General features: G+C 39.0%; 1 protein-coding gene across 1 annotated transcript; it reads left to right on the forward strand.

Moving 5' to 3' along the window:
• Positions 1-1,958: 1,958 nt before the first annotated feature.
• LOC150091090 (heparan-sulfate 6-O-sulfotransferase 3-B-like) lies at positions 1,959-36,819 on the forward strand. The gene is made up of 2 exons (XM_090381749.1): positions 1,959-2,592; positions 36,157-36,819. Exons 1-2 carry the CDS (start codon positions 2,006-2,008, stop codon positions 36,815-36,817), a joined length of 1,248 nt encoding a protein of 415 aa, XP_090237875.1. The 5' UTR covers positions 1,959-2,005; the 3' UTR covers positions 36,818-36,819.
• Positions 36,820-72,089: the final 35,270 nt, after the last annotated feature.

The following is a 72,089-nucleotide window of genomic DNA, read 5'->3' on the forward strand; positions in this document are numbered from 1 at the left end:
GCCCTTTTGAAACTGTGATATCTTTACTACGTCCTATAACTGCTACTTTATCACTTTGACTTGCAGGACCAAATGCAAATTGCCACTGCCGTAACATACGAAGCTGTTCGGCTTTTTATAGAGCATGCTATATGGCATAATTCATTACGGATGGGGTGGTCATAATTCTGTGATCACTGACTACAAAGTTATGTATCTTTTTATGAAATTTTACACCTTAATATTACCTGTGTATGTAATGCGAAGAATCTCGACAGAAGGTTCTCACGTGGCAAGTTTATTATGTCTAATATCTTTATTTCAATAAGTATATTACTAAATATACCCATTTTATTATTTTTTCCGTTAAGCTACTAGCGTCTAGGCTGTAGTAGGCATTATTTTTGGTCGTTCCGGTAGGAATAAAAATTAATACATGGTCGTATACTGTAAACAACATACAAGATGGCAAAAGCCATTTATAAATAAAAAGAATTGCAACAGCGAAAGAAGCACATAAGAAAAAGAAATCATTTATTGCAAGCAATATAAAGAAAAGAGGAAGAGATTCGTGAAAACCTATATATGGAGTATACTGCTGTTTGTATGTGAAACATGGTCAACAGACTGGAGAAAAAATTTAAGCATTTGAGATGTTTTGATGGAGAACATTGATGAAAATCAACTGGAGAGACAAAATGACGAATGAAGAAGTTGTCAGAGTAGCTGAGGAACAAAGAACAATCAAGAAAACCATAATTAAGAGGAAGATGCGGTTCCTAGGACATATCTGGAGACAATGATTGGATAATAAACATACTAGAAGGACAGCTTGAAGGGAAAAGAAGCGGAGGACAACCAAGAATCCACCGCTTGATGATGTGCTCCGACGCTCAAGAATGGACTACAGTGAAACAAAACAAAAAGTCTAAATTCGGGTTGAGTGAAAAAAAAAAATCTATGGCAACAGGGCTTGGCCCTTAGAATTATGATGATGAAGTGCACTGGCTAAATTTTCTGCAGTAGTCACCCGCCAAGTCGCGAACGCCGCACAAACTGGGGGTCTTCGTAATCACTGATATCACCTGCTACATTCAAAGCTGCTTATCGCGAGAGCTGGTTTGCCACCGCCTGCACGCTCTACGTTTCAAAGTGAAGTTTACTATGCACAGTGGCGTCCTCGGAAATTGTTTGGCGTGAGGTTTGAACGTTGCACATTGGCAACTTTCGCACGCGTCAATACATGACAGTGCAATAATATAAAACAAAACGCTCTTAGGTGACAGATTAGTAAGTATTAATCTATGCTCTTAGGTAGGATTAGCAGGTGACCTCCTCGGAAAAACCTTGAAATTATCAGTTGACTATAACATCCCCCCCTCTATCTAGTGAGCACACCTGTCGCTATAGAAATATATCATTTGCTTCACAAAGTGCACTTGAGGCCCATTTTTGATACATGATACTACCGATTAGTTTGCCCACCCACCTTCTAGACACTACGTAATAGAGTATCGAATCGCGTTTCCAATAAAGCATGATGTTCTATCCAAAAATCCATCGACGAATGAACAAAACTGATATCATTAAAAATTTAAGGTGCTAATGTTTGGCAACCGAATAGGATGTCGATATTTGAATAAAAATCGGACATTTCGCTTTGTTAATATACTTTCTGGTGTATTGTATAATTTTTATATACCGAATTCGTAGATAATGTATACATATATATATTTATTATTATTTTTAACTTTATTTGACCGCTAGGATACCTAACTCGCAAACACACTGGAATAATGCGATATGGTGTTGACAGTTTGAGTGTAGCAAGTCTTGTCTGTCATTAATATTAACATTTTTATCGAATTAGTTTTCATTTGACCCTTAATGCAAGTGCCCAGTGCATTGGATATGTATTATGATTAAAAGAATACTTTTTTTTTTTTTTTTTTACTAGCACAATAAGTTAATTTCAATAAACAGCCATGAAACTGTAGCAGCGTTTATACATTTCGGTAGGATAGGAATGGATCGACTTAAGAAAGGTTCTGGATACAAAGTTTTGCTCGTTGCTTGTGTTATTGTGACAGTTTTTGGCATTGTCACTTTAGGTTACTTGTGTTCGGAACGTGTTTGTGCTTTCAATGGGTGGACGTATTCACAATCACGTTATGAAAGTTGGAGTAAGCTCGGTTTGAAGCTTGTTTCTGACAATATGGGAAAACCGGTCTCGTTTTTGTCTCATCCACTTCTTTCAGGGAGTGCCAATTCGTTAACTAGTCGAAACAAATTATCTTTCGAAGATATGGTTAAAGATGATTTTGAGTTTGACATTAAAGGATCGGATGTTATTGTGTTTTTACATATCCAAAAAACAGGTGGGACTGCTTTTGGAAGGCATTTAGTTCGCGACTTAGACTTAGAACAACCTTGCAAGTGTAAAAAAGGTCGAAAGAAATGCAAATGTGTTCGACCCGATTCAGAAGATCGGTTTTGGTTATTTAGTAGGTACTCTACTGGCTGGAAGTGTGGTTTGCATGCAGACTGGACAGAATTAACCAACTGTGTGGACAATGCAATGGACCAAACAGAAAGAGAATCTTCAAAGCGAAGGTAGGCACTTATAAATTCTATTATTTGTTATTCACTCAGCAATTTAATATATGCATATCCTGATAACATGCTTCAGTATTTTCAACCATGTAGACCAGAAAGTGACTCGGTGCCCTTTCAGCCTCAACTTTTGGAAGGCTTTTGGAATGAGATCTCACTTTATAATCTCAGGAAGAGATTGCTGTTATGTTTCTGTTAACCACTGCTGAACAATGTAGGTGCAGTGGCACAGCACATAAAGCATCACCAGGAAAGATGGGGAAGAAATGATGATAATGATATATAGGAATTTTGCTAGCAGGGAGAAGGAGGTGATTGTCCCTCTGTATAAGGCAATGGCCAGGCCATGCCTTGAGTACAGGTCTGGAGCCTCATTTTAAGAAGGATGTAGATTTACTTGAGCATGTACAGAGAAGGGCAACAAGATTGGTGAGGGAAATGAAGGAATCCTCTTACCAAGAGAGGCTTAAGTTCTGCAAATTGCAGTGGCTGGAGACTAGGCATCTGCGCGGTGATCTGTTTGAGGTGTATAAGGCCTTGAATGGGTTGAGCATGCTGAATTCTGATGGGATCCTTCCACTTGTTCAGATTACGAACCTAAGGGGGCATAAATTCAAATTAAGAAAAGACAGCTGTAGAACAGATGTGCGGAAATTTGCCTTTAGCCAGCGGGTGGTTAATTGCTAGAACAAACTTCCATCTGTCGTTGTGGAAGTTGATAGGTTGAATAAATTTAAGGAGGAACTGGACAGGCATTTGGAGGGAATGGTGTGATTTTTTTTTTGGCTGATGCTGCATAAGCTCATACACTTGCTTTCTTGCATCACATGCCACTACTACAATGCATAAATAGGTTCTACCATCCAAGTGTTGTCTGTGGATATATGATGGGGATTTAGTGTTTTCCACAGTTGTACCTACTATGCCAGTTAAGGCTACTCTGGGTTACCCTTGTTACTATATTTTCAGAGCACAATGGTGAAAGGAGTGCAATAGTTAAGTCAAAATTCATATGACATAGCTGGGAAGAAAGGGGATGCAATTCCAAGTAATTATCTTGGGTGCAGAAATATGTATTTCTGTATACATAAATATGTATATAAATATGTATACAGCAGAAAATTATTTGGAATTACATTTGTTTTCTTGGCAGTCACCTATTCCTGGTACCACTTTCATCTGGTGAGCATGGGCTTGGCACACCCAGGGTCCTGAGCTAGATATCATCATTCTTCTCTTTTTTGGTGATTTCCTTCTACTTTTGTGTGTGTCTCTCTCTCTAGCTAATAATAATAATATATAAACATGCTACTACTGCCACCACAATGGCTGCTGCTATGATATTGTTTTTTCTCTAGTCCTCTAGACCCATTCCATGTTCAAAATTGTTTTGTTCATATCATCAGCTCATTTTGCAGCCACAAACATATACTGCTAATCAAGTCTTTTTTCCTTGAGAATGTGCCACTAAAAGTTATGAAATACAAACTGTCTACCAATGAAACTAAATTTTCAAATATAATTTATTGGAATTTTTTAAATGAAACCTCAAACCTGTAACAAGAAAAGTGGGGAGTCTAATATAAATAGAGAGGAACTGGGGAGAGGGGCCCTATTCTGAAACTTTTTTTTTTTACAAAACAGCACTGCTCTTAATCATATAGGCATATCAGCACATATTGCCATAAAAAATTTTAATGATGTACACTCAAGTTTATACTAGGATTGTTCATTAAAAATTAATGTTCACTTAGAAATAATAACAAACAAATTTAAAAAATTCAAATCGTGGAACGATGGATGCAGAATAGATGTGTGGATGTTTGCTTTCAGGCAGTGAATGATTGTTTGAACAAGCCTGCACTTGTTGTGGAAGTGAGCAGCTTGTATAAATTCAAGAAGAACTAGACAAATTATTGGAAGGGATTGAACAAGTGATGTGGCAGGGGCTGGTTTTTTTTTTTTTTTTTTGATGCCTTATATAAGCTTGCTTCCTTATATCAAATGATGCCACTACTACTACTAACAATAATCATAACTGTAGAATTTTTTTTATTTTGTCAGATAGCTTATAATATATATGGCAGTTGCACATATTTTGCTGACTCTACAATTGTAATTTTGTTGCTGAGCCTACAACAGAAGAAAGATATTAACATATGACTGAGATGAACCTAAACTTCCTGGCCACTATTTGCACCATGGAGGCTTTGGTTATATGCAAAAATAAGTAAATTGAGGTCACATGGCATTTGAGTTTTGTGCACTATATAAAGCCATATGACCTAATTACTGCCCAAATCAGTTCACTGGCATTGGAGAAGACAGAATCCTCTCTGCTGTATATCACCTGTCTAATGGACATTGTCCATTAGACAGGTGATATACAGCAGAGAGGATGGTTTCGCTTGTTGGGTGTCCAAAGATCAGTGCCATGCAAGTCTTTAACAAATGGAAAAATGCTCAGAAGACATCCACAAACGGACACAACTGTAAGGTGACAGAGTATGGTATTCAACATCTGGAACAGATCATCAAGTGCAATCATCACCTGATATCAAGAAAATATGGCGAAGACTGCTAACCAAAAGGTGTGATATTGTTGCATCCTGACAATGCAACCAAAAAACGATAGCAAGACAATATGCTATGGATAAAGGGATGGTTGAGTGGGAGAAGAGTGGTAATCAATGGACACTGCTCTTCATGGACTAATGTTATTAGTGCAGTTCTCCAGGGTTTGGTGTGAGGCCTATTGTTGTTTTCTATATTTATTAATGATATTGATGAAGGCATATCAGGCTTAATATCCAAGTATTTGTAGATGAAACAAAGGTTGGCAGGGTTGATAATGACAGTATGCTACTGAAATAGGATTTAGGCAAATGGGCTGAGAAATGGGAATTGAAGTTTAACGCAGACAAATGCAAAATACTTCAAATGGGTAGCAGTAACCCCAGAGTAACTTAGCGACTGTGTGGTACTACAACCAGGGTAGTGGAAAATGAACAAGACCTGGGATAATTGTGCAGTGGAATATGAAGTTCTTTGAGCAATGCAGACAGGCTGCCAGGACAGCTCGTGGAGTTTTGTCAGTGATATATAGGAATTTTGCTAGCAGACACAAGGTCATTGTCCCATTGTATAATGCAATGGTCAAGCACATCTTGAATATTGCATGCAGGTCTGGAGGCCTCGTTTTAGGAAGGAGCTGCTGGTACAAGTACACAGAAGGGCAAAAAGATTGGCGAAGGGAACAAAGGGGTGCTCTTACCAAGAAAGGCTTCAGTTCTACAAATTGCAGTCTCATGATTAAGCACTGCAAGGTGATCTGATTTAGGTGTATAAGGCTTTGAATGGTTTGAGCAAGTTCAATGCTGATCGGATTCTTCCTCTTGTTCAAACTATGCACATGAGGGGGCATAAATTCAAATTGAGGAAGGACAGTTGCAGAATAATGTGCAGAAGTTTGCCTTTAGCCAGCAAGTGGTTGATTGTTGGAACAAACTTCCATCTGTCGTAGAAGTTGATAGCGTAAATAAGTTCAAGGAAGAGCTAGGCAAAGTATTGGAGGGAATGAATAGGTGAAATAGGATTTTTTTTTTTTTTTGGCTGATGCTGTATAGGCTTGTTTTTTTGCATCATTTGCTACTACTACTAATGGTAATATTACTTTGAATTCTGCATATAGTCTCTTGAGCCTCCCTATTCAGATTTCTCTTTCCATGTCTGAAGTTCTTTTTTGCATGGCAAGCATTTTCTTGATGATGCCACAATTATTTCTGAGATTGAGTCACAGTTTTAAGAATTTCCAGGTGTTCTGAAAACATCAACAATAAAAAAGTGCTTATATCAGTTTTCTGTTATCAGAGGTTTTTGGGAAATATTTATCTTTACTGAATCACTCTTGCAGAAGTTTTTGATGAGATTTCTACAAAGAAACTAAGATGGTTGTATCTTGTTAGAATATGCTCATAAAACAAGCAATTAACATAAAAATATCCAACCATTTGAACCAAATTATCTTATTAAAAAAAAATATATTGACTTATGATACCTTTTACTCAAAACAAAAATAACCTTACGAATGAAAGTAAATAAGTCATCAGTATCCTTTCACAAAGACAAATTCATGGTTTGACAGCAAATTCTCTTTTTGCAAAACATTTTGCAATTATTCAAAAAATTGAAGTTCGGCAATTTAAAATTTAACCCCCACACCAACTGAAATGAAAACAACTTATTTTAATATACATAAAAGCTTAGCAAAGCAAAGAAACAATTTTATTTGCCTTTCATGAGCAAAACAACAAGCCAGCTCGAAAGAATCAACTGTTCTGATAAACGCGGTTGAAGACATTCAAATTACAGAGCAAATTTTGTCTGAAGAAATGGAAACTCCCCTCTCTTTTCGCAAGGTTGCAGACGAAAACAACTCCTTCATACTCGAAGACTCAATTCAAGACATTCTTGGTTGTGATGCTTGCCCAGAAAATTGCAGGCTTGGAATACTGATGCCTCCCACAAGGCAGCAAGCTGAAACATCACCGCTAGTTACAGTTGCTAAAAATAAGCTTACAGAGATGCTCAGCAAGTCAATCGAACCTATCTTACAGCAGTTTAGTTCTGAGATCTCTGCAAACTTCTCTGACCAATTACTTCCCATCTATAAACTCATATTCGCCCTGCAAGAAGAAAACAACCTGCTTAAAGAGCAAAATCTCAAAATCCTACACAGTGTAAAGTGACTTGTGGAAAAGATGGATAGCCTGGGAAACCACACCTGCATGAAGAATAAGGGCTACAGGCCCCCTTCTTCCCTCAGTCATCCAGGTGTGAAGATTAGCAAAGCAGTCAATTGCTCTCTGCATCGTGCTCTCTGCATTTCACTGCCGCCACTCACAACAAAGCCAGTTGTCAGTCCAGCGGTTTGGCAAGTGCCACTCTGAATACACAGGAAGATGGAGCAGACAACTGTCAGAGCTCTGCTGCCTTAGAGGCTCCATTCCTCTCATGTCCAGAGATTCCTTGTGTCCCATCGTTATATCCTCTTCAACCTGCTTTTATTTCAATCACTGCTGAGCAAATCATCAGCAAAAACTTGAGAGAAAAACAAGATAGCAGAAGTATCCTACAGACTGCAGGATCCCAGTTACAATAGTATTTCGCATTCATACAGGAATAGATGGATGATAAAATCAAGATCAAACAGCCCTTCTGAAACATCACAATAGCAACCAAATCCTCTCCTTTCTCTGAGACAGGGGATTGGCAGCGTGCGATGTTTTTTCCAGAACATTCGAAGCATTTCCAACAAGCTTCCCGCGCTACAAACCTGCATAACTTTGACTACATTTGCCTTGTTGAAATGTGGTTACGCAATAACAGACAACTAAACATTCTCGCTAATCTGCTTGGATACAAATGAATTGGCACTAGAAGAAATGAAAAATGGGGTGGAGGAACCATGATCCTATATAAAGATGAATATCAGTCTACAAAGGAACATTTCCAAATCAGATAATTTTGAAGCCACCTGTGCTACATTTTTCAATGGGAAAATAAAATTACAAATCTGTCTTATATACCTGCCTCCTCAGCACACCAGAGATTCAAGAAATGAACTCCTTGCATAGCTTACCGTTAACCTTAGTTCAGCTGTAGATACTATCCTGTTAGAAGATGTTAACATGCCGATTCCAAAACATACCGACGCAAAAAGAAATCTTGACTATTCTTGCATAACTAAATCTGAAACAGCTGGTTACTCCAGCAACTAGAGGGAATCAACTGTTAGATGTTGTCTATTACAATACACTTAGCATTAGATTAGCAGACAACTTGTTTCATTTTAAGTCAGACCACAATCCCATAGCTGTTGAGACCAAACTCAATGTTGCTGGAACCAATCAGAGGGACGGCGGAAATTTTAATGGCATGCACAGAACGACCTTTTCTTTAAAATATATCAAGCCAAACATCATCCTCAAAGAACTTTGAGAATATAAATGACAAGAACTAAACATGAAGCCGGCAGAGGAAGCTCTCCAGAAATTGCCTGTGAAGGAGCATAGAGGGTCATAAGGATAACCGGGAAATCCAAAAACTGGTTTAATCCACAGATAAAATATGTCTTTCATAAAAAGCAAAGACTTTACAGCAAATGGCTGAAGATGGGATATCCTAATGACTACATTCTGTATAAAAAAGAGAGTGCTCACTTTATAAAGCTGAAAAGCCAAGCACATTATGCAGCTATATTATCAAAGCTCAAAAAAGGATCGTTGGTGATAACAGAAAGAAGAGTCTCATGACTACCGAGGTATTTACCAAATGGTCCAAGAAGACATTTGGACAGCCTCCCGTGCCCAACCAGTTAGCAACCGAAGAAAACAGGAAGAGAATAACTGACCTCCTTCACCGAATCGCAGGAAAAGAAGAAGAATCCGTTTCAAACTTACTAAGAAAGACACCTCTAGCAATCATCACAATTACCAAAGAAAACCTCATGAAAGCCATAAATGAACTTCCTAATAAAGCAACTGTTGGTCCTGATAACTTCCCTCTTTTCATGGCAAAAAACAGCAGCCCTTACATTATCGAAGTGTTGCATCAAACTTACAATGAAATCATTCAAAAAGGTACTCTCCCCTGTATATGGAACAGCTACATAGTCAGGCCCATTCCCAAAATAAAGAAACCAAAAAATGCCAGACTATTGACCCATAGCCATAGTTGCACCATCTTGAAAATTTTTGAGAAGACCCTTCTCTCAGCTCTCCCACAACACTGCTTCGGGCATCATCCTCTGCACCTACACTCCGTCTTAACTGGAAGATCAACTATCACAAATCTCTTTGAGACCCTTTTCCAGATGCAGAAAGCTCTCAACAATAAGGAACAGCTCAATATTATCTTCCTAAACATATTTGCAGCTTTTGACAATATCTCAATAACAGCTCTGGAACAAATTATCTTTCTACTTCAAAATACAAGACAATCTCCTGAAGATTTTATGTAACATTCTGAAGGAAAGATGCCTCAATCTGTAATGACGATTTTATTGCCCATTACTCCATTTCGCAGGGAGTGCCACAGGGAGGCGTTCTTCCCTCACTGTTATTTGCTGCAGCTCTGGAACCATTTTTTGCATCCCATAAAGACAACTATTACATATGCTGATGACCTGAAATTCTTTGTCAAATCTAAAGATGTACAAGTTAAGCAAACAAATCAACAAGCCAATAACACAATAAATGAACTGGAGCATTACCTCGACTATATTGGACTATGTTTAAACCCAAGCAAATCTGCCCAGATGACAATTACAAAGAAAAAGAGCAGGAACAATATCTCTATGCTGGTAAGCGGATGCAAAGTTACCAATTTTAAATCGCACGTGGGATGGGGGGGACTAACACTCTCCAAGCACTTTGATTACATCAAAGCAAAAACATATGCAGTGATCTGGGCTGCCAAACAGAAGTTAATTGGCATTAGAAACAAGATCTTGTTAAAAAGTATATCTCGAAATGTATACTTCCCACCACACTGTATGCTTCACAGATTTGGTCCTCTGCCCCACTGAGCAACCTGAAAGCTTTCCTAAGTATTGAATATTGGCTCTTGAGATAGCTGAACAGGATCTCGAATCACCCATTTACTATCTCTAGAGCCATTCTACTTTCCAATCTCAGCATTTCTCCCTGGAAACAGACAATTAACACAAGAAACATTTTCACATCAGCTAAACTGCTAACAGGAAGATTAGACGCTCCCAGTATTGACGGCTTGTTTCACTCTCGTTGAGAAGCCACCAGGATTGTTGAAACAAGACATCCTCTTCAAAGCAACTTAAAAAACTGAGACAGCCTAAGTCGCTTTTTTCCAGCAAACACAATAGAACTCTTCAATCAACTAAGAATTGAACCGGAAAAGCTCTATAACAAAAAAGCCTACAGATTGCAAGTCTCTGCTGAATCCTATAGTCTTGTGCAACTGTAGTGCACAGTCACTCAGCTCAAAAGCTGCATTTAATTTATTTTGATCCCTTTTAACTGTATATTCTCAGTATTCTAGATGCCAACCTAAGATGTCAAAATTTTAAATATTCTATGATGTTCGAAGATGCCAAAATTTTAAATATTCTATTATAAAATCATAATTACTTATGTATTCCAAAATTCTATATTCAACCTTTCAGGGTGAACGTCCCATGGACTTTGTAACCTTTTGCTCATGGGTACACCTTAGAATGTAACTCTCACCCTTCTAGCCAATGGCTGTCATAGAAATAAATTGATAATAATAATAATAATATTGCCTCATTTGTGGTGTGTTTGGAGTTGAATAGTCAATGGATATTGACAAGCTGAGGCACGGACTGGTTTGGAATAAATAAGTGGAATAAAAGATGCCAATTCAGAAAAAGTACCCACGGAAATATCTATTAAAAAGCATTCAGCAGAAACTGAAAATCTGTGCAACACAGTGGAAAGAGTTTGTAAGAAGTAGGTCACTGGTTACCCTGACTGTGCTCTTTTGAATAGAGTCAAGGAGGTATATGGCTTTAGAGAACCCACTCCAGATGTGGGAATATTCCATGGTAGGGTAAATTTGAGAAAGGTTGGTAGCTAATTGGAAAAAAGAAACATTAGTTTTTCTAATACAGAGGAAGCAATATTTATGATATGCTTATGCCAAGAAAGGTTAGAAGTCAGGGTTATTCCCAGTAAAGTTGTGATCTTGTCTACAAATCTAAGTGTGGTATAGGAGCAGCAGAACTTTTTCTTCAGATAAAAAGACAGGACTGAAGTTCTCCCCAGCGAAGAATAACCTGATGATCATCATTTAGGGAATTGGTGGTGGATATTTGAGAAGTCTAGTTGTTTCGGCAGAGTAGGGTTTTTCAAAATGGAAGGTAGAAAGTAGTGTGCTATCAGCAAAACTACATAAAAAAGATTTTCAATCAGTGGAACAATATCATTAATATACAAGAAGGGAAAGGGTTGGGGGAAAGACTTAGGAATCTCCAGCATTAGTTAAGAAGTTAGATGGTGGTATGTAAGTTCAAAGGCACAAGGGCTGCCAGGGCCAAATTTGTGCCTTGGCTCATGTTATGCCTGCAGTTAATTATGTATTTAACAGACTACATTTATAAGCTATAAAACAGTTGAATTCATTTCAGGTATACAGTAGAACTTCAACTGTTCGTCAGGGTATGGAACCGAGACCATGATGGATAATCAAATAGACTGATAGAATATGTACATTAAAAACATTATACATACAATACCAGGTCATATAACTTGTTTATTTTATTACATAATACATACCCTAATGAAATTTAATTAAGCTTTAATTATTATTTATTTTTACCAGTCATCAAAAAATCATAGTACAGATATCTACATACATACATACCTATTTTTAATATTTTGACTTACATTGGTCTAGTAATGTCATAAAATTTAAAAGAAAATAATATTACATACATACAACATTGTTCTAATGTCATTAAAGAAATTTAAAAGAAACAATATTACATAATTAAATTTCTTTTATAAAAAAGTCAGTCAATTTCTTTTGTTTCGTTACCCCTCGAGCCTTTTGGGAGACTGTTAACGAACTTTACGGAAAAGTAACACACGTAGCATCTGCTTCTTGTACCTCTAACCACACAATGCACTTTGACAACATTGTTTCCATCGTTGGTCCATCAGTTGAATGAGAGATGTCATGTTTGCTGGCAGAAAGTGGCATGACATTTTGCCATCACTTTTTAAATCACATGTGTATGGAATGAGTAGGTGCATTGTCCATCAGTAGCATTGCATATTGTGGTAAACCTTTTGATGCCAAATGTGATCTTACATATAGTACAAATATTTTATGAAACCAATCATGAAATATATCTTGGCTCATCCACACATTTTGTGAGAAATATTTCGCTGGAAAAGCATTTAAATTAACATTTTAAAATGATCGAGGCTTTTTTTGGTTTTCCTATAACAACCAAAGGCAATTTATGACTACTGCTGGCATTAGCACATACCATTATAGTGATGCGATCTTTTTGCATCTTATATAAGAATAATTTTGATGTCATATATTTGGATCTTAGAAAGGCTTTTGATACTGTTGCACATAGAAGACTGCTGCACAAATTGGAGCAGTGTGGCATTGGAGGCAAATTGCTGCTATGGATAAAAGGATGGTTGAGTGGGAGAAGACAGAGTGGTAATCAATGGACACTGCTCTTCATGAACTAATGTTATTAGTGGAGTCCCCCAGGGTTCAGTGTTGGGTCCATTGTTTTCTTCTGTATTTATTAATAATATTGATGATGGTATATTGGGCTTAATGTCCAAGTTTGCAGACGATACGAAGATAGGCAGGATATGACGCTGCCGCAACAGGATCTAGAAAAGTTGAGCTGATGGGCTGAGAGGTAGCAACTGAAGTTTAACATTGATAAATGTAAAGTACTGCATATGGGAAGCAATAACCACAGAGTAATGTATCAACTGTATAGTACTACACTGACAGTGGTAGAGAATGAAAAGAACCTGGGGGTAATTGTGCAGGCAGATATGAAGTTTCTGAGCAGTGCAGGCAGTCTGCAAGAGTAGCTCATGGTGTCTTGTCAATGATATATAGGAGTTTTTCTAGTAGGGATAAGGAGATGATTATCCCCTTGTGGCAATGGTCAGGCCACACCTTGAGTACTGTATACAGGTCTAGAGGCCTTGTTTTAAGGATGTAGAGCTGCTGGAACAAGTATAGAGAAGGGCAACAAGATTACTGAATGGAACAAAGGGTTGCTCTTACGAAGAAAGGTTTAAGTTTTGCAAATTACAGTATCTGGAGACTAGGCACCTGCGAGGTGATCTGATTGAGGTTCTGAGGACGAGGTTGCCGGTGCGGACGTGCCTTTCTGATGCTCTTCGAACAGAGAAGTTTTTTCTGATTTATTTTCTGCTTTATTAGTTTAAATTGACATATTAACTTATTTTCTAGAGTAGCTTTATATTCCTATTAGGGTACTTAAGTTTCAAGTAACTTAGAGATTTTGTAGGTATTACTTAGTATCGGAAAGGGTATCAAATACATGTGTTTACCGTTCATAAATATCCGCCATTGTTACGGGAAAATTAATCAGTAAAATCTATTAATCTTGTCGAACTTCATTGGCAATTAAATTGTACTTTTAACTATACATATAACCACTTAGGTTACGTAACATAAATAATTAGTAAAAACAAATAATTAATACATAACTTGATACGAAAGTTATATAAAGGGAAAGTTATATATAGATAACACTCGTTACTGAAACAAATATTTCGTAGATAACACTCGTTACTGAAACGTAAATATTTCGTAGATAACACTCATTACTGAAACGTAAATATTTCGTAGATAATACTCGTTACTGAAACGTAAATATTTCGTAGATAATACTCGTTACTGAAACATAAATATAGCGTTATAACTGTGCTTGGATACAAGTTTAGGATTTAATTTTGTACAGAAATTTAAATTTTATTGAAAGTAAATCTAAATCATGACTCAAACCAGAGCAGCAAAGCAAAGGGCTCAAGCTAATGGGAATGCTGTGGCCCAGGGGAGAACTGAGGGGGGGGGGAGTTGTCCTATGAATCACAGCCTTTTAAGATGCACTATTTGCTTGATGTTTGCGGAGCAGTCAAGTATGGGACATGATACTGCCATGGGGAATGTCTTTGTATGTGTGCGATGCAAGGAGTGTAAGGAGATAAGGCGACAACTCAGCGTTGTTATGGGCCTATATGAGAGCTTGAAGGACAGGGTGGATGCCCTCGAAGGATTACAAGTGAGGGGCCCATCAAGCTCTCAGCTGCCCACACCAATGCCAGAGCTTGCACTTGGTCATTGAGCAACACAGCGGCAACCCCCAAGGCAGAATGCGCTGGTCCCAAAGGAACTAGTAGTTGTTGGTGACTCTACTGTCAGGGAAACGGGAAACATGCTTTGTAAAAAGGATAGGTGGAACAGGACCAGGATATGTCTGCCAGGGGCAAAAGTTGATGACGTTGTAGAGCGGATATCATCTTTTAAGGGCACAAAAGGTGATATAGTTGTACACGTTGGCACCAATGATATTAAGAGTAGGAGACCGGCGGAATTACTTGACAAGTACAGGTCACTGATGAAAAAAAGCCGTGAATTAGGGTTGAAATTGAAAGTGTCTGCAATTCTGCCCAGACACGATAGGAGGGAGTATATGATGAGAGCCCTGTCAATCAATTCGGCCCTGGAAAGATTGTGCAGGGCTCAAGGGGTAGAATTTTTTTCAGCCTAGTCTGTACTTGTTAACAGGAGAGACTGCTTCTACAGGGATGGGATACACTTAAATAGACAGGGTGCAAGAATGTTTGCTGATGCTATCGAGGCAGTGTTAGGTGGGTCGGAAAACTGCTAGATTGGGGGGATACAAGGACTAATAGATTAACAGTAGCCACTGGCAGAGGTGAAAGTGATTCTTGCACTGCTTCTATTGGAATGAGCCGCAGCCTGGAAAATACCTCAACTTTCCCGCCATTGTGATACCGTACTAGATATACCGTAGGTTATATACCGTACTAGATAGCGTTAGTTGAACTTCGTTAGCAGTTAAATTGTACGTTTAAATAAATACATATAACGACTTAGATTACAAACGTAATATAATTAATAACATAACATAATTAATTAATAAATTAATAGAATCATGACTCAGACCAGAGCAGCAAAGAAAAAGGCTCAAGCTAATGGAAGTGCTGTGGCTCAGAGCAGAACTGAGGGGGGCAGTTGTCCTCTGACTCACAGCCTTATAAAATGCACTGTTTGCTTGATGTTTGCAGAGCAATCGGGTACGGGACTTGATACTGCCAAGGGGGATGTCTTTGTGTGTGCGCGATGCAAGGAGTGTATCGATATCAGGCAACAACTCTGCGTTCTTGTGGGCCTATATGAGAGCTTGAAGGACAGGGTGGATGCCCTCGAAGAAACTAAATTGAGGGGCCCATCAAGCTCTCAGCTGCCCACATCAACGCCAGAGCTTGCACTTGGGCATCGCGTGACACAGAGACAACCCCTAAGGCAGAATGCGCTGGTCCCGAAGGAACTAGTAGTTGTTGGTGACTCTATTGTCAGGGAAACGGGGAACATGCTTTGTAAAAAACATAGGTGGAACAGGACCAGGGTATGTCTGCCAGGGGCAAAGGTTGATGACGTTGTAGAGCGAATATCATCTTTTAAGGGCACAAAAGGTGATATAGTTGTACACGTTGGCACTAATAATATTAAGAGTAGGAGACCGGCAGAATTACTTAACAAGTACAGGTCACTGTTGAACAAAAGCCGAGAATTAGGGTTGAATTTGAAAGTGTCTGCAATTCTGCCCAGACACGATAGGAGGGAGTATATGATGAGAGCCTTGTCGATCAATTCGGCCCTGGAAAGATTGTGCAAGGCTCAAGGGGTAGAATTTTTTTCAGCCTGGACTGTACTTGTTAACAGGAGAGATTGCTTCTACAGGGATGGGATACACTTAAATAGAAAGGGTGCAAGAATATTTGCTGATGCTATCGAGGCAGTGTTAGGTGGGTCGGAAAACTGCTAGCTTGGGGGGAGACAAAGACCAATAGATTGACAGTAGCCACTGGCAGAGGTGAAAGAGATTCTTGCACTGCTTCTATTAGAATGAGCAGAAGCCTGAAAAACAAGATGCATGGTATTTCAGAGACTGCTGGAAGCCATTGCGGTACAAGTAAACACATGGGTTGTGTTAGGGTAGCTAAGAATAGAAACAGGTGCAGGTATACTTGTGTGTACACCAATGCTAGGAGTTTAGTAAATAAATTTGATGAATTTGAGGTATTGCTCAAATCATCGAAGGCAGATATTGTTGGGATATCAGAGACGTGGTGTCACACAGATATAAGGGATGCAGAACTGCAATTTCGGGAGTACAACGTCTACAGAAAGGATAGACAGGATAGGAAGGGAGGAGGGGTTATGCTATTAGTTAAGAAACACATAAAAACCAAGGAAGTGAAGCCAGTCGACATCGCTGGACAGTGCAGTGTGGAGTCAGTTTGGTGTGACATAAACATTGGGAGATCAAAATTGAGAGTAGGAGTGTGCTATAGGCCTAATGACTCTGATGAGTATAATAAGAAACTGTTCGGAGAAATAGAGTGAGGCAGTAAATCAGAGAGTCTTATAATGGGGGATTTTAATTTCCCAGATATTGACTGGAATTTGGGGGCTGGTCACTCACACAGTAGCAAGGCTTTTGTGGATTTATTGGATGATTGTTTTCTACATCAGCATGTTCGGGAGGCAACTAGAGGGAGTAATACTCTTGATTTGATTATCAGTAGTGATTCTTCATGCATTAAGAATCTGCAGATAAATGAACCACTTGGTGGCAGTGACCACAGTGTGCTGAAGTGGGAGTTACTCAAAGAGGTAACTACCATTAGGGGTAAAGGGAAGGGGTATTGCTTTCGTAAAGGCGACTACAATGGACTGAGACAGTATTTAAATTCTATACAGTGGGATCAACTGATGATATTGCCAACAGCAAATTCAAAATGGGAAGCATTCAAAGAACTTATCTTGGAAGCTACTAGGCTTTACATACCAACTAAGAAATATTGTTCAAGGTTTCGGCCTAAATGGATGTCAGATGAACTGATGAGGCATATGGCAGAAAAGAAAAATGCATGGGATACATACAAATTAACACGTGACACAGACGCCTATGATAGATACAAGTTGATCTATTACAAAGGAGATTAGGCAGGCGAAGGCAGATTACGAGAGATCCTTGGCAAGGGATGCGAAGAAAAACAGCAAAGAGTTCTTTACTTATGTAAACTCTAGAAGGAAGGGGATGAATCAGATTGGTCCACTTGAGATCGATGGGTCAACTGTTGATGACCCTGCTCAGGTAGCTAACAAACTAAATGAATATTTTGCATCAACATTCACACATGAGGAGTTATTCAGCGAGGGGAATGCCAGAGGTGTATTCAATCTAGCAGTAAGCTAGAGAATCTTATAATAACTGAGAGCAAAGTGGAGGAGAAATTAGCATTAGCATTAGTAGAGGCATTTGATGCAAGAAAGCAAGCTTATGCAGCATCAGCCAAAAAAAAAAAAAAAAAACCCACTTCCACTTCACCCCTCTGTTCGTTCAAAATACCTGTCCAGCTGAGCCTTAAACTTATTTAGGCTATCAACCTCCACCACAAGGGATGGCAGTCTGTTCCACCAACCAACCACCCGCTGGCTAAAGGCAAATTTCCGCACGTCTATCCTACATCTGTCTTTCCTCAATTTGAATTTATGCCCTCTCAGGTGATTTTTCTGAGCTAGAGGAAGAATCCCATCAGCATTGAGCATGCTTAAACCATTCAAGGCTTTATACACCTCTATCAGATCACCTCGCTGGTGCCTAGTCTCCAGACACTGTAATTTGCAAAACTTAAGCCTTTCTTCGTAAGAGCACCCCCTTGTTCCATTCACTAATCTTGTTGCCCTTCTCTGTACTCGTTCCAGCAGCTCTACATCCTTCTTGAAATGAGGCCTCCAGACCTGTATACAGTACTCTAGGTGTGGCCTGACCATTGCCTTATACAATGGAATAATCACCTCCTTATCCCTGCTGGAAAAATTCCTGTATATCATTGACAATACTCCATGAGCTACTCTTGCAGCCCGTCTCACTGCTCAGAGAACTTCATATCTGCCTGCACAATCACCCCCAAGTCCCTTTCATTCTCTACCACTGTCAGTGTAGTACCACACAGTTGATACGTTGCTCTGGGGTTGCTTTTTCCCATGTGTAGTACTTTACATTTGTCAATGTTAAACTTCATTTGCCACCTCTCAGCCCATCTGCTCAACCTTTCCAGATCCTGTTGCAGCAGCATAGTGTCAGTAGTGTCCTTGACAACCCTGCCAACCTTTGTATCATCTGCAAACTTGGACATTAAGCTTGATATACCATCATCAATATCATTTATAAATACAGAAAACAATAATGGACCCAACACTGAGCCCTGAGGGACTCCACTAATAACATTAGTCCACGATGAGCAGTGTCCATTGATTACCACTCTCTGTCTTCTCCCCCTCAACCACCCCTTTATCCATAGCAGCAATTTGCCTCCAATGTCACACTGCTCCAATTTGTGTAGCAGTCTTCCATGTGCAACAGTATCAAAAGCCTTTCTAAGATCCAAGTATATAATATCAAAGTTATTCCCTGCATCCAGTTCTTTTGTGACTGCATCATAGTATCCAATCAAGTTGGTCAGGCAAGACTTCCCCTTAACAAAACCATGCTGTGTCTGAGCTATAACTGAAGTCTTGTCTAAATGATCCTGCAGTGCTTCTTTAACCAGTGCCTCCATTAATTTTCCTGGAACAGAAGTTAAGCTCACAGGTCTATAATTACTTGTGTCAGCCTTTGATCCTCCTTTGTGAATTGGGGTCATATTTGCACATTTCCAGTCTATGGGTACCTCCCCTGAATCCAAGGAAGCTCTCATAATTATGGCTAAGGGTTTGCTTACTTCCTTTGCTGCCTCCTTTAATATAACTGGATAGATCCCATCCACCCCAGGTGCCTTTCTTGTGTTTATCTTCAACAGTTTCTCCTCCACTTTACTCCCAGTTATTTCAAGATTCTGTAGCTTACTGCTAGAGTTGAATACACCTCTGGCATTCCCCTTGCTGAATAACTCCTCATGTGTGAAATTGTTGAAGATAAACACAAGAAAGGCACCTGGGGTGGATGGGATCTATCCTGTTATATTAAAGGAGGCAGCAAAGGAAGTAAGCAAACCCTTAGCCATAATTATGAGAGCTTCCTTGGAGTCAGGGGAGGTACCCATGGACTGGAGATGTGCAAATGTGACCCCAATTCACAAAGGGGGATCAAAGGCTGACACAAGTAATTATAGACCTGTGAGTTTAACTTCTGTTCCTGGAAAATTAATGGAGGCACTGGTTAAAGAAGCACTGCAGGATCATCTAGACAAGACTTCAGTTATAGATCAGACACAGCATGGTTTTGTTAAGGGTAAGTCTTGCCTGACCAATTTGATTGGATACTATGATGCAGTCACAAAAGAACTGGATTCAGGGAATAACTTTGATATTATATACTTGGATCTTAGAAAGGCTTTTGATACTGTTGCACATGGAAGACGGCTGCACAAATTGGAGCAGTGTGGCATTGGAGGCAAATTGCTGCTATGGATAAAGGGGTGGTTGAGGGGGAGAAGACAGAGAGTGGTAATCAATGGACACTGCTCATCGTGGACTAATGTTATTAGTGGAGTCCCTCAGGGTTCAGTATTGGGTCCTTTATTGTTTTCTGTATTTATAAATGATATTGATGATGGTATATCAGGCTTAATGTCCAAGTTTGCAGACGATACGAAGGTTGGCAGGGTTGTCAAGGACACTACTGAGACTATGCTGCTGCAACAGGATTTGGAAAGGTTGAGCAGATGGGCTGAGAGGTGGCAAATGAAGTTTAACATTGACAAATGTAAAGTACTACATATGGGAAACAGCAACCCCAGAGCAACGTATCAACTCTGTGGTACTACACTGACAGTGGTAGAGAATGGAAGGGACCTGGGGGTGGTTGTGCAGGCAGATATGAAGTTCTCTGAGCAGTGCAGACGGGCTGCAAGAGTAGCTCATGGTGTATTGTCAATGATATATAGGAATTTTTCTAGCAGGGATAAGGAGGTGATTATTCCCTTGTATAAGGCAATGGTCAGGCCACACCTAGAGTACCGTATACAGGCCTGTATACATTTCAAGAAGGATGTAGAGCTGCTGGAACGAGTACAGAGAAGGGCAACTAGATTGGTGAATGGGACAAAGGGGTGCTCTTACGAAGAAAGGCTTAAGTTTTGCGAATTACAGTGTCTGGAAACTAGGCACCAGCGAGGTGATCTGATAGAGGTGTACAAAGCCTTGAATGGTTTGAGCATGCTCAATGCTGATGAGATTCTTCCTCTTGCTCAGAATAATCACTTGAGAGGGCATAAATTCAAATTGAGGAAAGACAGATGTAGGATAGATGTGCGGAAATTTGCCTTTAGCCAGCGGGTGGTTGGTAGGTGGAACAGACTTCCATCCCTTGTCGTGGAAGTTGATAGCCTAAATAAGTTTAAGGCTCAGCTGGGCAGGTATTTTGAACGAACAGAGGGGTGAAGTGGAAGTGGTTATTTTTATTTATTTATGTTACTTTTTTTTTTGGCTGATGCTGCATAAGCTTGCTTTCTTGCATCAAATGCCTCTACTAATGCTAAATGCTAATGCTAATAACGCCTTGAATGGTTTGAGCATGCTGAATGCTGATGGGATTCTTCCTTTTGCTCAGAATAATCACCCATCCACTTGTTCCAAACATTTGGAGTGAGCGGATGAGTGAAATGAGGGTTGTTTTTTTTTTTTTTGGCTGATGCTATATAAGCTTGCTTTCTTGCATCATGTGCCTTTACTAATGCTAATATCCTGGCGCCATATGTTCAGTCATTGAGGCCAGTGTCTTTTGAGGTAGTGCCTTCCAATTAAGGCCAGCCTCATCGCAGTTCAATCTTCAATCAGCTATTTCCTTCCATAGTTTTTCACGATAAACAGAAATTGCTGTTCTATCTGCACGTAGCTTGTCATCCTGGTTCAACAACTGTTGAATACCATGGTGAAACTTAAATTTGTCCAACATCCGATGCTTGCCTTGAATGAAGGATCTCCGCCTAGTTTTGTATTGATTTCAATGGCTTTATCAATTATCATAGGTCCCGACAATAGAATTCCTTGGCTACGTTTTTGAACAAACCATTGAAACATTGCAGTATCTAGTCGTTCATTTTTAGTAAGTTTCGTTGTTTTACGACTTTTAACATTACTGTCAATGGTTTTCATTTCGACACGTTTTCAATTGTCTGCATCTCGCTTTATATCATTTACTGTTGTTCTTCCTATTCCATAAACCGATGTTATACTTGTAGCAATTTCACCTTTTCTTAGACGATTGATTTATTTTAATTTTTTGTTATAAAAGTCAATCAATTTCTTTTGTTTCATTACACCTTGAGCCTTTTGGGATACAATGTTTACAAATTTTTACTAATAGTTAGATAGTACTAATGGTTAGAATGTACTAACAACAGTTCAGTTTGTTAAGTGTAAGCAAATAACAGTTATCACATTCAGAAAATTATGTCAGGATATCAATAAATGTGCCTCAGAGAAAAAAAAAAAAAAAAACAACACACTTCTGTATTGGAGAGTAAGAAAAAATTTACTATTCTTCAGGAATAATTATTATAGCAGGGCAGTCTGTCAGTTTACATGACATTTTGCTTTTAATGTTGTGTGGAGAAATTCAGTTTCTCACACACAAGGATCATTAAGTTTCCAATATTCACGTAGGGCTGCATTAGTGTTACTATTATTCTGGTAGAAGAGTTTTACTAAAAGAGCATGTTCCTTTTTGTAAGAGCCATAATGGTTATTTTGGCCTTTCTGCTTTTATCTAACAGGATGTCATTTTCATAAGCAGCATGTCTTAAAGTAAATAACTTTTACGTATGTGCAGCAATGTTTTTCCCCTGGTGGCAAAAATTTGAACTTAATTTTTTTTCCTTCTATAAATCGCTTCCCCATACCCTAAATGACATACCCACCGATTTTCACAGTGCTAACTCTAACCATTTTGACACTAGGGTCTCCTGAATAGGGAAACTTATTTTATAACCACCCGGTACTTCCATGGGCACTGTTGTGAATTGGCATCTGTAATTCCCTCTCTACCAAAACCAGTCAGAATCCATTTTCTGACCAAATTAAAATTCACAGAACTAGCTGTGAGTTGGTTCTGTGAGTTTAAAGTAAATTATTTTTGGGTGCTATTCCCAAAGTGTAAGACAATGCATTTTGCTGCTTTAAAATATAGCTGCCACTTTTCGGATCATCACTGAAGCCTGACACTAAACATTAGCTATTCTACTGATCGTATCATCATCTTAAAATTTTGACATCATGCTCTGCATCTCTTTGCCAATGTCATTTAGGAAAATCAAAAACAGCAGTGTTTCCATTACTGATCCTTGCAGAATCCCAAGTAAGAGCTAAAGTAAGAGCCTAATCTGAAGAATAACCATTAATCACAACATTCTGCAGCCATCCTGTGATCCATTTTAGCATTTTCTCTGTGATTCCAAAATGTTCCAGCTTGTACAAGTACCTATCATGTGGAACTGAGTAAAATGCTTTGCTAAAATCCAAGTAAAGAACATCGAAATTGTTTTCTTTTTCAAAATAGCTTACTAGATTACTTTGTGATTTTTCCTTTATGAAACCGTGCTAAATGTATTCCTGTATTGCACTCTTGATTATTGCTTTCATGATTTTCTCACCACTGGAATCAGACTGACTGGTCGGTGGTTACCCACTTCAATCTTAGAACTACCTTTATGTGTTAATATTGACACTTCTACAATCCAAGGGAATTGCTTCGGATTCGATTGATGCTCTTATATTATACTGGTTCAATGCATGCTTTCCACCTCACTCAATATTTACCCAGTAAATATTGAGGGAGGTGGAAAGTCAACTCCATGGAGGTTGTCTTTACTTTTCATTAGGCTTGAAATTTTTCCTAAAAAATAAACCCGTGACATTTCAGTATCGCTATATTGAAATTTTCTCCTAAACATGAAGAGGTCTTTCTTCTGTAAATATCAATGCAAAGTACTTGTTCAATTCATGTGTAGTGAGTTGAGTTATCTAAGGCTTTCCCACACCCATTTACACAAGGGTTTTTTGTTTTCTTCGTTGTATTCACATATGTGAAACACTCTTTATACCCGCTGTTTGTCCTCTTATTTAGCAATTTCTCGTAATCTGCCTTTTCCAGCCTAGCCTCTTCTGTGGTATTATTACTAATCAGTTTGTGGCTTTTAAGTTTTAGTATTTTTTTACTCTTAACTTTTCTGTGCCATCCTTTTTCTCCTCTATTAAACTGGCTTGTTCATTATTCATCCATCATTATTCTACCATTCTACCATTAATATTAATACCATTCTACCACTAAATTCTACCATTAATATAATAAACTAATAGTAATAATTGAAATTGTTACTCATCGTCTACTGCAGACAATGCCTGAGCAAATGTATGCTTTTAAATTCGAAATAACAGCCTGATCCATAGGTTGGATGAGTGATGAAGTTGTGTTTGGCAGTAGAAATGACTCTCAGTTTGAGTTGAAATCATCTAGATGCATAGGATGTCCAGGAGAAGCAAAATCTTGAAGGAACGTCGTTGTCTTTACAATATTTTTCAACCTCGGGAATGAAACAGCATTTAAACAAATCCTCAGAGAGATATTTGTTATCTATGCTCTCTGGTTCGATCGGAAATGCACGGCTAGGGAGGCTTTATTGATGCCCTTAAATGCACAAGGATTTCCAGAATGGTAACACAAGCAGTGGTTTTAATCTGTAATCTCCCACTGCAGTAGCCCCAAGCAAGAGCATGGCCCTATCTTTTGATGCCTTGAAACCTGGAATTGTATTTTCCTCTTTGGCAATGTACATTCGATCTGGAATTTTTTCCCAATACAGAGCAGTCTTGTCCACGTTAAAAATTTTCTGCATTGAACTGCCAGCCACCTGCATCAATAATTTTTCCAATGCATCACAAAATTTCTCTGCAGCTGCAGAATCAGCACCGGCGACTTCATCGTATATTTTTAATGTTGTGGAAACCAGAGCGATGCTTGTGGCTTAATGGCAAGCTATTAAACCACCCGTTGCTTGCCACAAACTTGGGTTGGGGTTCACCGTACTTATCCTTAATATCTTTATAAATACTTGTTGCTTTTGCTTGAATGGTCATTAGACTCAGGGGCACTCGCTTCTGAATCTGATTTTCCATCTATATTATTAATAGCTGTTCCATTTTCGATATAGCACCTGAATGCTCTTTTGTGATCACTGTTGATCTTAAGTGCTTTGATCCTTTGATATTTTCTTTTATACATGCGCTGTCCTTTAAAATAGTATTCATTGTTGAAGCAGTGAGACCTAATTCCCTTGCAATAGATGACAAACTTTATCATCTATTGCTTAATACTTCTTAATCATTTCATCTTCATTTCTAAATCAATTTTGTTTTGCTCTCTGGCACTACCACCACTTTCACTTTCCGCTGGTCGCTTTCCCTTCATCATTGTAATACGTAAATAGGAACGAAGAGAAGTTTCTGAAAATGTTTTTTTTTATATGACTGAAGATTTCAGTGAAGGGGAACACATTTCACCCTAATAGTGTAATGTAAAAACCCACACAATTGCAGTTATCAGTATTATTGCAAATGCAATAAGATTGAGTTTACTACCCATTTATAATTAGATACACTAACAGAAAAGCCCAATAAACTGGAAAGTGCAAGTTATTTTTATTGTTTTATGGTCGTGACCTCCAGAAACATCCTTTAGAAAAATATCACAAACGCATTTAAAATTGATTCTTATAACGGGAACATATGATAACGATGAAAGTTTAGTGCAGTTTCCATTATAAATAGCTTTTAGAGAGATAAACAGCTTAGAAATAGCGAATTTTTCAACTTCCAAGGACTTGGGGGGGGGGGAAGTGTTATTGGGTTCACATTACGATATTTTCGCAATACCTATGGGATGCAAAATACGTTTCCACAATTTTTTTAAAGCTTGCATCGGCCAGCAAAAACTTACTTAAAAAGTTGAATTTCCATAAGTCAGGGAGTTCCTGTGTGTGTATATATATATATATAAACAACTTTATCACCTAACTGTACCGAGTGATTTGATAACCGTTCACAGATGAAATGGTGATGTTAACACACGTAAAGGAGGGTTGTTCCACATAAACTTCCCACTGTCAAACTTTCTTCCCGAGCAGCTGTTTCTTTTGAACACATCTCTCTTCCATACAAGATGTGGAATTTAATTAAAGAGATAACTACTGTCAAGGATAAAGGGAACGGCTTTTGCTTTCATAAGGAAGATAACAGATATTTCATACCAACAAAGAAATACATGTACTGTTCAAGGCTTAGGCCTAAATGGATGTCAGCTGAACTAATAGAATAAAATAAAATGTTATTATAATCTTCATTTGATATTTTATCAGCTAATGCCAATACGGGATCTGAATTGCAAGGAATTACTTTTTTTTTTTCTAATAACGAACCCAAAGAAACTAAATTGGCAATCCCTCCTAATTGTGGAAGTGACCTAAAAATTTCTAGTTATTTATTTTTTAATTTTTCCTCTTATTTAGCAATTTATTGCATGCAAATGTCTCTTATGTACTGCCATAGAAGTATAAAATGAAATATTATAATCAGTGTAATTAAAACATTACATAAAAAAACGTATACACATTAGCATAGGCACATGATGCAAGAAAGCAAGCTTATATAGCATCAGCCAAAAAAAAAAAAAAAAAACCCTTATTTCACCTATCCACTTGCTCCAAATGTTTGTCAAGTTCTGCCTTGAATCTATTTAAGCTATCAACTTCTACGACAGATGGAAGTTTGTTCCACCAATCAACATAAATTGGAATAACAAGATTTACACACAATACACTTAATGCTGGGTTACTATATATGAGGCTGACAACCAGTTATACACATGTACATCCCACACTGATAACATTTGTCTGATATAAATACATATATCTGTATGTCTATATCAGTTATGTATAGTTTCACATCTTTGGCACATTATTATTTTATCCTTGTAAATGACAACAGCAATTGTATACCCCTGTGATCATCCAAGAAAAAAAAAAAAGAAAAAACATGTATAGACAGAAAATTTATTTTAAAAATGTGAAACTAAAATAAAGGTTTTGCAGTCATTATCATTTTGGTAGTCTCAAGCACACCACTTTTGTGATTATGCATTCTCAGTTTTCCTAGTTTATAAGGGAAATTAGAGCCACTTTTAATGTATCATAGTGAGAATCCAGGTGCTTTCAATAATGTTTCGAAGCCTTCGCTGCCAACAATTTGGAAATTGATTAGGGAAAAATGGGTTACTGCATCACTTTTCTAGGACTGGTTTTTACACTATTTTGTGCCAGAAATTGAAAAATATTTGTTGGAAAAGAATATAACATTTATGGCTCATTAATCCTCAACAATGCTCTTGGTCATCCTTCTCATATTGTGAATTCTTCCTTCCAGTTGAACAGTGTTCCTTCCCCCAAACACCATTTCCCTGCTGCGGCCTATAGATCATACATATAGACCAAGGGGTCACCCATTGGTCATTTTCACCTTTAAGAAGTATTATTTCAGAAGAACCATGACTGAGATTATTTCTCCTAGTGATGGGAAGGAAGTAACAACTCTCATGCAGTTTTGAAAGAGGTATGACATCCTTATGGCAGTAAAAAACATTACTGCAAACTGTAAAGATATTGAGAAATTTATTATGGCTGGTTGTTGTAGAAAGCTTTGCTGCTATTGGTCCATGACTTTGAAAGACATCCATGAAATGTTTTAAAGAAAAAAAAGCAAATTTTATACATGAAGAAACACTTTAACCTGGAGGTGTATGCTGAAGATGTGAATCAGGTTGCTTGAGTCTCATAGAGAAGACCTCACAATTGGCAATTTGAGTTGTAGGCACAAATACAAATTGAAGAAAGGTGTGTTGGGGATGATACTCTCCTGAACCTCAAAGACAATGGAAGTCAGGATTCCAGTGTTGAAAGAAGCAACGATGTGATTAGAGGCCTTCATGATGTTGCCATTTGCTATCAGGTTCTTTGTGACAAAAACAACACAACTGGTAAGCTTTCTTTGAAGGACTTTTTTCAAACAGGATCACTTTAGCAGATATGTAAAGTATTTATACATATTTCATTTTTAAAAAATTCAAATCACTCAAATCTTCAAGAATATATCATGGCATGTCACATTAGTTTATATGGAAAATTAATGTTTGGTTAATATACTTCTCCAAGAATACACTGCATACATAAAATGAGCATTAGATTATATAATTTATAACTTTAAAATATTTTAAAGTTAAAATATTTTACAGAACAATTGAGTTAAATTATTACTTAACCATGTAAAAGTTTTTACAGTTGAATGTTTGGTAACACTTCAGGTGTATTAAACTGAACCAAATATATTTTTTAAAAAAATAAATAATAATAATATTTAAGACAATATTAATATGAAACAAAATAAATGCTAATTAGACAGATTTGCAATAATGTCAGTTAAGAAGAAGTGTTAAGAATAATGCAATTTCTAGATTACTAGATATGCATTTTAATTTAATTTTATTTATTTCAAGTAAAATTGCTAAATAGTGCCATATTTTTAAATGTCACATTTTAGATTTTACTATATTACAGAGATAAGGGATGTATAATTGGAATTTGAGGAGTACAATGTATATAGAAAGGTTAGAAGGGGTGATACTGTTAGTTAAACACATAAAATTAAAGAAAGTGCATCTAGTTGACATGGGTGGACAGTGCAGTGTTGAGTCTGTTTAGTGTGACATAAGCACTGGGAAAACCAAGTTGCGTAGGAGTGTGTTATAGGCCTAATGACTCTAATCAGTACAACAAACTGTACAGAGAAATAGAGTGGGCCAGTAAATCAGATTGTCTTATGATGGGGGATTTTAACTTCCCAGATATTGACTGTAACTTGTGGATTGTTCACTCGCACACTAGCAAAACTTTTGTGGATTTATTAGATGATTGTTTTCTACAGCAGCATGTTCAAGAGGTGATCAGGGGGAGTAATACTCTTGATCGGATTATCAGCAGTGATTCTTCATGTGTTAAGAATGTGCAGATGAAAGAACCACTAGGTGGCAGTGATCACAGTGTACTGATGGGCGATTTACTTAAAGATGTAATAATTCCAAGGATAAAGGAAAGGATTTTGCTTTCGCAAAGGTGGCCAGAGTGGCCTCAGAGATTTTTTAAATTCTAGACAGTGCAACCAACTGATGATGTTACCAACAGCAAATTCTAAATTCAACCAAAGGCAGAGATTAAGAGTAATCTTTGGCAAAGGATGCAAAGAAAAACAGTACAGACTACTTTACTTATGAAAACTCTAGAAGAAAGGGGATGAATCAGATTGGCCCACTTGACATAGACGGTTCAATTGTTGATGAACCTGCTGAGGTACCAGACAAACTGAATGAGTATTTTGCATCTACATTCACACATGAGGAATGTCTGTATGGAAGTGGAGGCCAGAAGCTTATCAAATTCTGGCAGGGAGCTAAATGTAATAGCTGAGAGAAAAGTGGAGGAGAAATTGTTGAAATTGAACATAAGAAAGGCACCTGGGGTGGATGGGATCTATCCAGTTATATTAAAGGAAGCCACAAATGAAGTAAGCAAACCCTTAGCAATAATTATGAAAGCTTCCTTGGACACAGGGAAGGTCCCCATGGACTGGAGATGTGCAAATGTGTCCCCACTTCACAAAGGGTGACAAGAGTAATTACAGACCTATTAGTTTAACTTCTGTTCTAGAAAAAATAGTTAGCTCAGACATAGCATGGGTTTAATTTGAAAATTAAAGTTTAAAAATTAATTTTCACACAAGGGGAAGTCTTGTCTGAAAATTTGATTGTATACTATGATGTGGTCACAAAGGAACTGGATGCAAAAACTAAATTTTGATTTTGTATATTTGTATTTTAGGAAAGCTTTTGATACTGTTGCACTTGGAAGACTACTGTACAAATTGGAGCAGTATTGCCATTAAGGGCAAGTTGCTACAATGGATAAAAGGATAGTATGGTTGATTTGGAGAAGACAGAGTGGTAATCCATGGACACTGTTCTTTTTAGCATTAGTAGAAGCATATGATGCAAGAAAGCAAGCTTATACAGCTTGCTTTCTTGCATCAAAAGGATAGTATGGTTGATTTGGAGAAGACAGAGTGGTAATCCATGGACACTGTTCTTTTTAGCATTAGTAGAAGCATATGATGCAAGAAAGCAAGCTTATACAGCATCAGCCAAAAAAAAATACCATACCATTTCAACCATCCATTCATTCCAAATGTTTGTCTAGTTCTGCCTTGAATTTATTTAACCTATCAACTTCCATGACAACAGGTGGAAGTTTGTTCCAGCAATCAACTACCCGCTGGCTAAAGACAAATTTCCATACATCTATTCGACAACTGTTTTTCCTCAATTTCCGTTTATGCCCCCTAAGGTTTGTAATCTTAGCAAGAGAAAGAATCCCATCAGCATTGAGCCTGCTCAATCTATTCAAATCCTTATAACACCTCACAGGTACTTACTCTCCAGATGCTTCAATTTGCAGAACTTAAGCCTTTCTTTGTTAGAGCACCCCTTTGTTCTCCTCACCAGTCTTGTTGCCTTTCTTTGTACTTGTTCTAGCAACTCTACATCCTTTCTAAAATGTGGCTTCCAGGCCACACCTTGAGTACGCAGTACTTGAAGTGAAGTTGGCCTGACCATTGCCTTATACAAGGGGATAATCACCTCCTTATCCCTGCTTGCAAAATTCCTGAATATCATTGACAAGACACCGTGACCTTTTCTGGCAGCCTGTCTGTACTGCTCAGAAAAACATCATGTCTGACTGCACAATTACCCCCAGATCTCTTTCATTCCCCACTACCCTGAGTGTAACTCTACCCAGTTGGTACATTTCTCTGGGGTTACTGCTACTCATATACAGTAGTTTGCATTTGTCAATGTTAAACTTTATTTGCCACTTCTCAGTCCATCTGCCCAATTTCTCAAGGTGCTGTTGCGGCAGGATACTGTCATTATCAACCCTGCTAACCTTTGTATCATAAGGCCGCTGTAGCCTAGTGGTCAGACGCGCGGGTGCATAAGTACACGTGCCTTGAGTGGCCAGGGTTCAAGCCCGTGACTGCTGAATACAGTGCTGTTTCTTGTAATCTGTTTATCTTGTGAACTCCTCTGACCGTTTGGTCGTCCCGGAGTATAAACAGAAAAATTATTTATTATTATCTGCAAACTTTGACATTAAGCTCGATATATCTTCATCAATATCACTGATAAATATACAAAACAACAATGGGCCCAACACTGAACCCTGGGAGGACTCCACTTTATAACATTAGTCCACGAAGAGCAGCATCCATTGTCCACTTAACCATCCTTTTATCCATTGTAGCAACTTACCCTTAATACCAAACCTCTCCAATTTATACAGTAGTCTGCCATGTGCAACAGTATCAAAAGCTTTCCTGAAATCCAAGTATATGACATCAAAATTATTTTTTGCATCCAGTTCATTTGTGACCATGTCATAGTATGCCATCAAACTGGTTAGAAAGGCTTCCCCCTTAACAAACCCATGCTGTGTCTGAATTATTACTGCAGTCTCTAGATGATGCTGCAATGCTTCTTTAACCAGTGACTCCATTATTTTCCCTGGAACAGAAGTCAAACTAACAGGTCTGTAATTACTCGTGTCACCCTTTGATCCCCCTTTGTAAATTGGAGATAAATTGCACATATCGTCCATGGAGACTTCCCCTGAGTCCAAGGATGCACTCATAATTATGGCTAAGGGTTTGCTTACTTCCTTACCCACCTCCAACTGGTGTTGGGCTCAATGTTGTTTTCAGTATTTATCAATGATATTGATGAAGATATATCAGGGTTAATGTCTACGTTTGCAGATGATACAAATGTTGGCAGGGTTGTTAATGACAGTAATGATAGTTTACTACTGTGACAGGACCTGAAAAAGTTGGGCAGATGGGTTGAGAAGTCGCAACTGGAAGTTTAATATTGACAAATGCAAAGTACTGCATATCGGTAGGAATAACTCCAGAGTAGCATACCAACTCAGTGGTACTACACTCAGGGAAGTGGAAAATGAAAAGGACCTGGGTGTAATCGTGCAGTCAGATATGAAGTTTTCTGAGCAGCGCAGCAGGCTGCAAAAGTAGCCTGTAGTGTCTTCTCAATGACATACAGGAATTTTGCTAGAAGGAATAAGGAGGTGATGTCTCCTTTTATAAGGCACTCAAGTACTTTTATATAAGTACTCCTTTTATACAAGTACTCAAGGTGTGGTCAGGCCACACCTTGAGTACTGCATACAGGTCTGGAGACCTCATTTTAGGAACGATGTAAAGCTGCTGGAACGAGTACAGAGAAGGGCAACGAGATTGGTGAGTGGAAGTAAGGGTCGCTGTTACCAAGAAAAGCTTAAGTTCTGCAAATTTTTTTTTTTTTTTTTTTTTATGTGAACCCCAAACACGAGAGGTATTAGAACCTATAGTACTTAGTACCGTGCTTGGGTTGGAGGTTGAGAAGATGAAAGAAGATATTTGTTGACATTGGACTTGAACTTCTGTAGATTGTAATTTTCAGGAGATACGTATGAAGGAAGGTTGTTCCAGAAAACGGCAGTTGAATGAATAAATGAGGAAGATGAAAAGTTGGTTCTGTGGGTTTGAAGTTGGACAGTAAATGGATGTTGGCTGGTGGCGGCACGTGTTCGGACTGTTTTGAAAGAGAGAGTGGGAATTATAGAAGCCAATTCAGAAGAACAGTGCCCATGGAAGTATCTGTAAAAGAGGCAAGCAGCAGAAACAGTGTTTCTATGAGAAAGCGAGTGGAGAGACTCTGTTAGAGATGAATCATTAATTAACCTAACTGCCCTCTTCTGAATGGAATCAAGAAGCCTGAGAGAGGTTTTGGGGGCACCACCCTAGATGTGGGAACAATATTCCATGGCAGGGCGGATTTGTGATTTATACAGAGTGAGCAGCTGTTTGGAAGAAAAGTAACGCCGAGAGCGAAAGAGAAAACCAAGTTTTTTAGATGCAGAGGAAGCAATATTTGTAATGTGCTTATGCCAAGAGAGATTAGAAGTCAGGGTAATCCCCAAAAGAGATATATCATTTTGCCTAGAAATCGGAGTGTCACTAAAGATAAGCATAGGAGCAGAAGAATCCTTTTTGCGAGATATAAGACAAGACTGAGTTTTAGAAGCGTTGAAATCAACTGTTGTCTTTGCCCCACTGGAGAATTACCTGAAGATCGGCATTTAAGGAATTGGCAGCAGATTTTCGAGAACTTGAAGCTGATTGAGCAGGACAAGGTTTCTCAAAATGGAAAGTTGAATGCAATGTGCTATCATCGGCAAAACTATGGATAGGATTTCCAGTCAATGGAAGAAGGTCATTGATATACAAGAGGAAAAGAGTGGGGGAAAGAACTGAACCTTGGGGGACACCGGCATTAGTGGAGAAGTTAGAAGACAGAGAGCCATCTACCATCACCCTCAGTGAGCGATCAGAGAGAAAACTGGATAACCAATTACTAAAAACAGTTGGCAAACCATAAGATGGAAGCTTGTTTAGAAGACCTTTATGCCAAACACGATCAAAAGCCTTTGAGATGTCAAGAGCAACTACTTGTGTTTCACCGAACCTTTCCATTGAATTAGTCCATAAATGGGTAACATAAGCCAGAATATCACCAGTGGATCGACACTGACGGAATCCATACTGGCGATCGTTGATCAGACGGAAGGTTTCTAGGTAGTTTAATAGTTGCCGGTTAATTGATTTCTCCATTACTTTAGAAAGAGTAGAAGTAACTGCAATGGGACGATAATTGGATGGGGGGGGGGATTTGTCACCCTTTTTAGGAACTGGCTGGATATAAGCAAATTTCCAAGCAGAAGGAAAAACACCTTTGGAATAAAGTGAAAAAGAAAGTGAAAAAAGGCGGCAAAGAATAGGAGTAAGTTCAGGAGCACAAGTTTTGAGAACAAGTGGAGAAATACCATCAGAACCTGGAGCTTTCTTAGCATCAAGATTCATCAAAATCCTTCTGATATCCTTTTGACGGAAGACCACAGGGGGCATTGAATGGAGCGTGTTAGGAATGGTGGGAGGTGTTTTACCAAGATCATTAATACATGAGCTGGAAGAAAAATGGGATGCTAGCAGGTCAGCTTTATCCTTGGCTGAAGTGACAACAGAACCATCTGGTTTCGACAGAGGTGAGAGCAGAGATGGGCAAAAGTTGCGGCCAATAGCTTTGGCAAGAGACCAGAATTCTCGGCTACCATTAGGGCAAGAAGCAAGTTTTCTACTCTTAGCCTGTTCAAACTCTAGTTTGGACTGATTAATAACTGCTTTACAATTGTTGCGAGCTTTGGTGTAGGCAGAAAATGAAACTGAAGAATTAGAAACAAGCCAATTACGATATGCAACATTCTTCTCTTGGACAGCCTTAGCACATTTATTGGAAAACCAAGGTTTAGATAAAGGACGAGATTTTAAAGTGGAGTGTGGGATAAAGGATTCCATTCCTGCAAGAATAATTTCACTGACACGATCTGAGCAAACGTTGACATCAGAAGTTTTGAAACAGTAATCAGACCAAGAAAAAGAAGAAAAGAAGTCTCGCAGGTCATCCCATTTTGCATTCTTGTAATGCCAAACAATACGAGGTTGGGAATAGCCATGAGATAAAGGTTCCATTGGAGAAGAGACAATCACCAAGTTGTGATCTGAAGTGCCTAAAGGACCTCTCACTTCAACCTTGTACTTAGAAGGGTTGTTTGTGAGAAAAAGATCAAGCGTATTGGCTGTATGATTAGGATTGTCCGGTATTCTTGTAGGTAAATGAACAATCTGTGCTAGGTCATTAGTAATTGCAAAAGCCTCAGCATCTCGACCTGCTGGGTCGGTGTGACTAGAAAATGGAAGCCAGCTGGAGTTGTGAACGTTAAAATCACCAAGGAAAATTACCTCACTGTTAGGAAAGTTAGACTGGAGAAAGTCAAGTTGCAAAGAGAGGAAGTCAAAGAGCTCCAAGCGATTAGTGGAGTTGGGAGAACGGTAGAGACAACAGATGAATTTTACACAATGAGGTAGAGAGATTTTAAGCCAGAGAAGATCAAAGAGAGGAGATTCCAAATTGCCAAGTCTCTGACAGGGAATATCAGAACGGACATATGCACAAGTACCACCTTTGAGGCGAAAGGAATCATACAGCAAATAATTTGGACATCTGAGATGAGAAGTAGTTGAATCAACTGATAACTGAGATTCAGTCAGAAAAAGTACATGGGGTTTGGATTGCAGCTTCTGGAGACTAGGCACCTGTGAGATGATCTAATTGAGGTATATAAGGCCTTGAATGGTTTGTGCAAGCCAAATTCTAATGAGATTCTTCCCCTTGCTCAGCTTACTCACCTGAGGGGACATAAATTCAGATTGAGGAAAGACAATAGATGTGTGGAAATTTGCCTTTAGCCAGCAGGTGGTTGATAGTTGGAACAGACTTCAGTCTGTTGTAGCCACTTAAATAATCTAAAAATATTTCTTGGCTAAATGCCTAAAATTATGAAGAAGTTGGTTTATTTATGGGTACTCCACTCCATTTCTACTCCCAAGGTAAATGCATTGTTTTATATCTCATATTGTGAATACCTTCACAATGAGTTGCGGCCGACCGGGCTAGCCGAGTGGGTAAAGTACCTGCCCGGCAACCCAAAGGTCGCGGGTTCGATTCCCGCCTCGGGCTTGGATCAAAGTACTGCAAAAACCTTGGGAGGTGCAATATGGCCACAGAAGCCGATGCGCCAACAACTACCAAATCAAAAAAAACAATGAGTTGCCATGGTATTGTACTACCTTAAATAAGTAACGCTTCACCAGTGGAGAAGATTAATGATACTTATTCTCAACGAAACCACCACCCTGACAGCACCATTCAAAGCTTGGTGGCTGGACATATATCCTGTTGCAATAGTGACAACATTAGTTATGAAGTATAACTCCACAATATGAGAGATGCTTGATGGTTTAATCTAGAAATATTTCTTGGCTAAATGCCTAATAGTATGAAGAAGTTGGTTTATGCATGGGTGCTGCACTGCCATCATTTCTACTACCAAGTTAGCTCATATGAATGCATAGTTATATCTCATTGTGAATACCTTCACAACGAGTTTTCATGGTATTGCACTACCTTGAATAAGTAATGCTTCACTGGTGGAGAAGACTAATGTTACTTATTCTCTGTGGACACCTCCACGCAGACAGCACTGTTTCGAAGCTTGTTGGCTTACTCGTCGATGGGTGGGCAAGCTCTAGACAAACATTTGGAGTGAATAGTTGGGTGAAATGAGAAGGTTTTTTTTTTTTTTTTCTTTTTTTTTTGGCTGATACTATATAAGCTTGATCTCTTGCATCAGATGTCTCTACTAATGCTATATGCACTTTAATCACTTTCATTTACACATAGTTAATTGTTTTTTTTTTAATAAATGAGCACTCTGGCAATTAAGTTTTTTTAATTTTGATGTGAAAGAGTTTATCATCTTTGTATTAAGTTAAGGTTGTTCAAATCTTTGTGATGAGACTAATCTAATCTTAAAATTGTTTAAATTACTTTAAGGTTTTCTTTCATTTCAGATATTTTTACATTACTTTATTGAGGAATCCTGTTGCACGTTTTTTAAGTGAATTTCGACATGTTCAGAGAGGAGCTACTTGGAAGACAGCACGTCATTTGTGTGGTGGACGGTCCCCATCAAAGGATGAATTGTCACCATGCTTTCAAGGAGAAGACTGGCGTGAGGTTACGCTGGAAGAGTTTATGGGCTGTAGTTCAAATCTTGCTATTAATCGTCAAACTAGAATGTTGGCTGATTTAACTTTAGTAGGATGTTACAATAAATCTGCTTTGAGCAAAAGAGAGCGAGATATAATTATGCTGGCTAGTGCCAAACAGAACTTACAGAGGATGGCATTTTTTGGTTTATGTGAATATCAGAAGATATCACAGTATTTGTTTGAAAATACATTTCACCTGCATTTTTTGCAACCTTTTGAGCAACTCAATGAAACTCACAGCAGTCTTACATTAAATGAAATTAATACTGAAGATTTGCATAAGATACGAGAGTTAAACCATTTGGATATACAACTGTATGAATATGCAGAGAAACTTCTATTTCACAGGTTTAAAAGGGTAAAAAATTCTGATACAAGCTTTGAAGAGAAATTTCAAAACCTTGGCCGAGGTGGGAATCAGATTGACATAATATTTGGAGCTACATTTAATGAATCCTGATTATCAGCATCCAAAGACTGTATATTTTGTAAATATTTTTGTAATTTTTATAAAATATTTTTGCAGCTTTGTTTTATTTTTGTATTGGTGAATATTTGAAGATTTTATGGCTATATTGTAAATATGACTGAAACTTCACTATTCTAATAGCTGCTACCATTCTGTAAATATTCTAATTTATGTGCCACCTTGAGAACTAATCTAAAAAAAAATAATAATAAATAAATAAATAAATAAATGAATGAGTGTGACAGACTGATTCCAGCACTTAAAATACATCGCATGTATACAATACAAGAGGATTAAATCTGATCAGATATTTAAAAAACACTTTAGATAGCGCTGAAACTTTATTAACTCTGACTTTAGATTGTCATTAAATCAGTAACAATTATTTAGTTATTTGTTGTAAAGCACAGTTATAATTTCTGAGATATCATTACAAAAATAAACCAAATAACTGGAGAGTTACTTTTTAAATTGTCTAACAGCATGCTCACAGGTATGGATTCTATTCTTAGTATAACCATTGAAATGTAAAACCAACTTCTCTCAGATATTCATACCAGTACCTAACATACAAGGGTGTGTGTCCATAAAACCATATTTTATATTGCTATTAATACTGTAATAAAAATATAAATTCACAAGGCATAATAGGATATGAGCACGAATTAATTAAAAAATATCAGTATAAATACACCATAGTTAGCTCATAAAAATAAACTGCATTCATAGTGTAAAAGCATTGATTTAATTGTATCTCATATTGTGATTACCTCCACGAGTTACCATGTATTGCACTATCTCGAATAAGTAACACTTCACTAACAGAGAAGACTAATGAGACTCAGTGGGCATCACTACCCAGATAGTACCATTTCAAGGCTTGTTGGCCTATCGTTGGTGAGTGGGCAGGTACCCACCCAACAACGATAGGCCAACAAGCATTGAAACTGTGTGGAGCTAACTATGGTGTATTTACACCAATAATTTATAGTTAATTCATGCTCATGTGCCTTGTGAATTTATATTTTTATTATAGTATTATTACTCTCTCATATTGTGAAATCACTTCACAACTAGGTTGGTTGGTAGCCGACCGGGCTAGCCGAGTGGGTAAAGTACCTGCCCGGCAACCCAAAGGTCGCGGGTTCGATTCCCGCCTCGGGCTTGGATCAAAGTACTGCAAAAACCTTGGGAGGTGCAATATGGCCACAGAAGCCGATGCGCCAATAACTACCAAATCAAAAAAAAAAAAAAAAAAAAAACAACTAGGTTGGCATGATCAACCCATCGGTGGCTGCCCACCCACTGATGATAGGCCAACAAGCCTTGAAATGGTGCCATCCGGTTGGTAGACCCACCAAGAATAAGTAACAGTCTTCTCTGTTAGTGAAGCATTACGTATTCAATGTAATGCAATACATGGTAACTTATTGTGAAGGTGGTCATAATATGAGATAAAATTTAATCAATGCCTTTACACTATGAATGTATTTTATTTTTATAAGCTAACTATGGTGTATTTACACCAATATTTTATAGTTAATTGTTATTAATAACATGTTTGTAGAATTGATCTTCTTAGAGGGTGGGGTTAGTAGTGTATAATAATCCAAAAAAGATACATGATAATAAGTTTCTTTTTCTTCTCCTCTTTTTAGAGTGAAGGCTCAAATTAAGTTGTTATGCAGTGTTAAAACCAGTTTTTATTCACAGATGCAGTTATCCTAGAAATGAATTTGTTATATACAAGTATGCACTGCTTTATATCTGATAGTACATGATGGTATGCTAGTACCTTTGTAACTATATATATATATAGTTTTTTTAGCCTGTTTTTAAGAAAAATGCAGAAAGAGAAAAAAATTACAGGCTTAATGGATAAACTTTATGATTATATTTTTCGAGCTAATTTTCATTAATTCTGGATATAATGCAGTCTGATATTAATTTAATATTTTAAAGTTGTTTTAAAAATATCATCCTGTTAGGAGGCAATCGTCCTTGTCCATCCTGTAACATAGAGAATGTGTTCTTAAATAACTGCCACATGAGAATCCAAATTCACCAAGAATGGGTGGGCATGGCATTCCACACCATCTTCAGGTATTTTCATCCATACCAAAAAATTCCTAAATATTTATCTTAGTTACAAATCAGTATTTCCACAAAACCGTAGTAATAATCAAAAAGTAAAAAGCATTACTACTCACCAGTACTGATGACACACCAAAATGTGATAGTATAGGTTGTGAAGTATGCCTTAATTGTTGCAAGAGTGCCGAAGGAGCAAGAGGGTTAGCCCTATCCTATTGTAAAAAATACAGAATAGCAAAAATTTTAGGCTTATATAGGGATAAACATTTTATTTAAGTTTAATTTTTCATTAATTCTATAGTTTGGCCAACAAATCTGCAGTAAACTTAGATAATCTACATGTGGGATAATGCACATAGTGACATTTAAACTATGGCATCATGCCCGCAATTTAAGCAACAAGGTGAATTCTGCCTCTGTAGATAGCAAAGGCTAAGGAATTACCTTCTAGCAGGCATATCAAAAAATGTATACTAAGTCACTTATAATGTTCTGCCTACTTGTGTTAAGTGGGGCTCAGTAGAGCACAACTCTACTGAGGCTGTACTGCTCCACTACCCGCATGTCCAAATTGCTAAAATGATTACCCTGTTTATACTAGAATGCAAACATTGACTGTTGGAAAAGTGCTAGAACATGAGTTTCTCACTTGAAGAAATGAAAAACTTATCCAAAACTATAAAGCAAATCACATTTCCAACTAGGAAGCAAAACAAATTATCTTGCCAACCAACTCGTGAAATCAGACTTATGTACACTGAAATCATGAAAACATACCGATCAACTGAATCACAGATCAAAAGAACAGTAGCCCCCAAAAGTCTCTCAAATTACATAAAAATTACATTCCACCACACCACTTGGAAATCTCTGTTCACCTAACCAAGGATCAAGAAGATAGCTAACCAAGTAGTAGTGGTGGTGGCATGTGATGCAAGAAAGCAAGTGTATGAGCTTATGCAGTATCAGCCAAAAAAAAACAAACACATTTCCTCCAAATGCTTGTCCAGTTCCTCAAATTTATTTAACCTATCAACTTCCACGACAGATGGAAGTTTGTTCCATCAATTAACCACCCGCTGACTAAAGGCAAATTTCCGCACATCTATTCTACATCTGCCTTTTCTTAATTTGAATTTATGCCCCCTTAGGTTCGTAATCTGAACAAGTGGAAGGATCCCATCAGAATTCAGCATGCTCAAACCATTCAAGGCCTTATACACCTCAATCAGATCACTGCGCAGATGCCTAGTCTCCAGCCTCTGCAATTTGCAGAACTTAAGCCTCTCTTGGTAAGAGGATCCTTTCATTCCCCTCACCAATCTTGTTGCCCTTCTCTGTACACGCTCAAGTAAATCTACATCCTTCCTAAAATAAGGCCTCCAGACCTGTACGGAGTACTCAAGGCGTGGCCTGGTAATTGCCTTATACAGAGGGACAATCACCTCCTTTTCCCTGCTAGCAAAATTCCTTTATATCATTGACAAAACCCCATGATCTGACCCGGCAGTCTGTCTGCATTACTCAGAAAACTTCATATCTGACTGCACAATTACTCCCAGGTCTTTTTCATTTTCTACCACTTTAAGTGTAGTACCACACAGTTGGTACTTTTCTCTGGGGTTACTTCTACCCATATGCAGTACTTTGGTTAAACTTCAGTTGCCACTTCTTAGTACGCTGCCATTACTAGTGGCTACTGTTCATTAACAACCCTGCCAACCTTTGTATCATCTGCAAACTTTGACAATAAGCCTGATATACCTTCATCAATATCATTGATAAATATACAAAACAACAGTGGACCCAACACTGAACCCTGTGGGACTCCACTAATAACATTAGTCCACGAAGAGCAGCACCCATTGATTACCACACGGTCTTCTCCCACTCAACCATCCTTTTATCCATTGTAGCAACTAACCCTTAGTACCATCCTGTTCCAATTTGTACAATAGTCTTATATGCGCAACAGTATCAAAAGCTTTCCTGAAATCCAAATATATGATATCAAAATTATTTTTTGCATCCAGTTCCTTTGTAACCACATCATAATATCCTATCAAATTTGTCAGACAAGACTTTCCCTTAACAATAATTCAGACAACGTCTGAAATATTGCTGCAGTCTTGTCTAGATGATCCTGCAATGCATCTCTAACCAGTGACTCCATTATTTTACCCGGAACAGAAGTTAAACTAACTGGTCTGTAATTACTCGTGTCACCCTTCGATCCCCCTTTGTGAATTGGGGATACATTTGCACATCTCCATTTCGTGGGGACCTCCCCTGAGTCCAAGGATGCTCTCATAATTATGGCTAAGGGTTTGCTTAGTTGCTTTTCCACCTCTAATATAACTGGATAGATCCCATCCAGGTGCCTTTCTTATGTTTAACTTCAACAATTTCTCCTCCACTTTTCTCTCAGTTATTACAAAATCATTAAGCACCCTGCTACAATTTGATAACCTTCTGCCATTTTCGAACCTTAATAACTCCTCATGTGTGAATGTAGATGCAAAATACTCATTCAGTTTGTTTGCTATCTGAGCAGGATCATCAACAGTGGAACCATCAGATTCATCCCCTTCCTTTTAGAGTTTATGTAAGTAAAGAAATCCTTGCTGTTTTTCTTAGCATCCTTTGCTAAAGATTTCTTGTAATCTGCCTTCGCCTGCCTAACCTCCTTTGTGACCTGATTAGACTAGCTTATATCTGCCATAGGCTTCTGAGTCGCTTGATAATTTATATGCAATTCATGCATTTTTCTTCTCTGTCATGAGTCTCATTAATTCATTTGATAACCATTTAGGCCTAAACCTTGAACAATATTTTTTAATTAGGTATGAAACTTTTAGTAGCTTCCACGATTAATTCCTTGAATGCTTCCCATTTAGAATTTAATGTTTGTAACATCGTCAGTTGATCCCACTGTACAGAATTTAAAAACTGTCTGAGACCACTGTACTCACCTTTACAGAAGCAAAAACCCTTTCCTTTACACCTGATGGTAATTATATCTTTTAAGTAAATCCCACATCAGTAAACTGTGATCACTGCCACCTAGTGGTTCCTTTATCTGCAAATTCATAATACACGAATGATCACTGCTGATAACCAGATCAAGAGTATTACCCTCTCTGGTTGCCTCTCAAACATGCTGCTGCAGAAAACAATCATCCAATAAATCCACAAAAGTCTTACTAGTGTGTGAGTGACCAACCCACAAGTTCTAGTCAATATCTGGGAAGTTAAAATCCCCCATTATAAGACATTCTGATTTACTAGCCCACTGTATTTTTCTGTATAATTGTTCATTGTACTCATTCAAGTCAGGCCTATTACACACTCCTACTCTTATTTTTGCTTTCGCAGTGCTTATGTCACACCAAACTGACTCAACAGTGCACTGTTCACCTATATCAACTGGATGCACTTCTTTTGATACCTAACCAAATAACCAACCAAAAGGTGACACAGCAACCCTTGGTTTGTCACCTTTTGGTTGGTTATTTTGGTGTTTAAATGGCCCACTGGCAACTAAGGCCATAATGCGCCAAGTAGAGATAAAGAAAACAAAAAAAAATCTCAAAATAGGCGACTACATCAAAGGAAGCAAATGTATATCAAAATATAAAAGGTTAAATTCATATACGTGTATAAATTAATGGACTGTAAAAAGTTAGAAATGTCAGACATCTACAATATGGACAGGTATAAATGATTCAACCAGATTAATAAAATCTGTAAAACAAAAATTATGTGCAGTGGTAAAAAGTGGATATTACATAAAATATGAATGTATTGGTTAAAATAGTTTCACAGTTCTCAAATACAGATGGGTCATCCACCTTCAGAAATAAGTGTCAGATGACCGAGTTATTCGGAGCTGAGCTAGAAAAAAACTTTGGACCCTGCAGAGACTGAACTCCCATTGCTTGTGCTTGATTACAGATTTAATTTGGTGAAGTTTATTTATGACTTGTCCATGCCAAGAACCTTGCATTAGGAACAGAGTTTGATGTGTATTATTTGCCTGCAGTCTGGTAGGGAACCTGACAGACAATGATTATCTAGGAGAAAGCTGATACTGCTACAAAATCAGCCAAATTCATTTCCTCTGATATCAGTGTGGGTTGGGATCCAGCAGAAGCAAATATCAAATTCAGATTCAACAAGAGAAAAGAGCATCCGCCAAATCCAGAATAGGACTGGATGAGGGTTCACTGATAATAGAGAATGGTTTTAATTTGCATGGAAATGTTCAGTTTTATCCAATAACACTTTTTGCTGAGATGGGGTGAGCAGAAAAATCTAAATTTCTGTCTAGACATGATTCACTTGGTGGGGGAGAGGAATCACTTTTTCTGTCAACAAGTTAATTATTAATTATCACCAATGTTAAAGTTTTTTTTTTTTTTTTAGTTTTTTTTTTTAAGACTGTATGATTTCTACTACTAAACTAAGTATTTTTAAAACTTACATATTGTATTTATCATTAGTAATGGCCATATGGTGCAAGGAAGCCTAAGGCTTATGCTGCACCAGCCAAAAAAAAAGAAAAGGAGTTGTAAAATAATTAATTATTAATAAAAGAAAATAAATAGGCAACCTATGCATTCCCTCCCATAGGTAACTATCCAGCTGACTTCTGAATTTCCTCAAACTGTCAGCCTCTACCATCCATGTAGATAACTTATTCCAGTAATTTATAACTCGCTGGCTAAAATAATGGCCCTAATTATAGAATCATTTATGACCGTGAAAATTTCGTCCTCATTCATTTTACTTTTGCCTCTCAGAGGCTTAAACATCTCAATCAAGTCTACTCTAAAGTACTTAGATTACAATCTATGCAACCCACATATTCAGTCTTTCCCGGCGCCTCTGTAGCCAGGTGGGCAGGAGCAGCAGTGCGTAGCACACGCTTCTTGATTAGACAGGGGTTCGAGCCCGTGACCACCAAATACGGGGGATGCAGAAAGGTCAGGGAATGACCACTGCATATCCCCGGAGCAATATGGCCTTAGTTGCCTATGCTCCTAAAGAAATACTACCTTTTACTGATTACTGAAGACATTCAAGAATTACTGGTAGAAAAAGAGGCTGGCGAAGCAGATTTGGTGGAAATGGTATTGGAGGCAAAACCAAATCAATTCAGAGGATGATAGCACAGATGAATATTCTAAACTTCCAAATTTTACACTAAAAAGTATACGGGATATTAAAGTACATCCTAGCAACTGATCTGAAGACATATGTAGATTCTTGAATGAAAGGAGCCCAAACTTTCAAAAGGGAGCTTCAAAAAATGTTTAGTTTCATACGATGAAATTCAAAGATTTATCAAGCAAAAGCAAACAAACCCAGATTACTGATTTTTGAAAGAGAGTAGAAGATACACGAAATCTAGAATGGTGTATTTTTGTTAACATTTTGTAAACGAAAAAGTGTATTTTTGTTAGCTTTTGGAACGTAACTTTCCTTTTGGTACTTTTTCTTAGTCTCGTACAACATGGTTTCGCACAACACGATATTTTATAGGAATATAACTAGCGTGTTATACGAGAGTTTAATGTCCAAGTTTGCAGATGATACAAAGGTTGGCAGGGTTGTTAATGACAGTAGACAGTATGCTACTCCAACTGAATCTAGATAAGTTGGGCAAATGGGCTGAAAAGTGGCAACTGAAGTTTAACTTGACAAATGCAAAGTACTGCATATGGGTAGCAATAACCCAAGAGAAACATACCAACTGTGTGGTACTACACTCAGAGAAGTGGAAAGTGAAAAAGACCTGGGGGTAATTGTGCAGTCAAATATGAAGTTTGCTGAGCAGCGCAGAGGGGCTGCCAGGGCAGGTCATGGAGTCTTGTCAATGTTATATAGGAATTTTCCTAGCAGGGACAAGGAGGTGATTATCCCGTTATACAAGGCAATGGTCAGACTACACCTAGAGTACTGTCTGGAGGCCTCATTTTAGGAAAGATGTAGAGTTGCTAGAACAAGTACAAAGAAGGGCAACAAGATTGGCAAGGGGAACAGAGGTGCTCTTATAACAAAAGCTTAAGTTCTGCAAATTGCAGCACCTGGAGAGTTGGCACCTGCAAGGTGATCTGATTGCGATGTATAAAGCCTTGAAAGGGTTGAGCAAGCTGAATGTTGATGGGATTCTTCCTTTTGCTCAGATTAAGAACATGAGGGGACACAGATTCAAACTGAAGAAATACAGTTGTAATACAGATGTGCAGAAATTTGCCTTTAGCCAGCAGGTAGTTGATTGGTGGAACAGACTTGCATCTTTTGTTGAGGAAGTTAATAGCCTAAATAAATTTAAGGTTGAGCTGGACAGGCATTTGGAATGAATTGAGGGGTGAAATGGGAGGGGTTTTTTTTTTTTTTTTTAACTGATGCTGCATAAGCTTGCTTTCTTGCATCGTATGTCTCCTACTAATGCTAAAGGTTTGCTTACTTCCTTTAATATAACTGGATAGATCCCACCACCCCAGGTGCCTTTCTTATGTTTATCTTCATCAATTTCTCCTCCACTTTGCTCTGAGTTAATACAAAATCATTTAGCTCACTGCCAGATTTTAATACACCTATGGCATTCCTCCTCCCACCCAAATAACTTATGTGTAAATGTAGATGCAAAATACTCATTCAGTTTATTAGCTACCTGAGCAAGATCATCAACAGTTGAACAATCAATATCAAATTGACCAATCTGATTCATCCCTTTCCTTCTAGAGTTTTATAAGTAAAGAACTCTTTGCTGTTTTTCTTTGCAAAACGTTTCTCATAATCTACTTTTGCCTGCTTAACCTCCTTTGTGACTTGATTACAAACTGGCTTATTTCTACCAAAGGCTTCTGTGTCACTTGTTAATTTTTATGTATCCCATGCATTTTTATTCTTTGCCACAGTCTCATTACTTCATCTGACATACATTTAGGCCTAGACCTTGAACAATATTTCTTAGTTTGTATGAAAATCCTAGTAACTTCCAAGATTAATTCTTTGAACACTTCCCATTTAGAATTTGCTGTTGGTAACATCATCAGTTGTTCCCATTGTGTAGAATTTAAAAACTGTCTCAGACCACCGTATTCACCTGTATGGAAGAAAGAAGCCTTCCCTTTACCCCAATGGTAGTTAAATCTTGGAGTAAATCCCACTTCAACACACTGATCACTGCCACCTAGTGGTTCCTTTAACTGCAGATTCTTAATGCACAAAAAATCACTACTGATATTCAGTTCAAAAGAGTGTTACTCCCTCTAATTGCCTCCTGAATGTGCTGCTGTAGAAAACAATTGTTCAATAAATTCATAAAAGCCTTGCTAATATGTGAATGACCAACCCAGAAGTTCCAGTCAATATCCGGGAAATTAAAATCCCCCATTATAAGACAATCTGATTTACTGGCCCACTATTTCTCTGTTCAGTTGTTTGTTATACTTGTCAGAGTCATTTGGCCTATAACACACTCCTAATCTCAATTTTGCTTTCCCAGTGCTTATGTCACACCAAACTGACTCGACACTGCATTGTACACCCATGTCAACTGGCTGCACTTCCTTAGATTTTGTGTTTCTTAACTAATAGCAGAACCCCCTCCTCCCTTCATATCCTGTCTATCCTTCCTGTACACATTGTACTCCACAAATTCCAATTCTGCATTCCTTATATCTGTGTGACACCACATCTCTGATATTCCAACAATGTCTGCCTTTGATGTTCTGACCAACACCAAAATTCATCAAATTTATTTACCAAACTTCTAGAATCTGTGTACACACAAGTACATTAAACCTTTTCTTATTCTTAGCTATTCTAACAGCCCAAGTATTTACTTGTTCCATGATGACTCCCAGCAGTCTCCGAAATCCCCCCCCCTGCACCTTGTTTTCCAGCCTGCTGCTCATTCCAATAGAAGCATTACAAGAATCTCTGTCAGCGGCTAATGTTAATCTGTTAGTCCATGTATCCCCCCCAAGCTATCAGTTTTCCGACCCACCTAACACTTCCATCGATAGCATCAGCAAATAATCTTGCACCCTTTCTATTTAAGTGAGTCCCATCCCTGTAGAAGCAGTCTCTCCTGTTACAAGCACAGACCAGGCTGAGAAAAATTCTACCCTTTGAGCCTTGCACGATCTCACCAAGGCTGAATTGATTGACACGGCTCTCATCATATACTCCCTCCTATTGTGTCTGGGCAAAATTGCAGGCATTTTCAAATTTAATCCTAACTCATGGTTTTATTTCAACATTGACTGGTACTTGTTAAGTAAATTTGCAGGTCTCCTACTCTTAATATCATTAGTGCCAATGTGTACAACAATATCACCTTGTGTGCCCTTAAAAGATGATATCTGCTCTACAACATCATCAACCTTTGCCCTGGCAGACATACCCTGGTCCTGTTCCACCTATTCTTCTTTGCACAATATATTTGCCATTTCCTTGACAATAGTCACCAACAACTAGTTCCTGTGGGACCAGTGCATTCTTCCTTAGGGATTTCCGCTGTGTTGCCTGATGTTCAAATGCAAGCTCTGGCATTGAGGTGGGCAGCTGAGAGCTAGATGGGCTCCTCTGGAGCAAGCCTACAAGAAGCATTGCAACCTGTTCACAATCTACATAGACTACTGCAAGGGCTTCAATTCCATGCCATATAGCTGTATGACAGAAATGTGGGAGATCTACAAAGTCAAACCAACAATGCCACACTTGCTAAAAGCAACAATGGCAAAATGGAGGACCACTATCAAGGTTGGGAACATCACAACCAAACCGATCTCCACCAGGAGAAGAATCTTCCAGGGTAGCAAGTATGGATATATACCCTTAAAGAAGGGGGGAAGAACCTGTACCCCCCCATCTGATGTGCGTGGACAACATCAAGCTCTCTGCGACAACTGAGTAGCAACTCCAACAGCTACTCTGGATCACTAAAAGTTCACTGATATCAAGATGGAATTCTGACTAGACAATTGCAAAACCAATGAATTACATCAAGGAAAAACCACTTGGTAAAAACTACCTGCTGAAAACCGGTAATAAGATAGAGGCAATGCCAGAGGGAGAAATCTACAAATACCTGGGGTTAATGCAAGCTCAATAATTAGAGCGGAAGAAGATCAAGGCCAACCAAGAAATACCAATCAAGACTCAGAAGCCTACTGAAAGCAAAACTAAACAGAGAGAACACAATTAAAACTATAATCTACTCAATCTCAGTAAAAATGTACTCCATTAGGATCACAGAGTGGATTAATACACAGATGGAAAGATCACGAGAAGGACTAGGATAACGATGATGAAGAGCTACCAGCATCATCCGAAGGTGTTCATTTAAGAGGATCATCATGCTTGTAAAGAAGGAGAAATTGAGAATAAAGCAATTGATAACTAAAAAGATGTGTACTTCCAGAAAACAGCCAACCTGCCAGGCCATAAAGAAGATAGACAAGCGGCACATCCCACTCGTCCAGATGGAAGAAACAAAGAGGTATTAGAATGATGTCTATTAAGACTACATAGATAAGGCTTCCAATGCATGGCTCATCAGCAGGATGCTCTTCCCTGAGACTGAAGCATTCCTGCCCACCATCGAAGACTAGGTGATCAACACCAGAAACTACATCATTAATGACTATAGAGTGAGAGATGACAGACATTGATGCACACCTTGCCCAAAAAACAATCCAGCACATCACTGCGGGAATGCATGGTGATCATCAAGGTGGTACGTACATTCAAAGGCACAACCAGGTCAGCAGCATTAATACATCAGAAGCCAGCAAACAGATACCAGTTGACCAAAGAAAATATACTACACTGAGTTAAAACCTCGGGACGTAATAGAGACCCTTACTGACAAGTTGTACTAGAGCCATGCCGGGAGAATGGACATAGTCCTGCACAACCAGAATGGACATAAATTCTCTCACTGATAAGGAAAAGACTACCTCCCTGATCAACATATTGGTGCCAAACACTAAACCTCCAGAAGACCTACAAGGAGGTCAGGAAGTACACAGACCTTAGACAAGAAGTAAAAAGAGATGTAGCTTATGGAACAAGTAACCACCATCCCGATCATTGTCAACCACCAGCATGGTGCCTTAGAGTGCCCCCCTAAGAACCTAGCAGCAATTGGCCTCCCACAGAACACCTACAAGCATGAGCTTGAACACCTGTAAGATAACAGGGAGATCCTTGACAAATAATAGTAATAACAGCCACACATAACAACCACCCATGTACCTGTTTCTGGGATGAAAAAGAAAAACCCATAAAGAGAAGAGAGAACATAACAATATTAACTCTCAAATGCTGTTTATACAATATTGTTTGTAGATGACCTTAGCATTTCATGTCATGCATGAAATGCTAAGATAATTGAGAGACAATTACAAGGGACAATAACTAAGATCAGTTCATGGACACAAGTCAGTGGCTTGCAGCTTTGTCCACAAAAAACAACATACAATTTTTGCTGCCAACATCACCTTCACCCAGATGCAGAACTGTAACTTAATGGCCAACCAATATTAGTATACACCACATACAGTTTTTAAGAATCGCATTAAACCAAAAATTTACTTTTCTAGAGCACACAAAAATACTAAGAACATGTCTGCAAAAGCTAAATATTATTCGTATACTCTTAGCAACTAGGTAGGGAGCTCTCGCCTTACCTTGTTATGGTTATATAAAACTATAAGATACACTGATGAGCCAAAACATTGACCACCTACTTAATATGATGTTGGTCCCCCACATGCAGCCAAAACAGCTCGTACCTGACGAGGCATGTACACTACAAGATTTCTAAATGTGTCTTGTGGTATCTGGTACCAACACGTAACCAGCAGATCCTTTTAACTCCTGTAAAGTCCATGGTTGAGCTGCTGCAGATCGGAGTTGCTGTTCCAACACAAACCAGACATGCTCGATGGGATTGATGTCTGGGGAATTTGGAGACAGGGCAATACCTGGAAGCCTTCCCCCATGTTCTGCGAACCAGTCTCGAATAATCCGGGCGGTGTGGCATGGCGCATTATCCTGCTGAAATACGGCACAGCCAGAGGGGAAGACTGTTGCTATGAAAGGGTGTTCCTGGTCAGCAATGATGTTTAGGTTGGTGGTAGACGATTTGGTTTGCTGATGATTTGGTCCTCACCATTGCTGCAGATAGCCGGGCCCAGCTAGAGGAAAAGCCCAATCAGGCAATGCTGATATTGCAAAACTGGACCAGAACCCACTGCCTGACGATATCAACAACAAAGACGTCCTCCGTCCTGCTAAAAGGCAAGCTTGATATACGTAGACCGCCACAAATAAAGGTGGGACCTACCACAATAAAATTAGTGACCCAGTTAAAATATTTAGGAGTTATACTGGATGGTAATCTTACCTTTAAACACCATCTAACTTATATCAGAGCCAAAATCAAAAGATACTCTGGATTGGTGGCTAGGATCGTCAGGCGGGACTGGGGGTTAAACCAACGCACCCTGTCATTGTTTTATAAAACAACCTTCCTACCGATCATCACTTACGCCTCAGCAATATGGTTTTCCAAAACAGGAACTGTAGTAAACCGACGCATCCTTGATGCAACGCAAAGGACAATCCTACTGACAGTTACACGTGCTTGTAGGACAACCAGTACCCACGCGCTGCAGGTCTTGCGCGTGGGTACTGGTTGTGGAATAGACTTCCATCACTTGTTGTTGAAGTTGATAGCCTAAACAAATTTAAGGCTCAGCTGGACAGGTATTTCGAACGAACGGAGGTGTGAAATGGGAGTAGTGGTTGTGCTTTTTTTTTTTTTTTTTTGGCTGATGCTGAATAAGCTTGCTTTCTTGCATCATATGCCTCTACTAATGCTAAATTACAATGTCTGGAGACTAGGCACTGGCGAGGTGATCTGATAGAAGTGTATAAAGCCTTGAATGGTTTGAGCATGCTCAATGCCGATGGGATTCTTCCTCTTGCTCAGAATAATCACCTGAGAGGGCATAAATTCAGACTGAGGAAAGACAGATGTAGGATAGATGTGCGGAAATTTGCCTTTAGCCAGCGGGTAGTTGGTTGGTGGAACAGACTTCCATCCCTTCTTGTGAAAGTTGATAGCCTAAATAAATTTAAGGCTCAGCTGGACAGGTATTTTGAATGAACGGAGGGGTGAAATGGAAGTGGGTTTTTTTTTTTTTTTTTTTTTGGCTGATGGTGTATAAGCTTGTTTTCTTGCATCATATGCCTCTACTAATGCTAATTCTAAAGTTGGGCTGAGGTGGCAACTGAGGTTTAACATTGACAAATGCAAAGTACTGCATATGGGTAGCAGAAACCCCAGAGTTATATACCAACTGTGGAGTACTACACTTGGGGTAGTGAAGAATGAAATAGACCATGGGCTAATTATTCAAGCAGATATGAAGTTTACTGAGCAGTGCAGACAAGCAGACAGAGCAGCTAATGGAGTCATGTTAATGATATACACATGAATTTTGCTATCAGGGATAAGGAGGTAATTCTCCCTTTGTATACTGCAATGGTCAGCCTATACCTTGAGTACTGCATACAGGTCTGGAGTCTTCAATTTAGGAAGGATGTAGAGCTGTGGAACGAGTATAGAGAAGGGCAATGAGACTGATGAGAAGAACAAAGGGTTACTCTTACAAAGAAATGCTTAAGTTCTGCAAATTGCAGCATTTAAAGATTCCGCACCTGCGAGGTGATCTGATTGAGGTGTATAAGGTTTTGAGCATGCTCAATGCTGATGGGATTCTTCCTTTTGTTCAGATTACATACTTGAGGGAGCACAGATTCAAATTGAAGAAAGACTGTTTCAGAACAGATGTGTGGAAATTTGCCTTTTGCCAGTGGATGGTTGATTGCTGGAACAAACCTCCGTCATTGTGGAAGTTGATAGCTTAAATAAATTTACTGAAGAACTGGACAAACTTTTGGGGTGAATGAAGAGATAAAATGGGAATGTTTTTTTTTTTTTTTTTGGCTGATGATGTATAAAGCTTGCTTTTCTTGCATCATATGGTTCTACTAATGCTAATATCACACCAGTGAAACCGAAACGAAATAAAGATGACCAGTCGTCTGTCATCTTTATTTCTTTCACCTTACCCAGTTGCTCTTTATGGAGCAACTGGGTAAGGTGAAAAGATCCCAAAGTGAACCAAAAATTCTAGACATCAGGAATAGAAAGAACCATTGTGCTGAAATTATTTTTTATTTGTTTTATAACAATGAGGTTAACAGTTACGGACTATAACTCCAGGGGGCTCACATCTGGTGCGAATGGGCTTGGCACACTCAGGATCCCGAGCTGGATATCATAATTTTTCCCTTTCTTGGTGACTCTCATTCTAAGTAATTCAGAATTTTTTTTTTTTTTTTTGGCTGGTGCAGCATAAGCCTCAGGCTTCCTTGCACCATATGGCTAATAATAATTTTCACACTGGCCATCAGAGGCTGCATTAAACAGTTACAAACAATTTCATTACAATCAAATTGTTCAAAAATGAGAGAAGTCTTTAACGAAGAGCTTCTTAACCTTTTTTGGCAGGAACCCAGATTAAAGTTTTGGTGTCAGCTTCGTGATCCACAGTGCAGTTTTGAAGTAATAATCCTTTTCCTTTAATTACTTTACAGTTATCTACAAATTCAGTATGCTGTTATTAAAATACAATACTTATTGTAATCGGCGCTTTGGTTTATGCTATTGCTTTGTTGACTAATCACGGCTTACGCATATGCAGTGGAAGTGATTTATGTAACATCTCAATTTGTTTTTGAACTCTGACATGTTGTGTGTAATGTTACTGCTGTTACTTCATACAGTCCAGGCTTCGTATGCACCCAGTATAGTTCCTCTGTGGCATAAACTAACTGTATCCTTACTCCTGCCAATCTGTTTTCCACTAGACCATTAACCCTTTTGTAGTTCTTCATTGATTTTAATACATATATTTTTTAAATTTGTTTTTAACAGATTGTATGGATTCTCAGAAACATTATGACAGTTTCATTTTTACTGATAACCTTCTCGAAGAGATCGTTGACAGTCCACTTTTTTGTGTACACATCTCTGCTCTGCATCAGTACAAAATGCTGGACAGCTGCATTTTGTTCTGTCTGCTTGTTCTGTCTATTAAAGATAAGTAACACTATCTCTGTATCAATTGACTCCATTGGTATAAGTATTCATGACATGCTGAATGTTAGTCAAACAGCAACTGATTTCAACTATAAGAACAAGTGAGCAGGTTAGTCTTCAGGTGGATGAAACAACTGATGTAAGTGACGATGCACAGCTCATAGTATATTTCTAGGCAGTGGAAAGTGGCTCTGTTAAAGATCCTTCATAAGCCAGGGAAACCAACATCTGATCTTTGTGCATCAAGTTCCAGTCAATATCTAGAAAGTTAAAATCCCCCATTACAAGACATTTTGATTTACTGGCCCCCTATTTCTCTACACACCTGTTCGTTGTACTCATCAGGTTCATTAGGCCTATAACACCTTCCTACTCTCATTTTCCCTTTCCCAGTGTTTATGTCACACCAACCAGACTCAACATTGCACTGTTGACATGGCCACATGGGTGGCCATGTCAACTGGATGCACTTCCTTAGATTTTGTGTTTCTTAACTAACAGTATACCCCTTCGCTTTCTACCCTGTCTATCCTTTCTGTACACATTGTACTACCCAAATTCCAATTCTGCACTGCTTATATCTGTTTGACACCATGTCTCTGATATCCCAACAATATCTGCTTTTGATGCCTTGATCAGCACTTCAAATTCATAAAGTTTATTTACTATACTTCTAGCATTGGTGTACATGCAAGTATACATGCACCTGTTCTTACTCTTAGTTACCCTAACAGCCCATGTATTTACTTGTTCCATGATGACTACCAGCAGCTCTTGAAATCCCCAGCAACTTGCTCTCTAGGCTGCTACTCATTACAATAGAAGCAGTGCAAGAATCATTTTCGCCCCTGCCTGTTAATCTTTTAGTCTGTGAATGTCCTCAAGCTAGCAGTTTTCCGACCTACTTAACACTGCCTCGATAGCATCAGCAAATATTCTTGCACCCTTTCTATTTAAGTGTATCCCATCCCTGTAGCAGCAGTCTCTCCTGCTAGCAAGCACAGACCATGCTGAAAAAAATTCTACCCTGTGGGTAGACCACAAAGAGATACATACAACAAGCTGATTACTTAGCATCTCCAAGTAAAAATTTATGGTTTACACCTAAAATGTATACCTCCTATTTGTTAATGGGGCATGGCTCCCTGAGGGCTAACCTTTTTGAGCTTGGGTTTGAGCCAGACGAGTTTTGTACTTGTCGTGGTTTTGAGATCTGGGAACATGTTCTCCTGCATTGCCTAGCGCATGTACAATTCAGGCACACACTATTGAGTCTGGTTCCAGAATTATCGGAAGAGGTCAGTGTTCTTATAGAGAATGCTGACAATTTCAGAGCTTTGCAAAACTTCGCTTCTAATGTCTTTAAAAAGCGGCTTCAGCTGAGGTTCCTAGCTCTGCAGGGAACTTAAAGAAAAAACGATCCCATATGATTCAATTTTTTTTTTTTTTTTTTTTGTATTTATTTTGCAGGCTGCCAGATATGGGCAACAACCTGGGAGTGGGACTGCTGGCACCCACCGGTATTGCACTACCTTTGGTGGGTGCAAGATCTGCACATACAACAGAATACACACTACTCATAACGCCAAACACTAACTTTTCAAGCTCGCTATACAGAGTTTCTGAAGACTAAATGCACAAGGCATAATGTTATGGGTTGAAATTAACTATATAATGTTGGTGTGAATACACCATAGTTTACCCATAAGTTTAACTACGTAAGTAGTATAAAGGCATCGTTTGATTTTATCTCATATTGTGGCTACTTTCACAATGAGATACCAGGTATATTAGAGAAACATTGTTTATTCGAAAACCTGGAGGTTTTCGACTTATTGGCTCACTGACGAGTGAGCCAATAAGTACCAAAACGGTGCTGAGGTTTAGTTACCTTCTGTAGTCCGATGATATTTCTGGGGAGAGTAAGTGACAATTAAGTTCTTTGTTGGTATTTTTAGTTTTGCTGACACGGGCATAGTTACTGGAGTGGGATTAAGTGCCTTAGGGCACCTTTTCTTTTTCATAATGAGTCTGTTCATTCGTGAGAGAACTTTGGAGTTCAGTTTAGATGCTGATTACGAACCTAGACAGGTTATTGAAGGTTTGGGCAAGTGTGTGAATCTATCAAGATTGCAGGGGTTTACTCTCCTGCCGATGAGGAAATTTCAAATAGTTTGTAAGGATTGCATAACCAGAGATATTCTGCTGAGAGGTTTCCCCTTTGAGAACCAGATGGTGCATCCCATCTGGTAGGAAGCATCAGAAAATACATTACTACTGAGCGTTACCCTATTGAAATGCCAAATATACATCTGAAAAATTCATTAGAAGAATACGGCAAAGTAACGAAAGTTGATATGCATACGTGGGAGACTTTTCCGGAGCTTTATACAGGTAAAGTTGCAGTACAAATGGAGATGAGGAAGCCAGTCCCCAACATTATCTATGTCATGGGGGTAGTGAAGAAGTTCCTAAAATGCAGCAGCCTGGACCATTTAGTATCATACAAGATATGAATGAGTTAAGCTCGGGTGATTCTGAATTAGAAGGGGCATTAGGGGAAGATAGGAAGAAGTTATTAGGAGTTTAGCATCTAAAGAAGTTATATATATCAATAGGACTGGAAGCTTTAAATGAAAAGTTAAGAATGGGAGCAGCAGCTGAGGAAACCCGGAATAATGTTAGATTACATACGGGAAGGTGAAGTAGGTAAAATTCAATTTATGTGGAAGGACATATTTTTCGGAAATTTGGTAGGGCTAACATTATTGGAAACAATCCAGCAGTTATGTAATTCACAAATTTCATGGATTTCGGGGCATGAACAAAAACTTAGCAAGACTCTATGCACTCTAAGCATAGAGTCTTGCTAAGTTCTCTAACACAATAAGTGAAACTTCCAAGGCAAGGCGAATTGTGCAAATATGGTAACTATTGGCACTTGGAACATGCAGGGTTTTTCCCCAAGGGCAGGCCCAACGTCATGTTTGGAGGAGCATGTTACTACTAGGAGTGAAAAGTTTATTTATTCAAGAAAGTCATTTTCAGTAGTGTCCAAGTACATCATTTTCAGAACAGATTCAAGTGTAAGTTTCTGGAGCTTTGGAGCAAGAAATGCCGGGGGTAGGCATTATAATTTTACCACCGATTACAGAAAAGTTCTGCCATATCCAAAGAAATATTGATGGCAGAATAATTTGCAGTGACTGGAGGCTGGGTGTACAAACAATAAGACTGATCAATGTGAATGCGCCAAACACCGCATACAGGGTATGCGGTGTTTGGCACATACACATTGCAAAAAACTCTTAAACCGTTGAAAGTACGAACCCGCTCCTGAGCAGGTTCGTACTTTCAACAGTTTACAAGTTTTTTTTTATGTCAGGGGTTAGAACGATTATTTTGGGAAGAGACTGGAAATGTGTTTGAGATACAGTCTTAGACAAGGCACGGTGACCCTACAAGGGGCACAGGGGGCTCTTTGAAGCTTAACAGTTTGTGTTCAAAGTATGATCTGGTAGATGTATGGAGATTGAAATATCCTATAAGTCACGGGGCTACCTGGTCCAGAGGAAACGTAGGGACCCGTATTGACCGGATGTATATCCGAGGGAGGTGGGAGAAAAGGCAACACAGGTAAGACACATCAACATCTCCGGAATCCATTCTATAATGGACCATAAATTAATTATGATGGATTTTCTGCTAGGCATCACAGTAGAACAAGGAAAGGGCACTTGGAGGTTAAAATATGATTCCACGTTTCTAGTTGACCACAAGTGCACAAAGGAGAACTTACCAGGCCAAAATAATGTAATTTATAATTCAATGACCCGTGACCAGTTAAAATGTACAACATTTCCATTGCAGAAAAAAACCATTATCAAAATTAAATGTGACCTTAGAGATAAATAATCTAGTCACCTCTCCAATTGCACTGCTATCCCATCTCTGTTGCCAGATATGAACCAGTTCAGTCAGCATGTTTTTCTTGGCTTTAACCATACCAATAGTAAGATCTGGAGTAATGTTAAAGAAGGTAACGTCTATCTTTTTTAATATAATAGCAAAGTGCCCGATACACAATATACAAGTCTAATGGCAAGTGGACAACCAATACCTGCATGGCATTGGTCGATACCGTTCTGCATAAATTAGCAACAATGTAAAGCATTAAACGCTGTATAGATAACAATTTCTGCTTAAATTTAACATTTGTAACTCATAAGCAACTATGGGTAAAAAGACTGTTTTATAGTACAAGTATAAACCCTCATTTTTAATCCCCAATCTGATCTGGTCAACCGAATTGTAGCTGAACTGAATTTTTTTTTACTTTTTCCTGCAGATAGTTTAAATGAAGGAAAAACGATAACCTGTCATCAATTCTTATACCTAAGTATTTCACTCCTTTAGTTTCCCCTTAAGTAACATCATAACAGATTCGGTTGCGAAAATCAATAATTTATGCAGATCAAACCCATAGCACTAAAGTACCTAAAACCTGGGCCACTTTTGCTTCAAGCACAGATCTGGATTTACCTGTTACACATAAGACTAAATCATCTGCATAAACAATTTTATGCAGATTTTCCATTGATTGATCTAGCCATAAATTAAGCACTAAATTCCAAAAAAGTGGGCCCAATACAGACCCCTGTGTGGGGCACCCTCTCAAGAGCTTCCTTTCAAACTTATATGAGGGGAGGGTACGCTGTACCACATTTGAAGTGGTTAAGGTGGGCTTATGTTTTAAAGTACATCCGTACGGCTCTATGGGGAACACATGCAGCGGCCGTCTTCGTAAAATATAATTTGGGGAAATTTACTGGTTTATTGGGGATAGAAAATACTGGTCCAGCAGCTGAAATAATAACGCCATTCTACAAGTTGGTAATCAAACATCTACATGAATTATTGGCAGGGGTGTCTGATCATGGGGAGCAAGCTTAGTCTCAGAGATATATTGGAAATTGTTCGATATAAAATGTACCACCAGCGCCATTGCCGCAAGGTTGGCTGAGACTAGATACAACCCAGATGTTTGTTAACCTACATCATATATGACACGAGTCACGGAGAGACCTGGCTTGGAGGATAATGCATGGATATTTGCCAGTGGAGATAAATAAGGCCAATTTCCGAGGGCATATAAATGTAGCTTGTCTATACTGCAAGGCGCATGAGACAGCGGAACACGCATTTTTCTCAGGTCCAGCTATGCAGCGTATCCGGATAAGTGTACACAAAACAATGGGAATACCGCGTCTGACCAGGGAACAAGTACTATTTTTACAGTTTCCGGCCCGATCTCTAGAGCGACGAGTATTCTGATATACTTGTTAAGCGAAGGGAAATATCAAGCTTGAAAAATCAGGAAAAGAAAAGAAGTAGGATCTGTTGTGGAGGTATCACAGTGTGCCCTTCGAATGATGCATGCTGCAATCAGAAGGTTTTTGGTACTTGAGTTACTACAACTGGGTAAGCAAAAATTCTTACAACTATGGTGTTATCCCACACCTCTTTCGATTACTAGACAACAAAATATATGTGCAGCTTAGATGTTAAGGATTAGTCTGAGAGGGGGAGGTGAGTAATAACTTGATTAGCTTATTTTTAAGAGGGGAAAGGGACGAGGTCAGCTGCAGGCAGGTGGTACCTGGTCCCGCATGCGTGGTGGCTAAGCGTTATTAGCCGTTTTTAGTAAAAGTGAATGAAAGAGGTGGACGACCTAGAATCCAGGTAGGGCAAGCCAACTCCAGGCGCCTGCCGCTGTGGTGGTCACATGGACTGGGCCCTCCACGGAGTCTGTCTGTGTGAGAGCAAGTAACCCTATTGGGTTGGAAGATACACAAATGTGAGCAGACAAGGTTTGTTTATTTATTTATTTATTTTTTTTTTTGGTGTTGTACTTGTTGGGTTTAAATACTTGATGGGTTTTAATTTTGCAGAAATATCTGAGAACCCGAAAGCACGTCTGGTTTAACCAGGATGCCTACCTGCCCACTGATGAAGGCCAAAGAGCCAGAAACGGCGCCAGTAGGAAGAATTTAATTATCGTTGTGGGGCCCCAATTGGGTAATTGTAGTCTTCTGTGGTGAGGATGCATTGCCTAATCGGGGAATGGAACTGTGTGTGTGTGTGTGTGTGTGTGCGCGCGCGCGCTAGGATTGACTATCCCTTTCATTCTTCTACGGCATCTCTTCCTCTTCCTCTCCTACTGTCACTTTCCTACCTCTTTCTTGCTTTGCTCAGTCTCATAGGCATAGTGTGAGGATAGCAGAGATCTTTATGTCTAAATTTTGGGGAACAGTAACTGGGGCGGTCACATAAGACATGGGCCCAACCCTCAATCTCTATAGGTACATTTAGGATCCTAGGCAAGACACAGCTGGCACAATTTTTTCATTCAGGGGACCATGCTGTGTTAGCAAAAACACCGAGCCTGTAGCAAACTGGAGGGACAAGATGCCCCTTGACAAATCCACGCTATGATTGCAGTATAATTGCATGCCTAACCAAATGGTACTGCATTGCTTCTTTAACCAGTCATTTAATTATTTTCCCTGGGACAGACGTTAAGCTAACAGGTCTGCAATTACTCTGGTCACTTTTTGATCCCCCTTTATGAATTGGAGATGTATTTTCACTTCTGCAGTTCATAGGAACCTCTCCTGAATCCAAAGATGCTTTCATAATTATGGCTAAGAGTCTGATTATCTCCTTTGCGGCCTCTCTTAATATAATTGAACAGATTCCATCCACCCCAGGTGCCTTTTTAAGTCAGTCCTCAACAATTTCTCCCCACTTTCCTTTACCTAATCACAGTGATTTATAACTTCTGGTATCCCCTACCCTAAATAATTCCTCATGTGAATGTAGATGCAAAATACCTATTCAATTTGTTTGCAACTTGAGCAGAAACATCAACATTTAACCCATTGACATCAAGTAGCCCAATGTGATTCAACCCATTCTTCTGCTGTTAATATAACCATAGAAGTCTTTGCTGTTTTTCTTTGCATCCTTTACCAGAGACTACTCAATCTGCCATACTTGCCTAACCTCCTTTGTGACTTGATTACAGGCTGGTGTATATCTACCATAGGCTTCTGTATCACCTGATAATTTATATGCATCCCATGCACTTTTCTTCTCTCCCATGTGTCTTAGTAGTTCATCCATTTAGGTTTGAACAGTATTTTTGTTGGTATGAAGAGCATAGTAGCTTCTTTAATTAATTCCCTGAATACTTCTCATTTAGAATTTGCTGTTGGTAGCATCATCAGTTGGTCCCACTGTACACAATTTAAAAACTGTCTGAGACCTCTTAGTTACCCTTACGAAAGCAAAAGCCTTTCTCTTTATCCTCGACAGTAGTTATGTCTTCAATTAAATTCCACGTTAGTACACTGTAATCGCTGCCACCCAGTGGGTCTTTTTCATGCAGATTTTCTATGCATGAGGAATCGCTGCTGATAACCAGACTATTGCTTCCTCTTGTTGCTTACAGTGTGTTCTAAGAGACTGAGGATATGGATGACATTTTATCTTTTTAAAATTGATAAAGAAACATCAGAATATAAGAACCATATCACTTGTAAGACAAACGAAGAAGATATTAGACAGTAATTAGTGCATTATAGCCTAAGTTGCTGATGCACCAACAAATCTAACACCCTCTTGTTGCCTCTCTAACATACTGCTGTAGAAAACACTCGTCCAACAAATCCACTGAAGCCTTGCTAGTATGCGAGTGACCAACTCGAAAATTCCAGTAAACATCTCGAAAGTTAAAATCCCCCATTATGAAACATTCTGATTTGCTCGCCCGCTCTCTCTGTATAGATGTTTGGTGTACTCATCACAGTCTAGGCTTTTAACACATTCCTACTCTTAATTTTGTTTTCTAACCGCTTATATCACACTAAACCGATTCAACATTGCACTAATCACCCAAGTCAATTGGATGCACTGCCTTACATTTAATATTCTTCTTAACTAAAAGCATAACCCCTCCGCCGCTCCTGACCTGTCTGCCCTTCCTGCATACATTTTACTCCACTTCCCATAATCAAATTCAGCATTACTTATGTCTGAGTAATAACCACGTATCCTCTACTCCTAAAATGTCTGCATTCAACGACTTAATCATCAGTACTTCAAATTTATCTACAATGCTCCTAGCATTAGTGTACACGCAGGTTTACATGCACATATTCTTAACATTAACAGAGCCCATTTATTTATTTGTTCCATGATGACCCACAGCAGGGCAGGGCAGAGCCGGCTTAAGGCACGATCGATGATTCCCCCGAACAGGGCGCCAAGATTTAGAGGGCGCGAAATTCCCCGAAAATTCGCTGATTTGCTGTAAATTTCATGTCGGAGAGAGCGCACCAAAAAATCTGACACAGGGCACTGATAGACCTGGGGCTGCTTCTACAGCAGGGAATGAAGTTTTAGACACCTTGCATTCCAGGCTGCTGCATGTACCAATGCAAGAAACACTTTCACCTCTGCCTGCGGCTCTAGTTAAACTATTAGTCGGGGGGGATCACCACAGCGGCAGTTTTCCTACCCACCAATCAATGGCTCGATAGCATCAGCAAATCCTCTTGCACCCTTCTATTCAAGTATATCCCATCCCTGCAAAAACAGGTCTCTCCTGTTAACAAGCACAGGCCACACCAAAAAAAAAATATCCCATGAGCCTTGCACATTCTGTCCAGGGCCAAAGTGATTAACAAGGCTCTCATATATCATATACTCCCTCCTATTGTGTCTGGGCATAATTGCAGACAATTTCAAATTCAATTCTAACTCTCGGCTTTTTGCCAACATTGTCCTGTACTTGTTAAGTAAGTCCTCAGATCTCTTATTTTTAATATTATTAGGGCCAACATGTAGAACAGTGCCACCATTCGTGCTCTTAAAAGATGATATCTACTCTACTTTTTCCCCTGGCAGACATATCCTATTCCACCTATCCTTCTTGCACAACATGTCTGCTGACGAGGCTACTAGTGACGGTCGTGTTCCAAGCCGCTAAGTGGATTTTTCTTATTTATTGATTTGAAATTATTGTTTTTCTAAAACTTTTGATTTAAATTTAGTAGTATAACATTATTTTGTGATTTTTTTGATTAATTTGGTGTATTTATTCTTTACTCGGCCTTGTAAAAGTATCGGTAAGGATTTCCACGTGTTCGTAACTACCGCTACCGTTAGTAACTTTCCCGCCATTGTGATACCGTACTAGATATACCGTAGGTTATATACCGTACTAGATAGCGTTAGTTGAACTTCGTTAACAGTTAAATTGTACGTTTAAATAAATACATATAACGACTTAGATTACAAACGTAATATAATTAATAACATAACATAATTAATTAATAAATTAATAGAATCATGACTCAGACCAGAGCAGCAAAGCAAAAGGCTCAAGCTAATGGAAGTGCTGTGGCTCAGGGGAGAACTGAGGGGGGGCAGTTGTCCTCTGACTCACAGCCTTATAAAATGCACTGTTTGCTTGATGTTTGCAGACAATCGGGTACGGGACATGATACTGCCAAGGGGGATGTCTTTGTGTGTGCGCGATGCAAGGAGTGTATCGATATCAGGCAACAACTCGGCGCTCTTATGGGCCTATATGAGAGCTTGAAGGACAGGGTGGATGCCCTCGAAGAAACTAAATTGAGGGGCCCATCAAGCTCTCAGCTGCCCACATCAACGCCAGAGCTTGCACTTGGGCATCGCGTGACACAGAGACAACCCCCAAGGCAGAATGCGCTGGTCCCGAAGGAACTAGTAGTTGTTGGTGACTATTGTCAGGGAAACGGGGAACATGCTTTGTAAAAAAGATAGGTGGAACAGGACCACGGTATGTCTGCCAGGGGCAAAGGTTGATGACGTTGTAGAGCGAATATCATCTTTTAAGGGCACAAAAGGTGATATAGTTGTACGCGTTGGCACTAATATTATTAAGAGTAGGAGACCGGCAGAATTACTTAACAAGTACAGGTCACTGTTGAACAAAAGCCGAGAATTAGGGTTGAATTTGAAAGTGTCTGCAATTCTGCCCAGACACGATAGGAGGGAGTATATGATGAGAGCCTTGTCGATCAATTCGGCCCTGGAAAGATTGTGCAAGGCTCAAGGGGTAGAATTTTTTTCAGCCTGGACTGTACTTGTTAACAGGAGAGATTGCTTCTACAGGGATGGGATACACTTAAATAGAAAGGGTGCAAGAATATTTGCTGATGCTATCGAGGCAGTGTTAGGTGGGTCGGAAAACTGCTAGCTTGGGGGGAAGACAAAGACCAATAGATTGACAGTAGCCACTGGCAGAGGTGAAAGAGATTCTTGCACTGCTTCTATTAGAATGAGCAGAAGCATGAAAAACAAGATGCATGGTATTTCAGAGATGGCTGGGAGCCATTGCGGTACAAGTAAACACATGGGTTGTGTTAGGGTAGCTAAGAATAGAAACAGGTGCAGGTATACTTGCGTGTACACCAATGCTAGAAGTTTAGTAAATAAATTTGATGAATTTGAGGTATTGCTCAAAACATCGAAGGCAGATATTGTTGGGATATCAGAGACGTGGTGTCACACAGATATAAGGGATGCGGAACTGCAATTTGGGGAGTACGTCTACAGAAAGGATAGACAGGATAGGGAGGGGGGAGGTGTTATGCTATTAGTTAAGAAACACATAAAAACCAAGGAAGTGAAGCCAGTCGACATCGCTGGACAGTTCAGTGTGGAGTCAGTTTGGTGTGACATAAACATTGGGAGATCAAAATTGAGAGTAGGAGTGTGCTATAGGCCTAATGACTCTGATGAGTATAATAAGGAACTGTACAGGGAAATAGAGTGGGCCAGTAAATCAGAGTGTCTTATAATGGGAGATTTTAATTTCCCAGATATTGACTGGATTTTGGGGACTGGTTACTCACACACTAGCAGGGCTTTTGTGGATTTATTGGATGATTGTTTTCTACATCAGCATGTTCGGGAGGCAACTAGAGGGAGTAATACTCTTGATTTGATTATCAGCAGCGATTCTTCATGCATTAAGAATCTGCAGATAAATGAACCACTAGGTGGCAGTGATCACAGTGTGCTGAAGTGGGAATTACTCAAAGAGGTAACTACCATTAGGGGTAAAGGGAACGGTCATTGCTTCCGTAAAGGCGACTACGATGGACTGAGACAGTATTTAAATTCCATACAGTGGGACCAACTGATGATGTTACCAACAGCAAATTCAATATGGGAAGCATTCAAAGAACTTATCTTGGAAGCTACTAGGCTTTATATATCAACTAAGAAATATTGTTCAAGGTTTAGGCCAAAATGGATGTCAGATGAACTAATGAGGCGTATGGCAGAGAAGAAAAATGCATGGGATACATACAAATTAACACATGACACAGAAGCCTAGGATAGATACAAGTTGATATGCAACCAAGTTACAAAGGAGGTTAGGCAGGCGAAGGCAGATTACGAGAAATCCTTGGCAAGGGATGCAAAGAAAAACAGCAAAGAGTTCTTTACTTATGTAAACTCTAGAAGGAAGGGGATGAATCAGATTGATCCACTTGATATTGATGGGTCAAGTGTTGATGATCCTGCTCAGGTAGCTAACAAACTAAATGAATATTTTGCATCGACATTCACACATGAGGAGTTATTCAGCGAGGGGAATGCCAGAGGTGTATTCAACTCTAGCAGTAAGCTAGAGAATCTTGAAATAACTGGGAGTAAAGTGGAGGAGAAACTGTTGAAGATAAACACAAGAAAGGCACCCCAGACTTCAGTTATAGCTCAGACACAGCATGGTTTTGTTAAGGGGAAGTCTTGCCTGACCAACTTGATTGGATACTATGATGCAGTCACAAAAGAACTGGATGCAGGGAATAACTTTGATATTATATACTTGGATCTTAGAAAGGCTTTTGATACTGTTGCACATGGAAGACTGCTACACAAATTGGAGCAGTGTGACATTGGAGGCAAATTGCTGCTATGGATAAAGGGGTGGTTGAGGGGGAGAAGACAGAGAGTGGTAATCAATGGACACTGCTCATCGTGGACTGATGTTATTAGTGGAGTCCCTCACGGTTCAGTGTTGGGTTCATTATTGTTTTCTGTATTTATAAATGATATTGATGATGGTATATCGGGCTTAATGTCCAAGTTTGCAGACGATACAAAGGGTGGCTGGGTTGTCAAGGACATTACTGACACTATGCTGCTGCAACAGGATCTGGAAAGGTTGAGCAGATGGGCTGAGAGGTGGCAAATGAAGTTTAACATTGACAAATGTAAAGTACTACACATGGGAAACAGCAACGTATCCACTCTGTGGTACAACACTGACAGTGGTAGAGAATGAAAGGGACTTGGGGGTGGTTGTGCAGGCAGATATGAAGTTCTCTGAGCAGTGCAGACGGGCTGCAAGAGTAGCTCATGGAGTATTGTCAATGATATACAGGACTTTTTCCAGCAGGGATAAGGAGGTGATTATTCCATTGTATAAGGCGATGGTCAGGCCACACCTAGAGCACTGTATACAGGTCTGGAGGCCTCATTTCAAGAAGGATGTAGAGCTGCTGGAACGAGTACAGAGAAGGGCAACAAGATTAGTGAATGGAACAAAGGGGTGCTCTTACGAAGAAAGGCTTAAGTTTTGCAAATTACAGTGTCTGGAGACTAGACACCAGCGAGGTGATCTGATAGAGGTGTATAAAGCCTTGAATGGTTTAAGCATGCTCAATGCTGATGGGATTCTTCCTCTAGCTCAGAAAAATCACCTGAGAGGGCATAAATTCAAATTGAGGAAAGACAGATGTAGGATAGACGTGCGGAAATTTGCCTTTAGCCAGCGGGTGGTTGGTTGGTGGAACAGACTTCCATCCCTTGTGGTGGAGGTTGATAGCCTAAATAAGTTTAAGGCTCAGCTGGACAGGTATTTTGAACGAACAGAGGGGTGAAGTGGAAGTGGTTTTTTTTTTTTTTTTTTTTTGGCTGATGCTGCATAAGCTTGCTTTCTCGCATCAAATGCCTCTACTAATGCTAATGCTAACATAATTCCTTTTTCCATGACAATAGAGCCACTGACAATAACTTGTGTTGCCTGATGATCAAGTGCAAGCTCTGGCACTGATGTGGGCAGCTGAGAGCTAAATATTGTCCTCCCAATTTAAATCCTTCGAGGGCATCCACCATTCTTTTCATCCAACCCTGGTGTCTTATTTATGTTTAGCTTTAGTAATTTCTCCTCCACTTTTCTCTCACAATATCAGTTAGAATTTGATAAAATTTTGGTATCCCTAAAAATGGATCACGTGTGAATGTTGGTGCAAATTACCCATTTAATCTGTCAATAACCTGTGTAGTACCATCAACAGTTAAACAATTCACACCTTGTGGATGTGATTCGTCTGCTTCCTTCTATTGTTGACATATGTAAGTCTTTGCATTCTTTGCCAGTGGCTTCTCATAATTTGCCTTAGCTTGCCTAACTGCCTTTGTGACTTGACTGCACAGTAGTTTATATTGACTGTAGACTTTTGTATCGGCTGCATAATTTATATGCATCCCATGCATTTTTCTTCTCTGCTACAAGTCTCATCAATTCATCTGACATCCATTTAGGTCTAAGCCTTGAACAGTCTCTTAGTTGGTATAAAAAGTTTAGTAGTTTCTATGATTATTTCTCTTATTTGTCATTTGAGTGAGCTATCATTAAGTTGCCACTCAGGCTTTTGCCCATATACAATTTATTCCCATCTGTCTATTGCAACAGAACTCAAGATCTAGTTGGTTAATACTGTTAAAACAACTTCACTCGAATTAACCCAAATAACTAAACAAAATAAAGACATTTATTAATTGACCATTTAGCCTTATGGTGGGGATGGGTCATCACACCGTCACCGCGAGTTACTGTCCCAACCATGAGGAGGTAGGTCTCTACTATCTTGATCTCCTCCAGAAAATATTTAACAAAAATCGTAGAAAAAAAAAAGACTGGAGAGAGAGAGAGAGAGAGAGAGAGAGAGAGAGAGAGAGATATATTGATATTTATTACATAAAGCGGTCCCAGCCAACCAATGGCAACCCCGCTGTCACAGTTACACATAATTTAGCAGTACTCCCTCTCCTGTTTGCCCAAGTACAGGGAGGGAAAAAACCTGCCATGACCAAAAAAGATATGAACAAATTGAAAAATAAGCAAATTACATAAAAATAAAATATACATATAATTAAATTTCAGACAAAGTCCAAACTTCATTGGAAATATCTGCATCTGTTCACAGTCTGTTGGAAAGCCAGCAGCGCTAGGAGCTGCCGAGAGCAGAAATTCCAGCACAAGGAGCTGCAGTGGATATAGCAGACTCAAGCCTTCACGATTTCACAGAATTCTACGTAATTCGGCATGCACCATATCGCATTACAAATCCAAGGCTTCCAGATGCAGAAGAGTCTTCCGCCTAAGAAATATTGCAGTTGCAAAGGCTTGGAAAGCCAAGAAGTTCTCCTGTTTATCAACTAGAATTGTCTCGCAGCCTTCTGCCATAAGATTGAGATTACTAACCCGAGATACCAATTCAATTCGTAGATCGCAGTACTCTTCACAGTTGTACATATGTTCCCATGATTCTCTTTTGCCACAATAACAACTAGATCTTTCATTAATTCCTAAATTATGCAACGTTGCATTAATTGAACCATGACCAGTTAATAAGAACATAGCTTGTAAGTTTGGGCCAAACCATTTGAATTTTATCGAGGCTGCATTTCTTAAATCGGAAAAATTTTTGTGTAATCTGCCCTTTATCACAAGCACTCCAACGCTCTTGCCAGACTTTTACCAAAGCATCCCAGATTCTTGTCCTTTCCTTCCTGGGATCTGCCAAAAATGTCCACCTGTATATTCAGAAAAGAACAGGGAATGCCACGGCGGATGAAGTAAGCCAATGCACAATACAAAAAATGCAGATCAATAGGCAATTTTCCAGTCACAATCTGCAAAGCTGGAGATTTTTTTTTTTTTTTTAATTTATTTGTACACACAATTCTTTACAGTTTATATACAAAAAACTTACAGAGAAGATATATATACAATTTTATATACATTAGCATTCTCATTATATATATATATATATATATACATACATACACTGTATTATATACGAACACGTGTTTTACCTGTATCAAGGGTGGCTCCTAGGCCTTAGCCCATCTCCACCTTGCACGTCTGTGTTGGTGCAGAAACTCTGCAAAGCTTTATCGCTTGAGGGAGCAGCCAACACCCAGGCAGCCGCTGCCTGCCCCCAGGCACAAGCAGCCAAGCCTGGGTCTACTATTACCTTTAGTGCCTCGGGCACAAATCCCGCACCCACCGGAGGTAGTGCAATACCGGTGGGTGCCAGCAATCCCGTCCCCAGGTTGCCCAAACCTGGAAACCAGAAGGAAAAAAAAAAAAAAAAAAAAAAAAAAATCAGCAGATACAAGCCAATTTGGAAAACTCCAATAAACTTAGCGAAGTAAATATTTACATTTGTACAAAAGATAATAGAATTTTAACTCTAAATCCTAGTAATACAATTCAATTTACATATCTTACAAGTCATCCTATTTATATTTAATGGGATACAAACATTTATATTAACTTCTCAGCTGTCAGATTTATATTCGATTTTGGATTTGAGTTCTCAGTTGAAGTCTTTTCTTAAAGACCGATTCTGCAAAGGTCTGGAAAGTCTCAAAGTTTGTTTTGTTATCAACTAGTATTTTCACATTGTCTTCAGCTAGACCTGGAACCTGATTAAGTAGCAATACTCGATGGTCTGTATATTGCGGACAAAACAGTAAGACATGGATCCAGTCTTCCATTTGACCACAGGTGCAAAAAGGATCCGGCTCCAAACCTCTGTCGAAAAGTTTGGCCCTCAGAGAACCATGGCCTGTTAATAAATACGTCGTAAACATGCTTGGTGCAAACCACGAAACAGAAGGTTGAGTAGAAGCAAACTCAACATTTTCAATATACTTCTTTGTGACTTCACCGTGCACAGACTCATTCCATCTACTTTGCCAAATACTAACCATTTCACTCCATAATCTTTTCCGTTCTGTCTTTAAGTTACTAACTGGGTCGGTTGTAATTCCCATAATAGATACCTGCAGTCCTTTCTTATGTTTATAAATCATGCCACGGTATAAGATAAATAAATCTAAAGGCAGTTCTCCTCCAAGGATTTGGAGGGCATTGTTTGATACTGTACGAGGGGCAGTACGAGGGGCATTGTTTAGTGCCAGAAGCATTGTTCTTTGAACTGATAGTAGCTTATTTTTAATTTTCACCTTAACGACGTTCTGGTGCCAAATACCTGCTCCTTACGAAACTATAGGGAGAAATATTGCTTTATAATATAGTTTCATAGTCTTTTTATTCAAACCCCAATCTCTTTTGGAGATTCTTATGACCGAAGCAGTAAAATTTCTAATTTTTTCCTTCAGTTTGGTGACATGAGGGAGAAAGGTTAATTTATCGTCGAGAATTATGCCAAGATATTTGTTTTGAGGAACATAAGGTATCTGTATACCATTCAGTTGAATTCTTGGTGGTCTTCCATAATTAAAGTGGTTTTTAAATGTCATGAAATTGGTTTTACTCGGAGATATCTTGAGCTTGTTGATGTCAGCCCATGCCACCAAATCATCTAAGACGGGTTGAATTTTGTCCTCTAATACCTTACGTGACCTTCCTTCTATGGCGATCACGAGATCATCGGCGTAGGCCACCTTTAGAGAATCCTCGTGTGTTTTCGTGAGCCACTGATCTAGTACGGCATTCCAGAGGAGAGGCCCCAACACCGACCCCTGGGGGCATCCTCTCGAAACCTGGGCCTTGTAAGACAGATGCTTTGCCTTGACCATGATGTATCTCTCATTAAAGTATGATCTCAGTACCCTGTACACATAATTATCACATTTAGCCAGCCTTAAAGACCTGAGGGCACTCTCCCACCAGAGAGAGTCGAAAGCGCCCTCGAAGTCCACAAAAATTGCCAAAACATATTTAGAAGATGAATTCTGGATAAAGTTCGTCAGCGTAAGAATAGCATCGTCGGTGGACCTCCCTTTTTTGAAGCCAAACTGACAGTTTGAGCATAGTTGGTTTTCCTCAAATTTCTTTAGTATTCTGGGAGCCAGAAGATGTTCAAATAACTTTCCCAGATTAGCGAGTAAAGAAATTGGCCTGTAAGCACGGGGATCGGATGTGTTTTTCCCTGTCTTGTGAAGAATCTTGAGCAATGCCAGTTTCCACTGATTTGGAAAGTATCCTTCCAGGAGGCATTTGTTCAAGAGATTTAGCAGTACTTGTGGGTATAAGTTGAAAAACTTGACGATAACAATATTCTCCACAAGGTCAATTCCAGGGCATTTTTTGCTGTTTAGTCTAGCTATGGCAGAACCCAACTCCAACAGATTAAAACACTCAATATCAGTTGAACCCGTATACATACTGTTTTCAAGACGTATCTGGCCTTGCTCCAATGTATCCAACTCTGGAATATATTTAGGGAACAGACTTGACACTATAGCATGTACCGTGGAGCTCCAGTCCTCAGATTCTGCTCCGTTTATTCTTACAGTATTGTACACTTCTCCACAGATTAATTTGTTTCTGGAGATTTTGTAAACTAATGCAAAGCTGGAGTGTGTGTGTGTGTATATACTGTGTCGGGGTGGTACCTAGGCATGTGCCCATCTCCACCTAAAACATTTTAACAGAAAAACTGTAAAGTGGGCCTGAATTATAGCTAAGAAATAGAATATTCAAAAGAAGAAAAATTTGAGATGGATTCAATTTTGAACAATGATCTAAAACTAATAACTGAATTTTGTATAGGAAAGGTTAAAATTGTATTAAAGAAGTGTTTGTGTGTATAGTGTGTTGTTAATGTCAGGTCACTTTGCCATCAGGAAGCAGCTGTCATCCACAGCTGCTAAGTGACGCCCGTCCCCGGCACGTGGAGCCGGACCTGCTCTACTATTATGATCTTTAGTGCCAAAGCACAATCCTGCACCCGACAGAAAAAGTGCAATACTGTCGGGTGCCAACGTTCCTGGTCTCAGGTTGCCCAAACCCAAGAAGGGAAAAAAAAAAAAAAAAAAACACCGTAGTGGTACATGTTGAGGAACCACAGATCAGACATATAGCTTCCTGATCTGAAGCTCCCAACCCAGATGCATTTATGCATTATTCAAATATGCTGCCAGCTCAACCTCCGACAAATTTCTTATGATCGTCCTTCTGGTGAACACAGCAGATGCGAACCTCTGCAAGGCCTGAAAACTGGAAGCGTCATTCAAAAGCACCTGCACATTATCCTCAGTGATGTTAGTAAGTTCATTGAAAAGTCGGCTCCGCACAGATCCATACATGCTCCGTTTATTCTTACAGTATTGTACACTTCTCCACAGATTAATTTGTTTCTGGAGATTTTGTAAACTAATGCAAAGCTGGAGTATGTTCGTGTCAGACGGCACCTGGGATTTCTCCCATCTCCGCTTGCAAAGCTGGAGTGTGTGTGTGTGTATACTGTGTCGGGGTGGTTCCCAGGCATATGCCCATCTCCACCTAATTCTTTAAATAAAACAGATAACTGTAAAGTGGGCCTGAAACATAGCTAAGAAATTGAATATTCAAAACAAGAGCATTTTTAGATATAAATTACACTAATTATATCTAAAGAAAAATAGTCAAATTTTGTATAGGAAAGGTTAAACTTGTATTAAAGAAATGTTTATGAACTTAGTATGTTGTTTATGTCAGGTCACTCTGCCATCAGGAAACAGCTGATATCTTCAGCTGTAGGCTGATGCCCGACCCTGGGCACGTGGAGCCGGACCTGTCTCTACTATTGTATACTGAAGTGCAAGGCACTA

This window comes from Mastigoproctus giganteus, chromosome 1 (genome assembly GCF_048544385.1).
Source record: "Mastigoproctus giganteus isolate SK-2022 chromosome 1, ASM4854438v1, whole genome shotgun sequence".
NCBI lineage: Eukaryota > Metazoa > Arthropoda > Arachnida > Uropygi > Thelyphonidae > Mastigoproctus > Mastigoproctus giganteus.

Bases quoted from the DNA above. Each gene is read 5' to 3' on its own strand.
- LOC150091090 (XM_090381749.1), top strand. From the start codon at position 2,006: ATGGATCGACTTAAGAAAGGTTCTGGATACAAAGTTTTGCTCGTTGCT. The intron at 2,593-36,156 runs GTAGGCACTTAT...CTTTCATTTCAG, and splicing joins AGAGAATCTTCAAAGCGAAG to ATATTTTTACATTACTTTAT.